The sequence below is a fragment of the Dromiciops gliroides genome, chromosome 2, assembly GCF_019393635.1.
Source record: "Dromiciops gliroides isolate mDroGli1 chromosome 2, mDroGli1.pri, whole genome shotgun sequence".
Classification (NCBI taxonomy): Eukaryota; Metazoa; Chordata; class Mammalia; order Microbiotheria; family Microbiotheriidae; genus Dromiciops; species Dromiciops gliroides.
Genome location: NC_057862.1, coordinates 299,927,650 through 299,999,738, shown reverse-complemented (window position 1 = coordinate 299,999,738; position 72,089 = coordinate 299,927,650).

The window sequence follows — 72,089 nt, the reverse complement described above, 5'->3', positions numbered from 1 at the left end:
AGGGCATCTTTGAATCAGAGGTTAGGAGAGAGTGCATTCATACTATAGGGTACAGCCAAACTCCAAGCCACAGAGATAAGAGATGGAATGCCATATGAGAGGTACAGAAAGAAGATCAGGTTGACACATTGTAGAATTCATGAAGATGAATAATATGTAATAAGAATGGAAGGGTAGCAGCTAGGTTTTAAAAGATTTAAATGCCAAACAGAGGAGTCTGTATTTTCAGTTAGCCATCTAAACTGTAGGCTATACAAACTCCAATCCCTTCTGTTTTTTAAGGAAAAAAGAAAGTTATAGTATAAGAAGTTTTATTAATGCGAATGAATATGGAAGATGCATAATCTTTTCCTTAGAGCCTATGTGTTTTTTACATATATTTATATATATATGTGTGTGTGTGTTTGTGTTTATATATGTATACACACATATATAAGCATATACATATATACATAAATACATGCATACAAATATAGTATTTGTGTATATATCATATTCTTCTATATGTATGTATGCATTATACATAACTACGTATATAAGAGCATGATATATTTCAGAAAACTAAGGATCTTTAAGTTAAAGCAACAAACTTGAAGTCATGCATCTAAAAAAGTGGTAGAACAACCATGGGGAATTAAATCTTCCTATTCTAAATCGAATATTCTTTCAACTATTTCATATTAACTATTTTCCTTAGAGCTCCTAAGTGCAAATTAGACATTTTAAATTTGACGAACCAGTTCTTCAGGTGTTTTTTTCTCATGTTCCCTGTTGTCAAAATTGAGAGAATTTGAGTCAAAATTTCTAGTGGGATGTTTATTATTCATCACAGAAATATCCAACTTTATGACCTTTAAATCTGATAGAAACGATTTCTGATCATAATCAGCAATTTAATTTCTCCTATATTTAATATTTTTCTCTGCCTTAAAGACACAAATCAGCTCAAAATGGCAAGACAGTGACTAAATAAGATTTAGGTGTTAAGCTTTTTTGAAAGCCTGGTGAAGTATATCGACCCCTTCTTAGAATAATGTTTTTGAAGGCATAAAACAAAATTAATAAGGTTACAAAAGAAACAAATTACATTGAAACACAGTTATCATTTTTTAAGTTGACATACCCCACCCAGGTTATGAACCTCTAATTTAAGCAGAAGATATTAATGCTTACAATTCTTTTTTAACAACGTTAAAAGTAAAAACAAAATTAATTGGGCAAGGTTATTTATAATGAATTGCCATTCAGATCAGGGAAAAATACATACATACATATATTCACACATGTATTTATATAAATACAAACATTTTTATATATCTCTATCTATACACAATATATATTATATATGTATCAAAGAAATAGACCAATAGCAGAGGAAATGTTCTTTCAAACACTCCCATTAGGCTATAGACTTCAAGGAAAAGATTACACATCTTCCATATTCAGCAGCATGAACCAAAACTCTTACGCTACACTCTAACTTTCTTTTTTTCATCAGAAGGCAGGAGGGATTGGGGTTTGTATAGACTAAGGTTTAGATGGCTAATTGAAAGTAAGCAGTGGTGAGCTGTTCCCATGCTACAATATTACCAAGACAATCTTATCTGAGTTTACAGAGTTATTTCCAATTTGTAAATGTTGTATTCATTTCCAGCAGATAAAACATTTTTAAATCCCCAACCTCAGTCTGACTAGCTTGTTGTTAGAAGCACTTTCACACACACCCCTTTAACTCCCCACCCCAGCTTTCCCCTCTGCCTCTACAACTCCCCCTCCCCCTCAACCTCCCCGTTTCATCAAAGCCATCCCCTCCTCCCCTTTCCTGTTAGGCTTGACTTCGGAAAAAAAAAAAAGAAGAAAAAGGTTTCACTATCCAAATCCCCATCCTCCCGTAACTAAATTTAAGTGTCCTATATTATGATAATCCTCTACTGAGGAAACTGAGGCAGGAATTTGGTCTTCTTTGGTTAGTTTCCATCCCCCATTTCCCCCATCACTTTATAACTACACCCTAAAAACATCACCTTTGAAAATTCATCTCTTCCCTGAAATATAAGGAACATCTCCGGCTTTGTTTCACTATCATAATAGATGTAAATTAATGTTTTGTCATTGTTTGGTGCTGTAATCATAGAGGCAAGTATTTGTTCCTAACAGCTATCATGTTTTCAATTTGCAAACCATACTGTGCTTAATCCCATGAGACAGCCAACTGCACCAGATATGAAATTTAAAAGATAATTAGTCCTACGCAGGGGATTGTATCTAAGACGGGAGTGAACACTGTTGCTTGGTCCAGAGGGGTCCTTCTGGGGTCCCAGGCTGGTCACAGTTCTGTTCCTATTTTATTACTGGCTTTCCTTGCCGTTTTCCTCCGTGTGAAGCATCTTATTTGTTCCTGAAAATTTCAATCATGTCAGTACTAGAAATTGAGTTGTTTGTTGTTGGTCACTATTTTTTTCTCTTTTCTCCTTCCTCCTCTCATATATACAGACAAGCAAGAGAGTTTTGTTTTGTTTTTAGAGAGTTATATGACTGTATTTTTTGGTAGATAATTCAGAGCAGATTTTTTAAGATCAAGGAAACATATTTTGGCCTCTAGAAGAGAAGCAAAGGATTCTTGAATTTAAATTATCTGTGCATGTTCTCTGTATATATCTAGCAAAAGATTATAGAACTAAATACTGTCATCCCCAGAGAGAATCAGTTTGAAAACCGTGGGGGTAAATTTTGGCTTGATGAAGAAATGTGTCCATTTCTTTGTTAGTTCTGGGGGTTTTGGTATCACCTACCCTATTGCTGCATCTTTAGGGGTTGGTGTAAAGGACCAATTTGTAAACTTTAAATACTGATCTGGAGTGGAAGTTTGGCTAAGTTGGGTTCACAATGACAGCCTTGGGTATATAAAATAGCCTTCATTCACACATAGGCAGAAAGCATGTTCAAAATCACAGACATGTAGCCCTCAGTTCTCTTCCTTTTCCTCCTCCTCCTCCTCCTTCTCCACCTCCTTTGTCCTTGTTGTTGTCAAAGAATGCTGTCTAATAACTATAACTGTGATCATGGACAATAGAAAAACAATGTTGTGTACTGGTATAAGCAACATTTCTAAGGTCAGAGACCTGATTTCAGATCCTTCCTTTGCTATTTACTATCACCATGACCTTGGACATAATATTCCTATCCCACTCCCCATTTCATTTTGGGTTTCCTCAACTGTAAAATGAGACATTTGGACCTGATTATCCCTAAGTTCTCATCCTTACAATACTAAGGAATATTCTGATTCTGATCTCTGGCTCTATTCTTCTAAGGTATTTATTTCTTTTTGCTTAAATATTCTGTCTCTATGCCAGTGATCAGTACGTTCTATTCTAGCACATTCTAACAAAATAAAAGTTCTGTGCTTTTTTTTTTTTACACACATCTGTGGGGACCACAATGAAGAAATAACTTAACTTTTTAAAATAACTGTTTTGTTTATGTTTGGTTGTGTTTTCAGTAGTTGAGAGAGAGAGAAAGAGAAATGTTTTGCCCTCAAGGATTCACTATGAAGAATCTGTGATAGAATACAATAGAGGAACAGGGTGTAGCTCGAGATAAGATTTATGATTAGAAGACCATCACAGGGAAGGCATATAGTAGAATCAGAGACATATGTGCACTTTTGTTTTAAGAAGTCTTTTAGGTTAATCACAAGGCAGTCTTGTAGGTATCAGATACTTAAATAAGCTTGATTTGATAACAGTTTGATTGGAGAGGCAGTGTAATATGATAGAGGACAAACTTTGTAATTAGGAAGACAGAGGTTCAAGTCATCTCTGACATATACTTGCTGTAAGATTCTGGACAAATCATTTTACCTCCCAGTGCCTCTAGGAAACACTTTAAGTTGCACAGGATCATTAAAAAAAAAAGTTACATAGGGGTTGTTGATTGATGGAGGGAGTCTCCACAACAGGATTTACCTGCATTGATGAAATTTCAGGTCAATACCCACCACCAGCTCCACCAAAAATTTAAAAAACAAATAACACCAACAACAAAAAACAAAGTTTATTGAAACAAGGTCTTAACTTGGATATGATTAGATATGTATTTTAAAAGATAATTAGTCCTATATAAGGGATTGTATCTAAGATGGGAGTGAACACTATTAGTATGTCTCTTATATATCATGTTTATAAGTAGAAATTAAATGTGTGTTTAATAATAAAGAACTTATATCTTTGGGCAATACATTAATGTATGATTCTTCTGTTAAATGACTATTTCCATTAGTTATCCAGAGTTGAGGAGCATATCCATCAACAGATACTTCAGTTGATCTTATGAGGAGAATAAAAGTTATAAATGTAAGAATTATAGAATCTCAGTTGGGAAAAGGCCCTAAGCATTATAGTGTGCAAGCTCCCACTCAATTCAGGAATCCTATTTATATAATATGAAAGCAGAGGCATAGAATCTTAAAATCCAAGTATTAGAAAGGACCTCAGTTTAGGCTAGACCTGAAATAAGAAAGCAGACTAAGACATGTAGTTTCTGCTTGAAAACTTATAGTGGTAGGGATCTCATTGCTACATAAACTAGATCACTCCATTGGGGAACAGTTCATGGAAAATTTCATGGAAATCACAGGATCACAAAATTTTGAGCTATAAGGGATCTTAGAAATCATCAAGGTCAGATCCCATGTTTTATAATTTATAATTATAATTTATAATTGACACAACTTGTCTATGAGTTACAATTAGTAAATAATAGTCAGTATCTGAACCCAAATACAGTAATGAAAACAGCGTCTTTGTAGCGTCCATAACTTCTAGGAGGAATTCATTGACAACTATGTGACTTTCCAAATCTGCCTTAAAGGGAAATAGTACTAGGTTCCTCCCAGGAAGCTCTATCTGGGCATCAATTTCTTTTAACATCTAAAATGGAAGACAAAGGTGTAGTACCTTTGTTCTGTTATGTCATCACATGCTATAGGTAACCAAAGCTTCAAAAGGCTTTAAGCCACAAAAAGGAGATATGCTTCCTGTCACTCTCTATCCCTAGCAACTTTTTTACATAGTTCATATCAAACATATAAGGAGTGTCCCCTTGCCAGCAGAAAATATTTAAAGGAGCCCCATCACTCTTTCTTCTGCAGAACTCAAAATGCCCCTTACTTATGTCCATATAGAGTCATGCATGGGGTTTCATTTTTTTTCTTTTTTTTTAATTTTTATTTTTTTTGCAGGCAATGGGGGTTAAGTGACTTGCCCAGGGTCACACAGCTAGTAAGTGTCAAGTGTCTGAGGCTGGGTTTGAACTCAGGAACTCCTGAATTCAGGGCCGGTGCTTTATTCACTGCACCACCTAGCTGCCCCGGCTTCATTTTTTTTAATGGATAAAAATTATCAGAGATTTTGAAGTTGTTTAAACAACTTATTTTCTAGGGGTTTTTTTAGTCAGTGATAGTGATATTTTTTGGTTGTCATTTTTTCATTTCCCCCCACCAAAAATGTGTTATGAACAGATAGAACCTATGTAAAACTGTCATTTGATGAACAGTTGAAAGAAATGGAAATGGCTAGCCAAGAAGAAAACATGAATAATGATAACAGATCCCCTTTCCATAACACTTTAAGGTTTACAAAATACATTAGATATATTTTTGCACTTGATCTTGTAAGGCAACATGTGAAAAGGTTCAGTCCTGAACTCAAAATCAGGAAGACCAATCTGGCTACCATCTTTGTCACTGCATGTGGGTCCATGGAAAGGCTTGACTTCTTTGAATTTGTTTCCTCTGTCATTAAATGAGAATAATAATACCTGTATCACTTACCTAACAGGGTTGTCATGAGGCTCAAATACTACAATATCTGTTAAAACAATGTGCAGCCTTTAAAAAGCTATGAAATTTACAATGATAATACTAATGCCTTATCTAATTATCTTTTTGATGGTGTTGAGATTGAACTATTTCAAGAACCTTTCTCTATTATGCTTTTATTCTTTTATGTTTAATATGCTGTGTACTACTTCATAGGTAGGTAACATGACACTTTTTTTGTAATTGAATAAAAGTATAGTCTCCTTAAATATTTGTGGGTTTCACATTCTTTGTTTTGGTTATTCATGGCTTGGCCATCAATAATTACATGGGAAGTTTTGCAGATTTGCAATGTAATGAGGGAAATCACAGACTATATCATAAAAATAACTTTAGTAAGCCATAAATGGTTAAATATTATATATATTTGAATCTATTTTATCATTTACTATCATAAATATACATACATAGATATAAACAATTACATTTTGTAAAAAGTTTCAGGGAGCTAAAGAACAATAGGCAATGAACTCTTTGGGAATGCCTTCTCTTTGATTCTCTATCATCCAGATTCTGTTGTGTGATTTTCTAACAAAGAGATCTTCATATCTTAAGCTTTTTGTAGGAGAAGAAAATTCCATGAAGTAGCTGCTACAGCTACTACACAAGTGGCCACAAAGATTCTACATAATGTGCAAAATACTAATCTTTCACATAAAAACAGCCGCTTTTTAAAGAGTGAAGTATGCTTTTTTTTACTTGTTTTGTGAGTTAAATAAATGTGATCATAATTATTAAAGAATAATGTTTTCAGGGGCAGCTAGGTGGCACAGTGGGTAGAGCACCGTCCCTAGAGTCAGGAGTACCTGAGTTCAAATCTGGCCTCTGACACTTAATACTTACTAGCTGTGTGACTTAACTAGCAAGTCACTTAACCCCAATTGCCTCACTAAAAAATAATAATAATAATAATAATAATGTTTTCAGAGAAGGGCCTAGAGGTATTCTGATTTTTCACAATCATAGTGCCCCTGTACTCTTGACATCCATAAATATTGAGAGATAACTGCATTGTGATTTCAGGGTTTGTTGTTATTGTTGTTGTTTGTAGATTCACGCAAAACATCTTTTTAGAAAACCTTCTGGTACAACAGAAGATAATGCGTGAATGTATGTATGTATGTCTATACACACACATATATGTGTATATAAACACACATATATAGAAATATATGCATATGTATAGGTGTATGTGTGTATATATACATGTATATGTATATGTGTGTGTGTATATATATATATATACCTATGTGTATATGTATATATGGCATTAATAAATATTTATTGATTTTCTGACTTATTCCAACATGGGTTGAATTTCCAGTAGGTCTCTATATTTTGAAAGTTTTTGTTCCATGTAGTTTGGGAATTATGAGTATTAGGTATAGCACAATTTTTCAAAATATCTTTAAAATTTTATGAATCAATGCAATATCTGAATAATTGTGGGCATTTTTTGTTTGTAATGATGTTTTGGTTCCAGGACAATTTTATTTGTTCAATTCTCAAAGATATTTTATGGGTTCAATTTATAATATAGGGATTTGTTATCTTTATTTATAAAGGAGAGCGAGTTTCCAATGTATAATTCTATGCAACTGATATATTCTAACTTTCTTACAGTTTGCAGTCATATGGTGCAGTTTCCACAGTTACACTTAATAATCTGCATCAATCAATGAAGTTTAAGCTTCTTAACCATAAACTTTCTGTAGTTTCTGGTATAGTAGTGACCTAATGAGTAAGTTCTCAGAACTCAGGACACTATTGCTCCAAAACAAAAACCAAAAAACAAGAATCTCCAAATGAATAGTAGTGACCTAATTATGAATATTTATCAGAAACCCATCCATTTCTCAAAACAAATTTTCATGATCCAGTCATTTGTTCATTTTTTTTTCTAGTCTACATATTTTTGGTTGAATACATATATTGCTGTTATCCAAAGGGTGCCTATTGATTCTATTCTTGGATTTTAGCTGTTTTAAAGATAATTTCATCCATAAATAAACCACTTTTTATTACATTTTAAAAATCCAGTTGTGCGTATCTGTAGTCAGTCCTTTAGCATTGCTTTGTGAAATGAAATCTATTTGTTCTGAAAATATTTGCATAAATTTTCACCTGTTTGTGGTGTTTTCTGAAAATATCTTTCAATGTATTTTTTTGTTTTGTTTTTTTTGGGGGGGACAACAAGGAAGTACCTTAGGTCTGTGGAGTGATAAAATCTGTATTTCATTAAAATTATGGGTTTTTTTTTACAACTTCTAGATTCATGGTGATTTTTTTATACATAGTATTCCATTTTTTCCAATTTCATGTAAAGATAGTTTTCAACATTCAATTTTATAAAATTTTGAGTTCCAAATTTTCTCCCATCCATCCTTCCCTAACCCTTCCCAAGATGGCAAGCAATCTGATATTGGTTATACGTGTACAATCATGTTAAAAGTATTTCCACATTAGTCATGTCATTCATTTTTGTTATGATATAATACAGGTGCAGAATCAAATTACTGCTGTCTTCAATCCATTTCCTTTATCCTGACTTTTTTTTAACATTAGCACCATCAGAACTGAATCACATAAATGGAGTTGGGCATTGGTACTTCTAATTTGTTCCAGTTTATATTGCCATCTTATAGGCACTGTAATTCAAAGGAGTAACTATTTCCTTCATGTCAAATTGGTCACCAGGATGGTTTTGAAAATGTCTGGTCTGAAACCTTGCTACACTGCTTCTTCTTTGATTCTTAATCATCAGATCTCTCGAAAAATGACACCAACCCAATCAGTGGTATTGCTAGAATCTAATAGACCAGTGTTTCAAGACACCTACCAGGCTTTCATAGATAACATAGAGGTCTTATGATACATGAAGTCCCCTCTATATATCACCCTGGAGAATTCTGCTATTGTCAATATTTCCAGTTTGCTGATGAGGAATCTGAAGCTCAGAAAGTTTAAATGATCTGCTCAGGATCACATAGCTATTAAGTGTCCAAGGAAAAATGAAAGCCTGGTCTTTCCTGTCTCCAAGTATCATACATTGGGCATTCTGTCACACTATTTCATAAGTAAGCTAGAGAACTATAGTAGGTTGAATGTTTAAGATATATAAAGATCAAATACAAGTATTATGATGACTGATATGTAGTCCATTCTATTAGACTATAAGCTCTAAGAGGGTAGTGTCCATAATTTACCTAAATTGCCTACTTACCTTAGACCATAAAATAAGGTATTGTACATAGTCAATACTTCATAAATGTTTATTGCTTTTTGAAATAACAAATTGCAGGGATGGAATAGTAGAAAATGAGGATAAAAATATGGAATCATGTGATCAGAAATTCACATCTAGAAAGGGTCTGTGAGATTGTCTATTTCAATTTCCTAATTTTAGATGTTGAGAAAATTGGCCTAAAGTGGTTAAATGAGTTTTTCACATTTGAAGCAAGATCATGAGAGATATAGACTAGTGTTTTTTCTATGAGCAATGAGAAGACTTTGGTGCTTTCTTAACATACAAATGAATGATAAAATTTTTACATTAGGAAGATTAATTTATACTTACTTAATAGATAGGTTGGAAAAGAGAAAAAAGAGGAATGAGACCAGATTACTACAGTCTACCCAAGAATTGATTATACAGATTAGTAGCAGTGTTATTTAAAAAGGAAGTAAGGGGGCAACTAGGTGGCATAGTGGATAACCAGCCCTGGATTCAGGAGGACCTGATTTCAAATTCAGCCTCAGATCCTTGACACTTAGCAGCTATGTGACCCTGGGAAAGTCACTTAACCATCATTGCCTGGCAAAAAATAAAATAAAATAAATAAAAAATAAAACGGATGTAAGATGAATAAAAGTGAAGAGAGTATGAATAGTTTGTTTGATTGTTTTTCACCCTGGGAGAAAAATGTGAAACTTTAAAAGAAATAAGTATTTATTTTCTTTCTCCTATAATTGACACTATTCAATAAATAGTTGTTAACTTTAATTTTCTTAGAGCAATGTAATTGATCTTACAAATGTGATACTCTCAGTCTTTCAAAATCTGACAACTCTTCCTACTTCTAAAATAGACTATAATATCATATGCCATTAGTCTTTGAATAAAGAAGTGGATGGATACATTTTCTGTGCATTAAAATCCTATTTAACTTAAGTTTAATTTGGGACCTTTTGAGTTTGAAGTGCCAGAAGAATATCCAGGTAGAGATAGCCAGGAAGAAGAGAGAAATCTAGGGCTGGACCTCAGGAATTAATGAGTGATGATAAAGTATTTATTTAGTGCTTTCTATGTGCAGCCACTGTGCTGTGTTAGGTATGCAAAGAAAAGCAAGCAAGAAACTGGCATTCTCATTGGGGAAGATGCCACATAAAGGGAAACTAGAGGGTGGGTAGTACCTGACAACTAGTAAGTTCTTAATAAAATCTTGATCTTAATGATGGTGGTGGTGGAGGTGGTGTTCATGATGATGATGATAATGAGGAGGAGGATATGATGGAGCCACATCTCAAGAGATAAATAATATATCAATACATTAATAAACTATCACATACAGACATAAATGCATACATACCTTCACACACACATACATACATACATACATAGTCATTGTAAAAAAATGAAAACCAAAGCCACAAGAATAAGTAACTATGGATGAAAATTTAGAGAAATTTAAAAAAAGGCCAAGGGCTGAAATTTGAGTAATTTAGGGAATGAGAGCAGAAATGAAAACAAGGGATTTGGAAACATAGGGATCATGAGCTATATTCCAATGATCAGTTTTAAACAGTAGAAATGCTGAAGGAAAGTTTTTTTTTTCTTTACAAGAGAATATGTGGAATATGTATGTGAAAAGAAAAGAAGTGGTCCGTAGAATAGAGAGAGAGATTGAAGGAGAAAGAGAGGGAGGGAGAGAGAGGGAGACAGAGACAGAGAAAGAGACAGAGACAGAGAGAGAGAGAAAGCTACAGAGAGAGAGAGAGAGAGAGAGAGAGAGAGAGAGAGAGAGAGAGAGAGAGAGAATGATTTCTAGCAAAGGTATCCTGGATTAGATAGAAGGATAGTTATAACTAAGGAATTCTAACTAGAGCTAACTCAGTTGAGTGGGTTGGGGAATGGGACAGAGAAGACACCATGCCTAGGTCATTTCCACAAATCCTAGGAAGATGCTGGGGGAAGTGGGAACAACATCATAGCTGTGGAATGGGAGAATTCTTAGGCCTTGTGGCCTCTTTTGGTTCAAGACTGTTAAAGAATGGAGAGACACAGGAAATGTGGTCCAAAGGACTGGAAACCTGGGACAAAGCCTTAATTTCCCAGCCAAAATAACAAATATGAGTGCGAAGGAATGGGATCAATGGTGGGGATAAAAGTGTTAGTCTTTGAAAAGAGCGGGCTACTTCTTTAAGCTAGGAAAGGGAGAAGTAATGCATACACAAACATATGAAAATATTTTGAGTTTTATAAAATAAAGTTAATGGATCTTAGGTCCAATGGCCTTAATCTTCCATGAGGAGGGATGAGAATTGAGTTGGACCTCAGAAGATCAAAGGCTTAAAAGTGAGTGTAAAGGTTGGAAGATCTCCTATACAATGTTATATGGGGAATTACTCTTAGTGAACAAAATGACTGTGGAGTAAGAATAGAGACCTAAATGAGTTTAAACAACATGAATCTGTGATGGACTGGTGAACACAGCTGTACAGCTTTCTTCAACAGTGTCCAGTAACTAGGAATAAGCTCAGAAAAAGTAGATTTTGGGGGTCTGACTAGGGATTGACAAAGTGGATATATTGGAAAATATATTGGCACAAAGTCTGGAGAACTAAATAGATTAACATTGAAAATAGAGGGAAATCAGAAGAAAGCAAAAGGAGTAGGAGAATTAGGAGGTAATGAGAGGCCAGAAGTCATAGTGAGGGTGAAGAGACTAAGATAGGTGGGAGAGGTGAAAGTTAAAGAGGTTGTGGTCAGAGAGGTGAAAAGTACAATTCAAGGTTTTTGAGGTGGAACAGCACTGTCAAACCAGAGGAGCAGAGGTCACCAAAACAACAACTCTGAACAGATTTGGATTCTTACCATGATAAAAAATAATTGATTGGAATTCACATTAAACCACTGTTCATTATCATTTAATCCCCCTGTGGTGCTCCATCATCTTTTTTCATGATGTAAAAAATTCTGACCAGAATAATGTACTGCACTGCCGAAGTCTAACTCAAATTCCTCCTGAACACCCCATTTTTGTATTTGTTTATTCAACAAAGCTCCACCTGTGTTTAATGTGCTGAGGACATTAACACAAAAACAATATACTCACTTCCCTCAAGAAGCAGAACACTGGACCTGGTGTCAGGAAAATCTGAGTTCAAGTTCAATTTCACACACTTTCCAGCTGTATGACTCTGGGAAAGTCACTTAACCACTGTATGCCTCAGTTTCCTCATCATAAAATGGAAATATTGATAGCACTTACTTCTCAAAGTTGTTGTGAAAATAAAAAGAGAAAATACTTGTCAAGCACTTTGTAAGCATGAAAGCACTATGCAAATATATGCTAACTATTATAATGATTACTACCATGTTCTATTGCAGTGAAACATGTACTTTAAAAAGTAAGTATGGGGCAGCTAGGTGGCACAGTGGATAAAGCACCAGCCCTGGATTCAGGAGGAACTGAGTTCAAATCCAGCCTCAGACACTTGACACTTACTAGCTGTGTGACCCTGGGCAAGTCACTTAACCCTCATTGTCCCACAAAAAAAAAAAAAGTGTGTGTGTGTGTGTGTGTGTATTCATTATATCCATGCAGAGATACCTACATATATGAAGATCTGAATATAGATATGGATATATGGATACAAATATACATACATATGTATATATAAATAGGAAAACATGTGTTTAAGTATGTGTAAATATACATATATGTATATATCCCACCCATCTTAGCCTCTTCACCCTCACCATGATTTCTGCCTCTCATTACCTCCTAATTCTTCTCCTCCTTTGGCTTTCTTCTGTTTTTTTTTCTATATTAAATGAAGACCTATTTAATTCTCCAGTGATTGAGGGAGGATTGGACTAGTGGACTAACAACTGCAGGAGTCATAATAGACTTCCTATAGGAGGTCACAGTTGAGTTGAATTTTAAAGAAAGCCAAGTATTCTAAAAGTTCCAGTTTTTTTGGGGGGTGCATTTCAGGCAGAGGGGATAGCCTTTTCAAAAGTCTAAAAGTGGGAGATGTATGGGCTGTAGAAAGCAGGCTAGTTTTTCTGGAGCACAGAGTGCATTATTGCAGCCCACAATGATGTACTTCACTGGACTACTGTTCAAAGCACTAAATGACTCTTTTGGCCCTTAATAATATACTTCACTGTGATTTTACATTTATTGCTATCTGGAACTCATCGTATGGCTACTTAAATTTTCAGTTTTGCCATCTTCCCAATCAAATTGGTCAGGGATCATGACTAATTCATCTTTGCAGTCCCCATGGTACCCAACAGAGGGTAGGCTCTTGATAAGTATTTGTTGAATTTATTTCATTATCAGAAGTACCATTAACTATCTGGCTACAGAATATGATTGTACACACTGTAACAGTAACATTGATAACCTGGTATGAAAGATGAAGGCATAGAAATCACTATGCTAGAGTTCTAGTCCTGGATTTGTCACTAACTGTGTGACCGTGAAGCCACTTCCTTTCTCTCTCCTGTAGTTTCCTTTGTTGTTAAATGCAAGAGTTGATCTAGATGATCTCTCCCTAAGACAACCAATAGGACTTAAAGTCAAAAAGAACACAAAAAGATTATTTTATCATACATTCTATGGTACAAGTGCGGAAACTTATAAGCAGGAAGGTAAAAAAATTTGCTTTAAATTTTCTGTTGGTTGGACCCTGAAAGCTAGGGCTGTCCTGTAGAACATCTAACAACCAGTTCCCTGAAAACTCACAACATACTTTTCAGTTAAACTGCATTATTAACATTTCCCCCAATACCTTTCCTCTGTCTAAATGGTCTATAAAAATAGCAATCAAACTGCGATTTGTATATTTTAATGATTTCTGAGGTCTAAATGATCAAAGAGAAAGTGTAACAATTGACTCTCAAAAGCCACTTTGAGTTGGCTCCAACGTACCCCTGCTTATAGCCCTCACATTCATAGAATGCATAGCTGACACATACCTAAAACATTATTTACTCCCATGGCCTAATTTTCCTGATTAAAAAAAAAACAACCTAGGGAACAAAAATGTGTAGATCATCTTTGGTCACACAGGTAATAAATAGTAGTATTGGATTTGGATCCAGAGTTTCAGACCCTAAATTAATGTTCTTTCCACTAAAACTCACTATGTTTTCAACACCACATTTCTGTGTCCTAAAATTTCTTATATTCTAGCTTCTGTGATTCTATAACATCCAAAGGGTCCTGGAACCTGCAACATTGGTTTTAGATGGAGTGTAACATTAAGACAGTCAAAATGAACTAAAGTGGGTACCCCAGAAAACTTTGAGGAACACAAATAGGCTATACTATACTCAAACCCTAATTAATGGTAATTTACAGGGAGTGTGCAGTAGGGTGAGGGAAGACCTTATTGGGGATTTCCTGGGCAACATAGCAAATTTTTTTCTGTTCCAATACTTGTTACTAAAAGTCTTTTCTTTTAGACTCTACTTCCTAGAGATTGTAATTCCCTGCCTTAGTCAATGGAATATTTCAGTTATAGTTGAGTGTTACTGTTCAATCTTCTGTGTGTGTTTGTATGTGTCTATGTATTGCTTTAAGGCTTGCAAAGCAATTTACATATATTAACTCATCTAAGTTTTACAATAACCCTGGGAGGGAGGTGCTAATATAATACCTACCTTATGAGATAATAGTATCTATGTCCATTTTTACAAATGAGGAAACTGAGACAGATTAGTTAAGTGATTTGCCTAGAGTCACAAATTTATCTGAAGTAGAAACTGAAATAATGTCTTCTTGATTCCAAGTACTACATGCTATTCATTGCACCAAAAGACATTTAATTTTAGCTAATTAAAGTTTCAAGTCATATGACTATCTATTTTTTTTTGCAGGGCAATGAGGGTTAAGTGACTTGCCTAGGGTCACACAGCTAGTAAGTGCCAAGTGTCTGATGCCGGATTTGAACTCAGGTCCTTCTGAATACAGGGCTGGTGCTTTATCCACTGTGCTACCTAGCTGCCCCCATGACTATCTATTAAATTAGATTCTACTGTATAGTAACATACCAATGTATCCCATGGGATATGTTGAATATAATTTGATCACTGATCAAGTTTCACAACCTCACTCTATGTCTTAAAGGCAGAATTGCCTAATAAGTTGGTTGTGGGTCTCATCATGGTATACTGTAGAACATGTAGGATTTGGAAGTAGATAGATTCTTAGAGAAAATCTAATCTCACTCCTTTATTTTCCATATGGTAAACCTGAGGCCCAGATGGAGGTGAGATAAAGTGACAAGCTCAAAGTCTTATGACTAGTATACTATAGAATTGGGATTTGAACTCAAGTCCTCTAACTTCAAATCCTGGGTTCTTCTCACTGCATGAAGTTGTCTTTCCTTTGAAGGAGGACAAGAAACTTGGGAAAGAAAGAACACCGAGTATGTATTTTATTTTGTAACTGCAATTATGAGAAAAAAAATTAGCATGAAAGAAAGAGAAATGAAAACAGGCCGTCAAAGACGACATCCGCTCTCATTTCAATTTCCTGGAAGCTAAGTGTGGTTGGGCAGATGGTGCTCTTTTGTTTTACTAAACTCAATGATCAGATGAAAATATGCCCCACCATATACAGGAGAGCAAGTTGGGAAAGTGTCATTTCTCCTTGCATTAAGTACTTTCCACACTTAAGGCATATGATCTTTTGCTTAGTTGTAGTTTGGGGCTATTTGCTCTGTTTATATGGGTATCTCTTACACCCCTTCCTTATCCCAGCTTGTCTGTGTCTCTTCTAATTAGTATTCAAGCTTCTGTTCTAGTTACTATACTCAAATGTTCTTATTTGATTTTATGATAATAACAGTACCTCTGTTTAGGTACAAATCACAGTGCATTCCAGTGTATTATTGATTTGACCCTCACAACATATCTGGAATATAGGCAGGTAAAAAGCATTATCCCCATTTTTCAGATGAGGAAACTTAGTCTCAGGGAGGAATCACAGAATCTATGATCTGAAAGGGACCTTTGGAGGCTATCTGGTCTAACCTGTACCTAACTAAGAATCCCTTCTACAACAGATCGTTGCCCAACTTCTGCAAAAAGTTTCCAGAGACTGAGAAATTACTAGCCCTGGTCCCCATGCAAGCATTTATTCTAACCTTAGAAGACAGACTTTATTTCACCCCATAGAAATGACAAAAGAATGATACCCAAATCCCTAAACAATTAATTTTTTGGTAAGTTCCACTTTCCCTAAGAACCTCTATATTCATTTAGACTTATAGTACTATCCTCTGCCTGACTCCCAATCATCCCAAATACCATGACTCAATAAATCATTTTCAACATGATGTCACTGAGCTAATGAGGACTCAGAGCAACCAAACCCCACCAAGGAGATGTCATCTAACTCCCAAAGCTGACTTCAGTAGGAAATATCTTCAAAGACCTCTTTTCTTCAACACTTTCAATCTTGATCAGACGAAACCATCCCCCATCTTGTTCATATGCTATACACTTAAAATGTGGAGTCCAGACCTAATTGTAATACTGCAGATGGAGCCTGATCACGGCAGAGGAGATGAAACTATTGCCTACTTCATCGTGGATGCTACATCTGTCTTGATACAGCATAGGAGAGCATTAATTCATATCACTTTGTTGAGCTTGTGACTCACTACAAGAGCCATATTTTTTCATTGGAATTACTTCTATTTGTACAGACCCTAAGTAGTATTTAAAGGCAGCTAGATGGTACAGTAGATATATGTTCAAATCTGGCTTCAGACACATTAGCCGTATGACCTTGGTCAAGTCATTTAACTGTGTTTTCTTCTTTCTTATTCTGTAAAATGAGCTGGAGAAGGAAATGGCAAATTGCTCCATTATCTTTACCAAGAAATCCCCAAATGGAGCTGTGAAGAATCAAACACAGCTAAAGCAACTAAACAACAACAGTCAGAATTTGTGGAGTTGGCTTTTAAAATCCAAGTATGGGAGTTTACATTTGTGATGATTAAGTTTTGTGTTATTAAGTCAAGCTGTTTTTTCTAACTTACAGGCCAGCATTCCCTTTTCTTTCTATCCAAAGGCAAGATGATGTGGTGCAGTGGAAAGTATATTAGATTTGGAGTCAGAAGACCTGGGTTTAAATCCCAGCTCTTCTATGGGAGACCTTGGGCAAATCAGTCAGTCCACAAAGATCTACTAAGTTCTGGGCACTGAAAATACAAATACCAAAAAAGGAAGACAGTCCTTGCCTTCTAAGCCTTAGTTTCCCCCTCATTTTAGGCATAGGATTCTGTAATCCAATGTGTTAACTATTCCTTTCACCTTTTTTTTTTTATCCTCATAGCTGACAAATGTGATTTATTCCTCCTTCTAAGACACTGATGAAAATGTTGAACAGCAAAGAACCAAGGACAGATCCCTGGGGTACATTACCAGAGACCTTCTTCCAAATTAATGCCAATCAATTGCCAACTATTCCCTATGTCCTAGCATCCAACTAATTCTAAGCTTTTCCTACCATCTGGTTCATATCTCTTTATTCTATCCCCAAGTATAGCATGAGAGAATTTGTCAAATAGAGTGGTTTATCCAATAAACAAGGCTGGTAGATTATTGCACCAGAACTACAAGCAAGGTCAGAAGGTCATAGTGAAAGGAATTCAATAAAACTGATTTCACAAGACCTGAACTCTAGTTTGGGCTCAGACATTTAATAACTGTGTATCCTAGCACAAGTTAGAATCTCCTTAGAACTCAGTTTCCTCCATTTAAAATGAAGGTTTTGAACTGGTCAATCCTTAAGATCTCTTTCTATGCTCAAATACTATGATTCAGATCCATGGTTTATAGGTCATTGTTTTTCCTTAGCATGATATAGATAATGTGAATTTTCACTTGGAGAAATAAGGCCAATGGGCTAATTAAGGAAGGACTGTGGGTAAGAATAGAGCTTAACAATATCAAGAATGTTGCTCTACTATAGAGGCAGTATTATTGCATAGAACAATTTATTAGAAAATTCATCCTTAATGTTATCCATATGTCATGCATATAACATTATATTATAATGTCTATTCATATCCATTTTTTAGAATATCAGTAATGTCATTCTCTTACAGAGATAGCCTTGTTGGATAGCCAAATTTATTAGAATACCTATCCTTATGTTGAGTCCAAATTTGTATTATTGTAACTTCCACCCATTGACTTCGTCCCCCATCTCCCAGTAGATATCACAACCTTGAATTCTACCCCCGAGGATTCTTGGCTGTAATAAGAGGGTTTTTGCCTTATCTAGCCTGGAAACAGTCTTCTCCCCAGGCTCATTTCCTGTCAGTGTCCACACCTTATACCAGGAAAATGTCCTTTCCTTTTTCTCATTCCATGGTTGATTTAATGTGTCATCTTCCCCCATTTCCTCTTATTAGCTCCTTTAGGGCAAAGATTATTTTGCTTTATTTTATTTGTATAACCAGCACTTAACACTGTGTCTGACACTGGATAAGCAATTAATAAATGCTCTCTCTGTGTCTCTTTTTGTCTCTCTCTGTCTCTCTCTGTTTCTGTCTCTCTGTCTCTCTACAAAGAGCAAAACTGACCTATCTTTAAACACATAATGGGAGAGAACTTATCTCCCCCTCAGCCTTTTCTTCTCCACTCTAACTATTCTTTAATCCAATAAACATAATTTCCAGACTCCTAACCAACCTGCCTCAATTTCTTAACCTGCTCTGACACCCATTTTGTGCTGAGTACTTTAGTTCTATCTTTTGTAATTTCTAAGTAGCCTGCATTCTAACACCTAGCTAGATGGCTAAATCTTAGCAAACAGAGTCCACAGTATCCATCTACCAAGTTTCTTGCATAATTGCTGTTAGATCCACCCACCCTTGGTAATGTCCTCTTTAATGCACCTTTGAAAGAGAGAAAAGGAAAAGAAAAAAAAAAGTAGCAAGCCCCCACACTTTCAAAAGTAAGAAATATGCCAATTGTACCCACTCATGTCATCTCTGCTTGGTGACAAGCAGGAAAACACCAGCTCACAGTGGGTCTATACTCCAGAAGGGAGACCACCCACACTTTCTCAGAAGAAAGAAGAGAAAATTGGTAGTCAGAACAAGATGGGCTAAGTATGGAGATGATTAAGGGGTTTTAAGAAAGGAGTAGAATGGTATGGTCAGGTCAAAGAAGTACTGCTTGTGGAATCAAAAGATGGAGGTTAAAAACTATCTTCCATTGCTTTATAACCGAGTGAACCTTCTGGAAAGTTATTTAAAATACTCCCTGAATCTCAGCTTCCTCCTCTGTAAAATGGGGTAATAATGTTTTAACCACTCCCCTTATAGGAGAATCAAAATAATAATTAAGTGCCTTGGGAACTTTAAAATGCTATGGAAATGAATATTATTATTGTTATTCTTATAATTATTTTTGGATTCATGGGACAGCAAAGGAGAACAACAAAGTAGGCCAAACAAGAGCAGGGTCCCTAGAATGTGATGATGACAATGATGAAATGATAGAAAGGAGGGAAAGGAATAAGCATTTATATAGGGCCTTGTATGTGTTGGGCACTTTGCTAAGCACTTTTTACAAATATGACTATCATGGGGAAAATGGGGTAGTGGTAGGGGAAGGGGATAGGGGTTTGGTGTCCTTAGGAATTCCTCTTTAAAGAATTACACCCTCTTGCACACAAAAGCAGTTTGAATAAGATGGTAGTTTATTTCGGCGCTGAGGAAGGGAAAGGGAAGGGAAACCATGAAAGAAGTCCTTGGACTTCTCATGGGGAGAAGGCATGGCACAGAGTGTGGCTCTGAGATACCAATCTTCTTGAGCAGGAGACTGACAGGTACTTTAATAGAGGGCTGATGGGGGTGACCATCTGACTGTGGAAAGTTCTTTTAGTGAGGGAAGAACATCCCCCACTGGTGGTGGCTGGAGGAATTGGGTGAGGGGTGGCTGCAGATCTCAAGCCTTCTCCTCAGGACACAAAGGAAGCAGCCACACCTAAATTTATCTCCCCAGGGTTGAGGGAGACTAGAATGAAGGGCCGAGGTCCGAAGCTAGCTCAGTCTCATCTGGTTCTACTTATCTCTTAAGGTGTGAATGTCCTTTGGATTAGTTTCTCAAGGAGAAGGTTCTTTGTTGTGCCCCAGAGAACTTCTAGAATGCCCTGGGCCCATAACGTGACCATAATAGTAATTTCTTACATTTATGGGAAGAGCAAGTTGACTTGGGATTTCAATGGTCTATGGAATTCCTAGGTGCAATTTATAAGCTTAGAAAGCTTGCCAGAGCACTGAGAAGTTAAAAGACTTACCCTAGGTCACACAGCTATTATTTGTCAAAGACAGGACTCAGACTCAGGTCTTCCTGGTATTTTGGCCCACTCTCTATCCATTATGCCAAGCTGACATTTATTTTTATTTTGATAGTACTTTATTGTTACAAATTTCTTCAATTTGAACCTGACCTCATCCCTTTGAGTTAGGTAATAAATGTGAATGTGTGATAGTCTTCATTTTAGAGATAGAGAAACTAAAACTAAGAGTCACATAGGCTTATTATAAGAGCTTTATTGGAAAACATCCAAAATAACACTTTGTCCACTGCCCAGTTTTACTTAAGGGCCACTCTTGGCCTAGAATATAATCCCTGGAGTTAGGTTCAAGCACTTAACTGTGATCATAGGCAAGTACTTTTAAAATGGAGAATATAATAGCACTTACCTCCCAGAGTGGTTGTCAGGATCAAATGAGATAACATATGTAAAGTTCTTGAAAAACCTTAAAGTACTAGGCTTTTGATATTATTATTGATATGATTATTACCAGCAATATTCATCCAAATCACTACTTTAAAATAATAGAGAAATGAGGTAGCTTATCTGTGAGAGATGAGGAAGAAAATGATAAAAGTCACTCACATTTCTATAGCAGTTTGTTTTGTCCAATGCATTTACATTTACACTTACTAAGTTTAATTCTATATATTCAGCCTATTATTCTAGCCTACAGTTCAGAGTTCCCTTTGCTTTTTTGTCCAAATGAGAGGTGTTAGTGCAGGGTGATAGAAAGAACATCCCTGGGATGCAAATATTTCAAAATTGTTATCCTTGTACTATAAGAAACCATTCTTGGGACACAAGAAGAATACATCTAGTAAATTATAAGAGTCAGGACTTGAACTCAGGCCTCTGACTATTAAATTTATTGAAGCATAGCTGATTCTGTCACCCTTATCCCTGACTACAAAAATAATTTTAAAACATTAGGTTATTTTAAGCAAAGAGGAAAGAGCAATGAGACATTTTGCCATTTCTTAAATTGGTCTCATACTTCTCCCAAAGCAGAGTGAGCAAGCACAAGAATGGTAAGTAAAGGAGTTAGATTGGACCTTGTTCCTAACACAATGGTGGCCATTACATTCTGGGGCCAAGGCTGTTAATTAAAGGTTCAAGAGACATAATTTCTAGAAATTTAATCACTTTATTAATAATGGGAGCATCTCAAATAAAAACTATTGTCACTTGGCTATCTCTTTTTCTCTTAGACCAAAGATAATTCTAGCAGCAGGGTCTTAGTTTTTATGCCCTTTTGGAATAGCAGTGTTCAAAAGGATAGTAATCAATTATGATTTGTCAACAATCAATGAAAATGAATATTACAAGGAGGGGCTGCTGGTGACATCATGTCATTATTAGGCAAGAGGACCATCTTTATACCCAGACCACCCCCAACCTTGGGCAATCTAGACAAAAGGGTCTGTCTCCATTCAAGCTTGATTGAATGGAATTCACCTTAGAGTACAGATGCCTTCTAAGATTGGGTGGGGTTGAATAGAGGAAAAGATTAGCTCAACCTTCAGACACCAAGGCCTTGAAATGAGGATAGATAAAAGAGTCTCCCCAAATCATTATGTTGGGGGGAATGTGCAAACTGAAGGGGGGAGGGAGGCTAGCTCTCTCAAATAATTGGAGGCTCATCACAAATCTTGTAAAACAAAAAACGATTTATTAGGAGAGAGGAATATATGGCTGGGAGAGAGAATCATTGTGGAAAACTGTCCTGCCTGAGTGAGAGAAGACCAGGTTTTTTTGTATGTTTACAAACAAAATCTGTAATCAAAGCAGCTGGGAGAGGCAAAACAACTGGAAGAGAAACAACTGGGAAGGAGTACCTGGGTATGAATAGCATCCATCCATATCAATATATCATATTTGTTCCTTGTAGACCAGGGTTTTTGTGATCAGCCACACTGCATTCCTGAGATGGGAGGCAGAACTGATTTTCTCTTGAGAAAATTTAAGAATTCCTTGGGGGTTGGGGTCCCTCCTCCCACAACAATTAGTTATTAATAATCAGTTCCCGGGGCAGCTAGGTGGCACAGTGTATAGAGCACCGGCCCTGGATTCAGGAGTGCCTGAGTTCAAATCCGGCCTCAGACACTTAACACTTACCAGCTGTGTGACCCTGGGCAAGTCACTTAACCCCAATTGCCTCACTTAAAAAAAAAATAATCAGTTCCCTCACATTCCTTTAATTGAGTTCTCTATTTCTTCCAGAGCACTACCCCTCCCTCATCGTGGGGAAGCTATCTAAGAGAATGTTTCATATCTTCCCCAGTAGGGATTTTATGTGCCTATGTCTTTCTTGAGATGTTGCCTGAAAGACCAATTGCTTAGAGCGCATAAAAAGAAATAGCATGATAACAGAGAACAGCCCTGTACATGGAGTCAAAGGACCTAGGTTCAAATTCAGACTCTCTTGAATACTACCAGTGGGAACTTGGACAAGCTATTTCACATCTGTTTCATCCTTTATGCAAGGCAGGTTTAAAAGAACTCTGATCAATATGATGATCTACAATGGCTTCCAAAGACTGATGATGATGCATGCTTATTGACAGAGAGATGATAGGCTAGAGGTCCAGAATCAGTTCCATGTTCAGATATGATCAACACATTGAATCATTTTCCCTTGATTATACTTAATTGTTATAAGGACTTCTATTTGGGTGCTACATTTAGTATTAATATGTTAAATTCATAATATACTTTAAAATACAGTATGCAATGGAAGTTCTGCTTACATATTCTGCTTGCTTGTTCTCTGTAGACTGAAATGTTCATGTTTGTTGATTGTTACATTTATGATTCAAAGGAAAATTCAAATAAAATGTATGCTCCTTCATCCATTCCTCTTTTAAAGAGAAAAGCCAACGGCAATGTTCACACCATTTGCCAGCATCTCAAACCACAATTTATGCACTCTTAAGTTTGTATACCACAAATGACAGTATATCATGGCCAGATAGGGCTGTCATTGGACAACACTGATACATTTAGCATGTTTCACCTCAGAGGAATGACCTAGGACTTATGGCTAAAAGTTGTAGACAATCATGATTTAGGTGCAATGACAATTTAAAAAAAATTTTTTTTAAACTATTAAAGCTCTTCAAAAGTATAATGAGTTGCCAAATGGAATCCATCACTAGTGATCTATGCTCAGAGGCTGAATGAACACTAGACAATGTCAGAGAAAGGAATCATATTCTAGTAGAGGTGAAATTAGATGATCTCTGAGATCAGCATACTACTCTGGGTCTTTGATTCTATAAGTATCATTATCCCCATTTTATGGATGAGGAAGCTAAGCCTAAGAAAGAAGCAATAATTTGTCCAAACCCCAACAGCTGACAACTGTTGAAGTTTGGTTTTCAAAGTCAGGTCTCTGGGCTCTAAGCCCAGCAGTTTCTCACTCCCCCCCCTACCACACCCGAATCCTGCTGCCCCTTGAGCCTGCTTTTTCTTCCCCTTATTGCTCAGTTCTAATTCTAGACATTCAAAGGACATAGAATGGCAAAACACAAAATAAAAGATGTCATCCCCCCAAAAACCTGAGGCTCCCTGATAGTTTTGTCATGGAGGAAATAGGTAGTAGGGATTCTTAGATATTTCTCTGTAAAGAATTACACTTTCACATAGTCTAATTAGAATAAAAATGGTCCTTTGTTGGACTATAGAAAAAGTGACTGAGAGGTAAGTGGAAGACTTAGCCTCAAGGGGAGGAGATGGCTTAAAGACATCTTTCTCCTCCAATAACAGAAGAAAGGCCAAAGCTTTTATAGAGGATAGATGGACAATGGAAAGTTCCTTTTGGGGTGGAGTGGGGAAAGCTTGAATGAAGGAGGGGTGGTGGTCCTGACTTCTGGAGTTATCTCTGCACATCCCCCCCACCCTTGCTGCTCAACAAGTATTGATGCCTAATGGACTAATCTCTCCCCTGCCATTTCCTAGGTGTCTCCATCCTTCAGCCCTGCCTCTCAAGGAGAACACTTCATCTGATTTTTCCTCATGTCCTAATCTATCTTAATATCCTAATTTAGCCCCATGTCAGTTTGCAAACCTCAGAGACACTCATCTTCCCCAATAGCACTAGAAACAGACAGAAAAGAAGAAAAAAACAACAAAGAGTTGGGGGTGGGGAGTGAATTTCCAAATATCTGTTTTAGCAGTTTAGAAATAAAACTCTGCTGATGTGCAGATTCCACAGGTCAAACTTTGCCATCACACTTGGACCAATGGCTTTTAGAAGGCAAAAGAGAGTTGCTTAAAGGAAAGAAGTTCAAGTAGAAATAACAGACATCAAATGGAGAAGACTGTCTTTAAAACCCTTGGTTTCAGTCACTCACCATCTATGTCTCTTTCTTTCTACCCCTCCCCCCATTTTCCTCCCCAAGAATTCACTGTGAAATATTCCCAGAGTTTCTTCAATCACTATAGAGATGGGGGGGGGAGGGGGGCGGGGGGGAAGTGAGGGAGACTCTCCAGGGATGTACTTGACCTGGGATTGATTAGCCTGACCCTTTCAATATTAGTTTAGGAAGTGTCAGGGGCCCTGCTTGTATTTAGTTAAAGGAAAATGTCATGACTGGAGAATGTGTATCTTCTCTTCTGTCAGAAAATGAAGTCTAGGTAACCTGATTTATTTCCATTTTTGTAGTAGCTGACAGAATTCATAAAGCCAAATTAATCATTCACTTGTATTAATCAGTTCAGCTGAGGTGCCTGGTAACATCAACTCACTCTGCTTCCTCTATTGGGGGGCAGCAGGAGACAGAGTGTATAGAAATCAGCCCTGGAGTCTGAAAGTCCCGAGTTTAAATCTGACCTCAAACATTTACTAGCTGTGTGACCCTGGACAAGTAACTTAACCCTGATTACATATACATATACATATATATACATATATATATATATATATATACATATATATATATATATATACATACACATATATTCCTGTATTCTGTTTTTATTACTTTGTTACCCCTCCAATTTGCTAGATTACTCTGACCATGCCACTGACTATTCAAAAATCTTCAGTGGCTCCCTACTATGTCTGGATTAAAATTGAAAATTGTTAGCCTGACATCTAAAGCTCTTCATGATTCTCATATTCCATACTTTCACTAATTTTACATTCTAGTCAACCTGACCTGACTTGGTGAAAACCCACACACAATGTTCCAGCTCCTACTACTTTGCCTTTAGGTAGGTGGTGCCCCATTTCTGTACTTCAACCCATTCTCACTTCTATGGCTTAGAAAAAATTTCAGATTCCTTTAATCCCAGTTCATATACCCCGCCTGCTAATGCACACACACACACACACACACACACACAGAGTCTTTCCAGGTCCTACTAACCTTCTCTTCCCCTTGAAATTATTCCATCTTCTTTGTACATGCACTGCATCTACAATGCAGCTAGATTCACCAGTGGATAGAGCAGTGGACCTATAGTCAGGAAGCCCTGAGTTCAAATCTACATTTGGCAACTGAGTAAGTTAACCATGTATAAAATCACTTAACCTCTGAGTACTTCAGTTTCTCTACCTGTAAAATGGGGATAATTAAGAGAATTTAGCTCCGATGGTTGTTGTGAGGCTAGGATAAGATATTTGTAAAGCTCTTTGCAAACCTTAAGGTACTATAAAAATGTGAGCTATTACCATTATCTGCATAAACATGTATGTAATATAAGTTATACTGTCTTTCCCAATCCTACCAGAATGTAAATTTCTTGAGGATAAAGATTGTTTAGATATTGTGTGACCCTTACCTGTAAAACATGTCTTATACAAAGTAGGTACTTAATAAACGTTAGCTAAATTGAATTGTGTTTGAAATTGAATCAGAGTGCCAGGGTCCATTTCAGTAAAATGGAGAGCATCACACTTGTATAGCCAAACCCTGTGGATTGTTGTAAAGCTCAAATGAGATAAAGGGTGTGAAATCCCTTTGGTATGTATAAAGTACTATGGACACATGAAAGGCTGCTACTGGTGTGTTTTTTATCAACAGCATACATGCCTTCTTCCTCAGACTTCATTGCACATTTTCTTTACCAGTCTCTTCTACAGGTTTCAGGTAATTTTGGCTTATATGGTTATCTTCCTAGAGGCATGTTAGTGGCACAGTGGAGAGACCACTCAGCCTGGAGAAAGGAAGGTTCAAGTTCAAATCCAGCCTTAGACACTTACTAGCTGTGTTACTCTGGGCAAGACACTTAACCTCTGTCTTCTTCCTCTGTAAAATGGGAATAATGATAGATTCTATCTCCCAGGCTTGTTGTTAGAATCAAATGAGATAATATTTGTAAAGGGATTCACAATGTCCTATATATATATATATATATATATATATATATATATATATATATATATATATATATATATATATATATATATATATATATATATATATATACACACATACATACATATATGTACATATATACATACATGTGTATATATGTATATATATGCTAGTTATCGGTCATCTATCTATCTATCTATCTACCTACCTATCTGCTTAGTTATTATCTAAGTTAGTGTGTTGTTCCCTGAGTAGATTGTAAAATCTGTAGAGAGATGCTTCCTCCTTATTTCTATCAATCCCTGTCTTTTCAAGGTCTAGTTCCAGTGCTATTCCTTCTTTCCCATGCCCTGACCCAACTTCCCATCAAGCTCTCCCTGACTTCTGAAGTGGCCCCCTGGTGAAAGGGATATCTCCTTAATCAAATGTCTCATAGCCTGTTGCCTGAAGCTTTTCCTGGTATTTGTCCTGCACTCCTTTGGACCCTACTTGTCTGTGCTTTATATGTACACATTTTGTTTCCCCTTCATTACATTTTAAGACCTTTGAGAACAGAGTCTGTTTCATTTATTTATCTGAGCATCTCAAGAGCCAAGCTCAGCTTCTTGTACATGTGGTCTGGACCTGTGATTTCATCATTGGAGACAACTCATAGTATGGGAACTCCCTCTACCTGATCAAGATCACCAACTTCTCTGGCACTTTTATAGTCCTACAGAGCTTCCTGAGATTACCTAACTTGCCTATGGTCTCATACAGCTAGCATATGTCAGAAGCAGGTCTTAAACTCTAAGGCTTTGACCCCCAAATCCATCGTCCATCCACCACACCATAGGTCTCTCGGTTGCCCATATGCTTAATAAATGTTTCCTAAATGGCTGCTTGACCTTTACTTAGTCTATGTCTCTAGAGGGAAGAACTAAGATTAATGGAAATTACATGGCTGGTACATTTGACACAATATAAAGGATGAATTTCTGGCAATCAGAGGTGTCCTAATATGGAAAAGCCTGGGTCACTAGGTAGTAAGTTGTCCATAATTAGAAGTGCTCAAACAAGGCTGCTTTTGAACACTAATAAAAAGGAGATTAGAATATAGCAGATCCTCTCTATAATCTTTTACAATTCTGGCATTCTAAGTTTCGGTAAAGATAACGTCAAGGTCAGAGGTTTGATACCATAGTAGGTTAAGTAACATTGTTCTGTCCTGTGACCACAGACTCTGACCCTAGCTACAGTCTTGTAGAAGTACGTTTTTTATGACAAGAGGACTGAGTGACAAAGCAACCCATTTAGCTCTTGGTGGGAAGAGAACAAAAAGTTGGCAGATGTCAGCTTTCCATATAAGGGACCTCCCATGAGCAATTTATCACAGATCATTCATCAGGAATAAGAAATAAACCTGAAGATGCCATTGAATCCAAGATCATTTTTTTTAGGCAGCAACAATGTTATTATGGTGTCTATGACCAAATTTTAAGCTGCTGAGACCAAAGTGCCAAAGGATTCATATTGTTCCAGTGTGTCCTTTTCCCTTTTCCTTTTATTCAAACAAAGTCAAGTAAGGTCATGCAGTTCAGTGAAAGCACAACAGTATTAGAAGTCACATGACCTGGAGCTTCTGTTTATTGTTAGATAGCTGTGTGCCTTGGAGCAATAACATTACCTCTCTCAACTTACTCATTTGGAAGATGTCTAACAAGAGTCATTCATTAATTCATTAATTTATCCATTCATTATGAGGCAATATGGGGTATTAAAAAGATCAGTCTGGTAGTTTGGTGACTTTGGTTCAATTCTGTCTTCCTTGTATGAATGAGTCATTTCTCTGAACCTCAGTTTTCTCATTTGTAAAAAATTGATAATAATTTTCATATCATCTACCTTACTGGATTATAATGAGGATTTGCAAACTCAAAATCCTATATGTTTATGAGCTGTTGTCATTCATTCAATATGCATTTATTGGGCATTTCGTGTCCCTCTCCTGAAAGGTCTTAGAAAGAAATGAGATGTACACAAATGACTATAATTTAAAATAAAATATGTAAATTGAAGAGTAAAGGACAATCAGTCAAAAAGCATTTATTAAGTGTTTATTGATCTGACACTATCATAAGGAAAGTATTATGGAGTTTAGAGGAGGGAGAAATTATTTCCAGCTGGGGCATCAAGGAAGACATCATAGAGGAGCCTGGAGCCTCCCATGGCCTTGAAGGATAGCCACTATTTCAGCAGCCAGAGAAGTGGGACTAGCTGTGAGGATGAAGGGGAGGGATTGTTTTTTTTCCTTTCCATTTCAAAAGCAGGAGGCTCCTTTACTCTAAATCTTATTAGCTCTGCTTTTACCACTGGGAACCATAATCATGTGAAAAAATAAGGTAGGAGGTGAGAAAAAATACTGGACATTCAATGAAGTAGGCCTGTGAGTGGGTTTGCATCATCACCGCTGATCTGGGACTTTCTAATCTGATTAATGATCATGAGTAGTACATTTGTGTGAAAATCTGAGAGCAGGGTTAAGGCATCGCTCTACCTTGGGGCTCTTAAAAAGTGCTTTATCATCATTTTGTCTTTCTAAAGGCCTGTGAACTGGTAAGCTGCACATCCCTCAGGCTGAGCTTCTGAGTAACTAGTGGTTAGTGATGTGGTCACTGAACAGTGCTATGAAGGTCCTTGAATTGCCGCAAATACCAGGTGGCCCTGAGGTGGTTTAACTGTCTCGGGGCTCCTGCGTTCTCAGTGGTCACAGTCACAAAGGGAAGTTGAGAACAGTATTGCCAACACCCAGCAGAAAAGGAAATTTTGATTTGAGAGCTGAGCAGTTGGTAGTGATCATAATGCAGCTGCTGAAAGGTGCTTGCTATTTAGCCTTGCCCTTTGGGAGGAGGCCAGCAAAGACACATTTTCACACCTGAGCCTATCTCTCAATACCTTAGAACCCAACCGTTGGACAAGAGGGGGATGAGATGGCAATATCTTATCTTGTGCTTGCTCTCAGAGTCACTGGCAGAGAGTACTTTATGCATTTCTTTTTCTTTTTCGTTTTTTCTTTCTTTCCTTTTTTTTTTGTTTGATGTGGCATACAAAATAACGTCTACTAACTTCCCAAAGAACCTCAGGAAGTATTGGGTTTGAGTTTGGGATGAAATTTCTAACTACCTCTTCTTTACCATTCCACATTTCTATTTCTTACATTACTCATCATTTAGAAAACCACAATAGATGTTAATAATTCTCATGTCATATCACTTTACATTTTTCAAGGTGCAAAGAACCCTGGGGGGTGGTTATTGAAAATATTATTATCCTCAATGTATAGATGAGAGAACTGTGGTTCAGAGAAGTTGAAAAAATAATCAAAACTCAAATAAGTACAAAATGACAGACCTGGGGGTTTGTACTCAGGTATTTCCTGACTCCAGGGTCATCACTCTTTTCACTATATTTCCAACTATTTTTCCTTTTTATGTGATAAACTAAAGAAGTACTTTGCATAGTTGCTAGCACATAATAGGCACTTTATAAATGTTAGACTGACGGATGATGAATCAGCAGTCTAGAACAGCTGGACATGAATAAATATATACAGAAAAAATGAGACCTTTTTCAAAAACTCAGTAACTTTTTATATATACCTTCCTTTAATAGTTGTTTCACCACTGTTCCTGAAGTGAACTTGAAAATTTGAATAATTTACATGATTTTTTGGGAGGTCTCTAGAGTAAGTGAGTACCGCACCATTTTAAATGATTACCTGAGGTGGCTAAAAGGAAGAATGATAACAAAATTTGGAGGCATTCATATCAATTTTCAATATATCTTGGGGTTTTTTTGTTGTTTTTTTGTTGTTTTTTTTTAGTGAGGCAATTGGGGTTAAGTGACTTGCCCAGGGTCACACAGCTAGCATCAAGTGTCTAAGGCCAAATTTGAACTCAGGTCCTCCTGACTCTAGGGCTGGTGCTCTATCCACTGCGCCACCTAGCTGCCCCAATTTTCAATATATCTTAAAGTGAGGAAAACATGAAAATGATCAAGGGTAGTAGTTTCTATCAAAATAGCTGACCAAGATAGCATCAGAAACTAATTTCCTATCTTCTTATCTCTATAAAGTAAGAGAATTGTTTCTACATGTACCCAAAGGTTTCCTCCCTTTCTGATGTACTGTAAATCTGTCATTCAAAGGCCTTTCTCCCTTTGAATTTGATTCTATTTTGTTAAGGCCTCTTCACATTTTCACATGTTTCATTTCTAACCTGGTTTGAACCAGGTTCGAAATTGAAATCATTTGAGGCCCCATAACATGTGAACTTAGAAATGCTGAGTTCCAGTTCCATTTCTGACAATGGGCAAGTGTTTCTCTGAGCTTCAGTTTCCTCATCAGCAAAATGATGGCAATAATATATTACCTACTACACAGAATTGTTTTCATATGACTCCTTTTCACAAATAGTTCATTTAAAATCTGAACTACAAGATATTCTTGTTTCTAAATCAAAATCTGTGCCTTGCCAAGTGGTCTCCATGTCTGAAATGTACTCCCTCATCTGTGGCTCATAGAATCATTCTTCTTTACTCACTCTACAATATACGAAATAAACATGATTCCTCATACATAACACCTACGCCTATGCTAGCTCTACCTCTTGGAAACCCTTATTTCTTTCAATATGCAATTCAAACGCCAGATGAAGACTAGAAACGAAAGATTTCCAGAAATGGAAACAACGAGATCACAGGCTAACACCTCTCTCTCAATTAAAAATTGATCCTATGCTATGTTTTAGCAGGCACAATCCCTAAACTATATACACATGTATATGTATGTATGTACATTTATGCATACATGTAAGTATATACACATACGTATATCCTTCCTGCATTTTCATATCTTTCTGTTCTTATATAGAAAGGATCCCAGAAACTACAGTTTTTTGTAATGCATATTAAGCTCAATGTATTTCCCATTCTTTTGTGGACATTGGGACTGATGAAGAGAAGTCACTTCCAAAACAACCTCTATCTTTTGGTTAAGATATCCCCATTACATGTGATATGGTCTCTGACAAACTAAAATTTGAGAAGATGTCAGAATAACTGAAGATCCTGCTACAAAGGAAGACTGGTGGAAATAAATGGGGATGTTTCACATATAGAACAGTAGATTTAAGTGACTTTAAATACCTGAAGATAGCTAGCATGTTGAAGTGGAATTAATGTTCTGCTTGGTTCCAGATGGGAGAGCTAGGAAGTAGGGAGACTTTGAAGAGGGAAAAATTTAGATTCATTGTGAAAAAAAAATCTTACAAATCTTAGCTTTTCAAAGGTGAAATGGCTTACCTTGAGAGGAAGTCTATTGCCATTGAAGATGTTTGGGTGTAAGGCTATGACCTCTTAATAGAGATGTAACCAAGGACAACAAACTTTTAGAGGACATAGTCCTTATCTGATTAAACTTTGGATCTACAACCAACCCTCTCATAGTGTGTTTCTCTATACACAGTAGGTGCTTATAATGCGTTTTATTGTATTTGTAGGGTCAGAAGGGATTCCTGTTCAAGGAGGCATCTGGGTGACACAGTGGATAGAGTATAAGACTTGAACTGCAGAAAACCTGAGTTTAAATCTTGTCTCAGACACTTATCAGCTGGACAAATCTTTCCCTGGATCCTGGGACAAATCACTTTACCACTGCATGACATAGTTACCTCATCGGTAAACTGGGGATAATAATAACACGTGCCTCCAAGATTTTTTTGGAAGGATCAAATGAGATAAAATTTCTAAAGTTCATTACTCACTTTATGGTGATATATAAATGCTAGCTATAGATAGTATTAGCTATATGGCTAGATGATCCCTGAGCTCCCTTCTTTGCCTTGCTGTTATCTGAGTACATGAGTTATTAAAAATATATCAATTATGATATCATTTAAGATTAAGTAGGAAATTTATAATAAGACACAAAATCTGGCCTTTCCTATTTAATATAATTATATGCTTAAGTACTTTCTATTTCTATGTCTCTCTCCTCTCTTTCTCTCTCTCTCTCTCTCTCTCTCTCTCTCTGTCTCACTCTTGTGTAGAGGTCTATTTCTGCTATACATATGTATATCTCTCTATCCATCTAACTTAAACTCCAGCATCCATAATCCATATATCATCTGTCTATTGTATTTGTCACATCTATTCTGCATATTTATCTCTGTCTATCTATATGTTCTATGAAATAAAGCTTAAAACTGATGTAGATGAAGTGATGGGAAGTGTTTTCAATATAGCTTTTCATTCAGCTGTGTTGTATAGGGACTCCTAAAGCTAATAAGAGCTTCAAGGACATGAATAACACTCATATAGAAGCTAGAATGAAGGAGGTACTAGTTTCCATTATATTTTGTTCTCCTGGGTCCATTTCCAGGTAACACATTTTGGAAGGACCTTGACAAGCTGGAATGTGTCCAAAGGAGAACAAAAAGAATGGTGAGGGAACTAGAAATATATAATAATGAAAATTTATTGATGGGATTGAGAAAATATTTAGTGGGAACATAGTGTTGTTGTTGTGTCTGACTCTTTGTGACCCCATTTGAGATTTTCTTGTCAAAGATCCTGGTGGAGTTTTCCATTTCCTTCTCCAGCTCATTTTACAGATGAGGAAACTGAGGCAAACAAGATTAAGTGACTTGCCCAGGGTAACACAACTAATAAGTGCTTGAGGCCAGATTTGAACTTAGGAACATGAGTCTTCTTGACTCCAGGCCTGGAACCCTGTCCACTGTGCCACCTACAGGAACATCTTTATTGCCTTTGAATATTTAAATGCATGTCATATAGAAAAATGAATGGACTAGTTCATCTTCAATGACAGAACTAAGAAAAAATGGGTCGAAGTTATTAGAAGGTAAATTTCAACTTAATATTAGGGGAAAAAAACTTTACAACAATCAAAACTATCTCAAAATAGACTGCACTTGTTCTGGAACTGGGGAATTTGCCATCATGTAAAATCTTTCCACGGAAATTGGATGATTACGTGTCGATGATAGCATAGAAGAGATTCATACTTTGAATTTATAGGGACTAGATGATCTCTTAAGTCCTCTTTATTCTAACATTTGAGGATTCTTGATATTTTCTCGAATTTTAAGAAATAACAGCACACCTTATTAGAGTAAGCCATTGAGAAATTTACTTCAGGTTCTTAATAAAAGTGGAACATTAGGAAACCTCACTAGTGTGGTAAAAATTATATTAATCTTTACCACAAATAATTTTTACCACGCTAGAGAACAAGTCCCTCTGTATATTGCAGCTTCTAAGGTCACCTAGATTATTTTGTGTCTATATATCTGCCACCCCAGGCTTTGTGGGCAGCTGTAGAATGCCCTCGATAGAAGCAATTTCCACTTGAGTCTATCAAGAGGGATAAAAAGCACTAGTGATCCATTGTCATGATTCCCATGAGACTCAGGATAATCCTGTTCACCAATTACTTGAAATTAAAGTGAGGTAATTTGACACATCTCTTGGGTGCCTGACCACAAACTACCTCTTAAGTAAACCAAGATTTGGGTAGTTTCCTTCCCCCAACATTTGATAGGGCTTCATTATCGTGGCCATGGAAAGAAAAGAAAACCAAGAGGTTATTCAGGTCCTGGGTTTGGGTTTTGTCATTAATGTCACTATTATTTGACCTTCCCTCCCCAGTGGATTCAAAGTAAGGGACCTAAGAGGGCAATTTGGGTAACAGGACCACAGGTTCCCAGGAAATTTTACCAGATGTAACTAATGTTCATCCAGAAGGGACAGTGAATTTGGCACTAAATACAAAAGAATAGGCTTCTTTTTAATCAGGGGTGGGGGAGAAAATTTAAGCTCCAGTTCCATTATCTTCTGATGACCTACTATTATTCTTATGATGCCACACAGATGGCTCTTTATAGAACAGTTAGTTTAGAAATGGATGGATTTTTTTATTCAAAGCTTGCAAGATATCAGAAGAAAGGTAGCCCCAAGTAAGAGGCCGAGCTAGCTGGAGGCTTATAGCAGCAGCAGCAAACATTCATCAGGTATCTACTAAGTGCAGACACTCTGTGTGTGTGTGTGTGTGTGTGTGTGTGTGTGTGTGTGTGTGTGTGTGTGTGTGTGTGTGTGCAAAAAGATTTAAGATTAGGTCCCTTCCGCCAAGAAATCTACAATCTAACTGCTGAGACAGGCCAAGAAACTGCAAGGGTTGCTAATTGACTCTAGAATGAAATACAAATGCCTCTGTTTGGTATTTAAAGCTCTTTGCAATCTGGTCCCAACCTATCTTTCCAGGCATATTGCATGTTATTCTGCTTCATAAATGCTAAATTCCAGATTCTGTTTCCTATATACAATATTCCATCTCTGATCTTTGTGCCTTTGCATAGGCTCTCCTACATACCTGCAATATATCCTCACCATTCCTAATTATAGAAACCTTAGATTCCTTCAAGGTTCAGTTCAATTATGTCTCCCACAGAAAACCTGTACTAATCGCCCCCCTCAGAAATTAATTTGCCTTTATCTGCTATATATTTTGCATTTATTTATCTGTGTGCCTGTTGTTTTTCTTTTTCATAATAAAATATAAACTTGCTAAAATCAAAAATTGCTTTGATCTTGTCATTCAATCTTAAGAGTCTTAGCCCAGAAATGCCCACTTGATGAATAGTCATTGAATGAATCATCACTTCCCAATCTTGGAATTACAGGTAACCTTGGTATTCCCTTCTGTTTATATGGAGTATAGGGACTCAGTGGAAAAATTAATACTAAATATGGATAGTTATAATAAATGTATTCTACATGTATCATCTTTTTCAAAAGGGCTTTCTTGATCCCCCTAGGCCTTAGTGATTCTCCTGAAAATGTCATATATTTATTTTTTGTGTGCATTCATGTTTATGTATAGTACTTATGAATCTGTGAACATGTTGCATCTCCTTATACAAAGCAAGCATTTTGATGGCAAAGGAGGTTTCATCTTTACCTTTGTATTCTTAGCACTTTGACCAGTACCTGGAACATAGGAGGTGATATTTGGCGATTAAATGTCATATGTTAAAAAAGATGACTAATTGTTGTTGTTGTTGTTGTTGTTGTTGTTGTTGTTGTTGTTGTTGTTGTTTTGGGGGGTGGGGCAATGAGGGTGAAGTGACTAGCCCAGGGTCATATAGCTAGTAAGTGTCAAGTGTCTGAGGACAGATTTGAACTCAGGTCCTCCTGAATCCAGGGCTGGTGCTTTATCCGCTGCATCACCTAGCTGCCCCCAAAGATGACTAATAATACAAGCAAATGTCTATGACATTTTGGAAAGGATCATGAATTTGGAGCTGGAAGATCTATATCCAAAGCCTGGCTCTGTCCCTTCTTACCCATTTGACCATTAAGTTATTGGAAAACTAGATGATCTATATGGACTTTATCAATTCTAAATCTATAACCCTATAATATGTACCAGGAAAGTGGGATTTTCAGTAACTGATACAGGAAAGGCATTAAGTACCTGGTTGTGGAGTCAGTTTCTTCACTTATAAAATGGGACTAAGAACCACTTGCACTACATACCTAAAAGGGTTGTTAATGGAAAAAGTTTTGGGAACCTCACAGCATTTTTAAAATTTAAATTCAGCAAATATTTACCAAGCACCTAAACTATACAAGGCACAAAAATGTGGAAACTGTTCCTGCCCTCAAAGAGTTGTCATTTTTTTCTGGGGACATGTATAAAAATAAATAATATTTTGAGAAGAGGGATGAAGCCTTTTTGCTGATATCTGATAAGAACAGGAAAACTTTAACTTAGGAGAGAAAGAAAGAGAATAAGAATTCATGTAGTAAAAAAATTTAAAAAGAATTCATATAGTGCCTATTATGTGCATGGTGATCAGAATTCAATCCTCACAACAACCCTGTGAGATAAGTACTGTTATTATCCTTATTGTATAGTTGAGGGAACTGAGGTTAAGTGGCTCACCCATGGCCAGACAGTTAGTAAGTATCTGAGGTCAGATTTTAAGTCAGGGCTTTTTGATTGTAAGCCCAGGCCTAGGTGATACCTGAACTGAGACCTGAAGAAAGATAAATATTTTAAAAGGCAAGAGGTGAGGAAGAAGAGGATTCCAGGCTGCATAAAGGGCAGAGACAGAAGATAGAATCCTGAATTTGGTGAACAGTGAGTCTATAAGTTTAGGTGAGATATGTTGTGTGAAATAAGATATTAGAAATATTTGCCAATCACTAGCCCTGTAATCTTTGAATCACTTGCTCTAAATTTTTAGATTGAGTTAAATCCCTTAATTCCTTAGTGCAGGCTTGATAAAGTTATTGTTGTTCAGTCATTGTGTATCTCTCTTTGTGACCCTTTTGGGATATTCTTAGCAAAGATACTGGAGTGGTTTGCCATTTCCTTTTCCAGCTCATTTTACAAATGAGTAAACTGAGGCAAACAAGGTTAAGGGGCTCACCCAGTGTCACACAGCTAGTAAGTGTCTGAGGCTGAATTTGAACTCAAGATGATGAGTCTTCTTGACTCCAGACCTGACACTCTATCTATTGCATCACCTAGCTGCCCAGGTTTGATGTAGATTTAGGATCAAAGAATTTCAGAGTTGTAAGAGATTATAGAAGTGATCTATTTCTCTGGGAATAGGGACATGATGAATAAAAATCATGAGAATTCTCTATGATAGTACCTTAATTATGGTGTAGAAGGAGAACTAATTTAGGAATCAGAACTATGCTCCACCATTACTCCCACATGACCTTGGGCAATATATTTTTATTCAATGGACCTCTTATAAAAAATGAAGAGTTTGACCAGAAATTGTCTAAGGCTCCTTCCTCTTATAAATCTTAGGATTCTAGGATTCTTTCTTTCAAAGCAATTAAAATAATATAGGGCTAAATATTGGTAAATTTTTCAGAGGTGTTGACAATCCTCTCACCATCCTGTTCTCCTCTAAGCAAGCATGTGATTGTCCTTCCCAAAGTGGGACGCCTTGAGCTGAATACAAACTCCAGGTGGCTAGGGCAGAAAACAATGGGTCTGTCACCTCCCTGGACACTATGCGTTTATTAATATGACCTAAGGTACAAGATAAAACTAGCATGAGTGATAAAGACCCTCAGACAGGGCACAAAGGTACAAAGTTAAATATTTGGATAAAATTTTTTAAATGGCTCATTAAAATTGCAAAAGATATAAAGGTATAATTTCATTTTAGTTTTATTTTAGAACTCCAGACCAGCCCCACATTTTCACAATTCATACATTAGTTTTGGATAGTCATTATTTTAAAAAAATCATGTGATGTCCTCAGAAGCCTGGCTTTCTTTTAGAAATCTTTAGTGCCAAATAACTAGCACAATTTCTTTTCACTGAAATATGATTACCCTTTCAACCACATTCTGCATTTTTCTTTTTTTTCCCTGTTTTAAGCACGTTGTCCAATTTTGAGCTGAGAAACTATAGAAGTCCATTTGACTTCACTAAGGTAGAACTAAAAGAATTTTTGAACTGAGATTAAATTGATATATCGAGAGCTTCTGTCATTGTAATATGACATTAGGAGAATAGTCAAACACCAGCTTTGACTGTAAGTGTCCTAAGAAAGTAGTAGTCTGCTGTGGAGTGCTTTTTGATGTATCAAAGAAATGGTACTATCTTTCAAACGGCATTCATATTCTAAGCTCCTATCATCAATGTAAAGTAATAACAGAGCTAAAGGATGGTCTTTTTTATGGTCTTCAGAAATCAGCATTATGAGGGATTGCTGAAGCATGCATTAGCTCCTTGGCTTTAAATGAACCACTTTCTTGGCGTTGCAATCTGCTAATGCCATTAATTATATTTTGTCCTTTTTCCATTCTTTTATTTCTCACTCTCCCTGCCTCTCACTGTTGCTGCTGCCCCCTCACTCTTAACAAATGACTAGATCCAAGACATTTGGGTGGGATGGGACGTACTAAGAAAATAGGCCTTTAGACCAATTGTGGTTAAGCTCTCTGGCCAGGGAGGTTTGTGGGACAAGAATGCGGTGAGAGCAATAGCACTGGACTTAACATCTGGAGACCTTGGCAAGACCATTCCCTGCTCTTCTGCTGGACTGCTGTGTGACTAAGGAGAAGTCACTTTCCCTTTCTGTTCCTCAGTTTCCTCATCTATTAAAAAGGAGAGGTTTGAAATTATATAGTTCTATGAATGAATGGAACTGTCAAACAATGAAATGTCTTTTACCTTGGGACTCAATATAGGGAAGATGCTCCTCTCCAGAAATTGGCCCTCAGTTAATGAATTATTTTTTTCAGTTCCAGAACTAAGGCATTGAGGAGCTCATGGGAAGAAAGTCAAGGCACTATCTGGGGCTAAAGATGGCTGAGGAAAGACAATATTAGTGAGGAGACTGACCCAAAGGACTGTCTCTCTTCTTATGTCCCTCCCTCTCCTCTTGCTTTATCCTTCTAATCTTCCTGCCAACATCCCTCATCCCTTTCCTTCTCCTGGATGCACAGATTGGAAAAAAATGGGAGAGGGTAGAGTAATTCCTTTTAAAGATGACTGAATGGGGTGGGAGAGACTCTTTCTGGCTCAGTGGCTAATCTTCTCTGGTAAGCATCCCTATTCACATATCCCACCTTCTTTATGACCGCAAAACAGCCAGAACACTTCTCTTCAGAAGTGAGGCAAGGAGCAGGTCCATTTCACATGTTACATGGGATCACACCCAAAGGCCTCAGTGCAGCAGATCAGGATCCTATGCCATGACTTCTGTTACACATTAAATGAGGAGCTTGGGCTAGATGACCAGTGAGTGTGCTGATCTCTATCCCACTGTGCACTGGGATGGAAAGTTAAGTAGATGGAAAATGGAAGAAAGGCTCTGGAAAAGCCCATGTTCTACCTGGTACACAAAATTAGCATATGCAAATCATTTAGTAAACAGATATGTGACTGACAATAAAGATAGTAGAAATTCCAAGAAGGAGGGCACCATATTAGTCACATAGTTTCTTGGAGGTGGTGAGGTTTTAGTTATATTTAAACAGATGGATAGGTATAATACAGGGTGGATAGAAATGTGAGTGTGTGTGTGTGTGTGTGTGTGTGTGTGCACACTTGTACTAAATTGATTATTTTCATAGATTCAGTCATGGGTAGATAGAAGGAAGGTAGTTCATAGATCATCTAATCCAGTACTCTCATTTTACACATGAGGAAACTGAGGCCCAAGGAGTTTCAGTTGTTTGCCCAAGGTCACACAAATAAGTCATGAAGGTTGTGTGTTCATGTGTGTATGTGTTTGTGTGTGTGTGTGTGTATGTGTGTGGAGAGAGAGAGAAAATGAGATCTTTGTGCTCACGCTCTAGATAGATGATAGGTAGATACATGTTTACACATATGTATTTATGTGTTTGTATGTGTATATGTGAGTGTAGGTGGGTGGGAGATAAATTTAATGGTCTGATTTTTATTACTATTACCTTATTATACAGAGCCTGAATTATTTTCTTGCAATTAGGAACTAGTTGGATTGGGGGCAGCTAGGTGGCCCAGTGGATAGAGCACCGGCCCTGGAGTCAGGAGTACCTGAGTTCAAATCCAGACTCAGACACTTAACACTTACTAGCTGTATGACCCTGGGCAAGTCACTTAACCCCAATTGCCTCACTAAAAAAAAAAAAAAAAGAAAAAAAAAGAACTAGTTGGATCCCAAAACTCAGGAAACTAAAAATATTCCAGAAGCCTGGGTCAGCATGCACTAAAAGTTCTACTTGCAAAAGTTTTCTCAGACTGTTTCTTCACAACAGAAACTGAAGAGTTACCCATTATTCAGGTTATTGGATAGGACTAGGCAGCAACCAAGACAAATCAGGGACCAAATGATCTTTGGTTTTACTTGGATTGGCTTTTTGTATAGTGTGGTATAGTGGAAACCATACTGGCTTTGAGTTAACATCCCTTAGTTTGTGCTTTAGCGTCTGACCTTGATGAGTTGCCTGATCCTGGAAACCAATTATGCCTCTGACCCTCAAGTTGTTTTTTGTTTATTTGTTTTTATCTGTAAAATGGGGGTAATCATTCTTTAATTTTTTCTCTTTAACCAAGATTTCTGTGAGGAATGTGTTTGCTTCTGTAACATTGAATAACTAGAGAAATGTGAATTGTTATAATTTGGGGATGTATGTCAAACTAACCAGATAAAGTCCTATTTGTGCCATTGCTTTGGGCTTTTACACATGCATATATAATTAGTGCTACAGCCTTTGACCCACCCTCTGTGGGTATGTGTGGGAGTTTGTGTAGGCAGTCAAGTGGGGAAGGGGCTGTTCCTTTGAGGGGGAAGGCCTAGATCAGAGATGAAAAGCATAGGAGGAAGTAGGTGGTTTGCATAGGTAGCTTCAGTACCTGCATTTTGTGTAGACAAAGATATAGTTGCCTATATAATCCAAAGGTCTATTTTCATCCTCCAAATGTCACCCCTGTTGATACCTGAAGTTCCATTGCATTACATTTCTTCTTTTGGGATTAAGCAATGTGCTCTACCTTTGGACTTCTTCTTTTTTTTTTTTTTTTTTTTGGTGAGCCAATTGGGGTTAAGTGACTTGCCCAGGGTCACACAGCTAGTAAGTGTTAAGTGTCTGAGGCCAGATTTGAACTCAGGTCCTCCTGAGTCCAAGGCCAGTGCTCTATCCACTGTGCCACCTAGCAGCCCCTGGACTTCTTTTTAACATGAACATCCTTCTAGATGGGATACTATGCTTTTTGTAAAGATTAGGAACCTCACGTTCAGAAAGTTCCTAAAATTCAGGTCCTGGGTCATAGACATGAAAAGAGCTTTAGAAATAATCTAGGGGGCAGCTAGGTGGCACAGTGGATAAAGCACCAGCCCTGGATTCAGGAGGACCTGAGTTCAAATCCGGCCTCAGTCAGTTGACACTTACTAGCTGTGTGACCCTGGGCAAGTCACTTAACCCTCATTGCCCTGCAAACCCCCTTACCCCCCAAAAACAAAAACAACAAAAACAAACAAAAAAAATAATCTAGCCCAAATTTCTCATTTTAAAATTATGAAATTGAAACAAGCAAGAAATGACTTACTCAAGGTGACATAACTAGCTAGTGGTCAATGATTTTAGGAGCTACTGTCTGACTGGAGGTAAGAAGGCAATTTGACCATCAGTACAAAAATATGAAGGAGAAAGGGCTTCCAAAAGTGGGCAAAAGGAAACCAAAGGTAAAAATTCCAGAGAAAAATCTTTGATGACTTCATCCTTTGCTAAGGATCAGATCTTGGTTTGTCTTATCTTACTGGATAAAAGAGTTCATTCATAGTTGATAGTAATAACTCACATTTCTAAAAGTATTTTCCTTACAAACAGCCCTCCAATGCAAGTATTCTTATTGCCATTTTGCCAAAGAAAGAACTTTAAATATATATATGTATATAGATATATAATATTTATATGTATATATATCTCATATCCATTTTATTACCACAGCTATATGCCAATTCCTCTTCCTTTAGAAAATAAACACTCCTTTTAAACTGAGTCAGTCAATAAAAATTTACATGATAACTTTATTATATATTTAAAAGGAATAGCAAGTTGTACATAATACATTTGCAGTTTCATGTACAATCATATTTTTATTATATTATGTTATGGAAATGCTTATTTTATTCCATAAATTAAAAAAACAAAACAAATAAATGTGGAAAAATGCCTTGCTTACTATTTTTTAATCTAAATGTATTAACCAAAAATAGGAATAAATATTCAAATAAATAATTTATTGCAGTTAAAAACTACATTTGCTAAATGCCTACTATGTGTCAGGCACTTAATCCAATGGCATTTTTAGAATTATATAGCTCTATCTATACATGATCATCTTTAATTTCTGATGATTTTTAGTGTCATTATCAATTGAATTATTTAGTTATTATATACATTGTCTCTGTGTTTTTTATTGTGTATTATTTCATGCAGGTCTTCCCACATTTCCCTAAATTATTAATATTGATAATTTCTTATAACAAAATATTCAATCATTTAATTACTTGAGTCTGAACCCAGGTCTTCTTTCTCTACATTCAATGCTCTTTCATTTCTTTTGCGTTCCATGTTTTTGATTATTCAGACAATGGGAATGATGATGGGTTAAAGACCCAGTGAACATTCCAGAACCTATATATTGTTTCAGTATTCATTAGGCGCCATATTTTTCCTTGATCATCTTTTCTCCTGGATTCTGATGGTCCTCATATACATAATCTGCCTCTACTGCCCCTATATCTTCCAAGGATACCACCATCTTTCTGATGACCCAGCTTCAAAATCTTTCACTCCTTGACTCTGCCTTCTTTCTTAGCCCCCACGTTCAATCAGTTCTGAATCTATCTCTCCAGTATGCGAAATTTGTTTGTTATATTCCACTCTATTTCAGGTATACATAACCTTTCTAATTGACTATTGAAATTTCCTCCTAATGGATCTCCCTTCTTCCATCCTCTTGCATCATCAAAACATTCTCCACATGTTTTCCAAAATCATCTTCCCACAATACATCATACTATGTCATTTACTTGCTCAAAAAATGTCAGTGGATTGATATCTATTACATCTATGATAAAATATAAATTGTTCTATTTTGTGGTTAAAAACCCTCACAACTTGGCTCCTGCCTACCTTTCCAAACTGATTTTGCTTTACTTTCTACACATTTTATGATGATGTCACCTTTAATGGAACACCTTTCTTAATCCCATTAGTTGGTTTTTTTTGTTTGTTTTGTTTTTTTTGCAGGGCAATGAGGGTTAAATAACTTGCCCAGGGTCACACAGCTAGTAAGTGTCAAGTGTCTGAGGTCGGATTTGAACTCAGGTCCTCCTGAACCCAGGGTCAGTGCTTTACCCACTGTGCCACCTAGCTGCCCAATCCCATTAGTTGTTAATGCTTCTCCTTCCTTCTTCTAAAATTACTTTCTATTCACTTATTTGCATATCTTAGTGCATTCCTCCAGTAGAACCTTAGTTTCCTGAGCGCAGGAATTCTGCAATCTGATACAATTTTTCTGGAATAGGAACCCTTCGTTTTTATTTTTGTGTTCTCTGTGTCTACCACAGAGCTTTGCATGTAGTATGTGCTCAATCAGTGTTTGTTAAATTGAATTGATAAGACAAAAGAGGACTAAGAAGTATTCATAAACACATTTCACACAAAGAAAAAATATTTGGCAGAGGGAGGCTAAATATCTGTCCCTGGGAATTATAGGCTATGTTTCATTACACCTAAATTTAGTGGCTTCCTGTTTCGTGGCTGTGCTTTATTATTTGACACAGTCATCTGATGTCTGAAATGGGGTGCAGGAAGCCATCAGAGTGAGTGAGGACCTTGTCTTCCCCAAATATTAATGGGCATTATGTGTCCATGTTAATGAGAATATATAATAAATGCCCCCTCTTTTTCCTATTCATCTGTTTTTTTCTGTTATTTCCTGCTGATCTAGATTCCAGGAGCAATTGGAGAAAGGAAAATGTCAGAAGAAAGTAAAAGATTAGATTCCCTAGAAAGGGCTTTTTGGCACATGTCCAAACCTCACACTATTTTTAAAGGTATGAGTATTTATCAGGGTTCAACTAGACATTAATGTCATCAAGAAAACACCCTACAACAACAGCCTCCATGTCTGATACTGCATATACACAAATCCCCGGACCACTTAATACCCTAGCCCCAGTTTAACAACAGATATTTAAAAGGACAATTCATTTGTCTTTTGAGATCTTAGTGTGAGAAAATGATTCTTAATAATGGATTTTGAGGAAAGATCTAGACCTCAGTCTAGTTGTTCTCTTCCCCTCACCCGAGGGAGAATGTTTAGTTCAGTGTCTGGGATGAGCCCAGTCGAACAAAAGGAATTCAGATAGGGGAAGAAGTACACCTAGACATCAGAATTTTCTCTTTTTGTATATTCTCTAGACCACTCTTCAAGTCATGCCCACCAATGGAACCGAATGATGCTAAAGCCAATTAGCTTAGATCAATGTATGGTGACCCGCCTCTAACAAAAGAGGATAAAAAGCCTTGACCATGAGAGGCTTGTTCTCTCTCTGCTAGCCCTCTTGGCTTGGAATGCTGTCTCTTAGGGGTATATTATTATTTAGTCCTGTAGGCCTGAGGCTAGTGGGGAAACTAAGGAGACACATGGTCAATACTTCACTAATATGTAATATTAATTAATAATAAATGTTTCCTGTCAAATGGGTGCAATAGACATAAATGTGTAAGTAGCAATAATTTTAGAAAGTACAGTTTAGCACAGTAATTTAACAAGCACATTAGTAGTGTGTATTAGAGGTGATATGACAGAAGAAAAAGCTTAAACGTTAGCTCCCAATTCAGGCATTCTGAACAGGTCAAGAGAGGGAGAGTGGGATTGTCCAAAGACATCTATACAATCAGGAAATCTAGTCTTAAATCCCAACTGCACCACAAATTAATAAAAATAAAATTAATAGTAACTCGTATTTTAATAGAGCTTGAAAACTATAAAAAAAGAACTGTACTCTAACTGTGGGATCTTGGGCAAATCATTCAAACTCAATTCCGTTGTCAACTGTTTAAGACCATATGGTCAAGCTAGTACTAAGGGCAGCCAAACAGCCCTGGACTTGGCATTAGGAATAGCTAAGTTCCAATTGTGCTTTAGATATTTCCCAGCTGTATTGCCCTAGACAAGTCACTTAAGCTCTCTGACATGAGTTCCTCATCTATGAAATGGAAAAATAGCTTCGACCCCCTAAGGTTGTTGTAAGAATGAACTGAGGTGATACCTGTGAAGCTCTTTGCCCAGTGCCCAGAAGATAGCAAGTGCTTTATAAATGCTCATTACCCTCTCCCTTTGCTCCCCTCACTTCCAGTAGTGTGGTAGGATGGATCTATATTCATAAAAGCTGGATGTAAATTGTGGGTCTCTCATTTGTCATCTTGGACAAGTCATAGCATTTCTTTAGGCATCAACAGTTTATAAAATGAGATATATGGACCCCTGATCTCAAGTTCTTTATATCTTTTAATTGATGATTTGATACTGATGTTGTGTGTACGTGTGTGTGTGTGTGTGTGTGTGTGTGTACACACGTGTGTGCTGTTGGCTCTACTACACACAGAAGCAATCACACATTTTGTTTATGTATTGGTTGTCAGCCTTTATGCTGCCTGATTGGAAGGGTCACCTCATAGAATTTCCATGTATGGGTTCTAAAGAACATCAAATTGCCTCACAATTTTCCATTTCCTTTCCTATGTCACAGGGTTGGACTTCCTTGCTCTCCTTTTCTCTGCTGAACAGTGATGCATTACTTTTCCAGAACTGCAGAATTACACATTTGGCAAGCATTAGGGCCTCTTCCAACCAGATTTTATTGAAGCTGGAACCTCCCTTCCCATCTAGAGTTTCATTCAATGTATACATACAATCAAACCCTGGAAAGACAAATCCCATTGCATCTGAGGGCTGCCCGATGTCACAAACTATTTCTCAAATGTTTGCAGTTCAATAAGGACCTGAATACATTATGCCAAGGCCCATGCCCCCTCATTTAAAAATCCATGTGGATTCTGATGGCAATTTAACCCACATGTTCCTGATTTATTTACAATTAAATCATCAAAATATTATTTTAAGAGCTGTTTGATGTCTAGGAAAATTTCTGAGGTCTTTTTAATATGATTTTAAAAGGCTCTCTCCTTGAAAACAAGAAGTTGTGATTCGCTGGGCATAAATACTCAGGGGAAAATAGGGACTTTGTCCTGAAAACATGAAGACATCTGACAAGACTTGAAATGGTCAATTTAGTTGTCCACAGACCCCAAAAGATCAATAGAGCACTCCAGATTTCTTCAGTTTGTGTTTTGTTAAGAACCCCCAGATACCTATAATGTGTATCACTAAAATTCAATTCTATTCAGTTGAACAGACATTTGCTAAATGGCGACTGTGTATAGAATACTGTGGGTGGGGGGAGTCACAGTTTAATGGAGCTTATTGATTAGTGTGAGAATACGTTAGAAGTAAAAAATCACAGGATCATAAAATTATCACTGAAAGGAGCCTTGGAGTTCATTTACCTCAGTTCCCTGATTTTCCATGTAGCCTGTTACATACAGAGCACAAAAGAAATTCTCTGCCTCCTTCTAGATGACCAGATGTATATGACTCAGTTCTATGAAAGCATGGTGCTTTGAGATGATACAGCATTGGCCACTGGATCAAAAGATCCAACATCTCTAGATCTATTTTTTTAAGTGGGGCAATTGGGGTTAAATGACTTGCCCAGGGTCACACAGTTAGTAAGTGTTAAGTGTCTGAGGCCGGATTTGAACTCAGGTACTTCTGACTCCAGGGCCAGTGCTCTATCCACTGTGCCACCTAGCTGCCCCTCTAGATCTATTTTTAAAAAGGAGGGACTCCCCCATTCTTCTTTTCTTCAATCGTCCAAATGGAATCAAATAACTGAAATGCACAGAGAGCAATGGGGAAGCATTGGCCCTTCTTCATGTTAGTTCCCACATGGTAGCTACATTAGCCTGGCACCATGGATGTTTTTTCCACTTTGTGTTCCCTTTTTTGAGTGGGTGTAGGGACACGAAACTCAAGATGGATTGTCGAAGGAGTCACCTTGTACATCTGAGAGGAGGGGACAGCTTAAGTCCTTTGGTTGCAGCTGACAAGTAGCAAGAGGAAAAAGTCCCCTGAAACTGCTCCATTTCTCTGGGAGCATAGAACAACCAACAAGAGGATGAGCCCATGTCCTTGGTTGCTTGCCAGGAGATAGATATTGAGAGAGACAGTGAAGAGACAAAGTGAAATGTAAAATGTTTAATCAACAATCCCACAAAATATTTCATGATTAGATAGTATTTAAGTATCAACCTCAAGTCAGATTATCATAACACTTGCTCATATACTATTCCTTGTTTAAGCCTTACTATCAATTCATAATTGTGAGCTTCTTTTGTATGTAGGAAATAAATACCTGTCCCCTATCTAATTTTTATTGTGTACTAAATGCTTTTCTACTTCATTTTGGGGGAAAGACCCTAGTCATGAGCCAACACTTAAACTATATTATTCTTCCCTCATAGACCCTTAGGGAATGGAAATGGGAGTCATAACAAGCCAAAGTGTGAGAGCAGTTAAGTGGTATAGTGGACAGAGTGCCAGGCTTAGAGTCAGTAAAACTCATTTTCCTGAATTCAAATCTGGTCTTAGACACTTGTGAGCTGTGTGACACTGGGCAAGTCATTTAAACCTGTGTGCCTCAGTTTCCTCATCTGTAAAATGATCTGGAGAAGGAAAGGGAAAACCACTCTAGTATCTTTGGGTTTTGTTTGTTTGTTTGTTTGTTTGTTTGTTTTGCAGGGCAATGAGGGTTAAGTGGCTTGCCCAGGGTCACACAGCTAGTAAGTGTTAAGTGTCTGAGGTCAAATTTGAACTCAGGTTCTCCTGAATCCAGGGCCAGTGCTTTATCTACTGTGCCACCTAGCTGCCCCACTCTAGTATCTTTGCCAAGAAAACCCCAAGTGTGATCATGAAGACTCAGACACAACTAAATAACTACAAGAAGTCCCTGCTAGAGAGGGAAATTTTGGATTATGAATTGATTTCCAAGTTCTAGCTAATGGCTTTCTAGCTCCTTTCAGAGACATCAACCCATATGTTCCAATACCCTCTGGACTTCAGTATCTCTTTTGGTAAAATGGGGATGATGATACAGCCTGTCTGCCTATGTCATAAGACAATGGAAAGGATCAAATGATAGAATGTATGCCTTTGGAAACCACAAAACATTACACATTTTAAGATTAAGGGGGTCAGGAAGAGTTGTATGTGATTGAAAAATGACTCAAGAGAGTACGAGAAGCAGTTTTAACTCTCTTTCAGGTAGCCAAAGTTTTCCACATCTAAACCTCATTGAGATCAGGTGTACAAGTCCTAAATAAAGGGTCCCCTTAGGGAGAGAGTGCAGTGTCCCAGCCCTCTGGAATCCAGAAGTGGTTCTCATGGTTAGAAATAAATAAGGAAGCAACAGGCCAAAAAAGTTAAGTGAATTGCCCAAATTCACACAGGTAATAGTAAATGGTAGAAGCAGAATTTGAACCCAGCCCCTCTTATTTCAAGTTGATCCTTGATTAGAATTTATTAAGCAATATGCCAGATATTGTGCTAAACCCTGGGGATCAAAATCCAAAAATGAGATAGTTCTTGCCATATGGGGGCTGACATTTTAATAAAGGGATATGACATATATAGGATGATGGTATAAAGGGAAGTCACTGGGCAGTTGATTGTCAAGCCCTATTAAGTAGTAATGAAAGTATTATTTTTATTATTGATCCTAGAGCAAGATCATGAGCTAGGAAGGTTGAGGGAGGGAAAGAAGTAAAAGTCATGGGGAAGGGAAGATGGCAAGGTACAAATTCTGGGAGGGCCCTGACATCTTAGATGAGATGCTTGGATGATATGTCAAGGATGGTCAGAGGCAGGTTAGATATACAGGGCTGAGGAGAACTTTCACCCACTTGTCCAACAATTAAGATGGCTCAGCCTCATCATAATAACAATCCACAATAATGTCTGTTAAGTATATTAAAGAGATGTGAACAAAAATAAAACTAGAAATGTTTAGTTATGGTATCCAAATTAATGGAAGTTACTTGAAATAGAACAAGATTCAGAATGAGAAGACCTTCATTCCAACATTGTCTCTGCCTTCAACTAGGACTAATGACCTTAGATAAATAATTTCCCTTCTCTGGACCTCAGAATCTCCTTTTGCAAAATGAAGATGGTGATGCCTGCCCTGCTTGTGTCATAAGACAACAGCAAGGATGAAGCGAGGGGAAGGATGTTTTTGTAAACCACAAAACTACACAAATGTGAGATAATACATTGTGGTGATTAAGCATATATAAAAAGCCTCTTCTGGGGTTCCAAAGGTGTGGGCAGGAGGGGAAAAGATCTCTTAACCAAGAAATTTCATGGCAAGTTAAAACAACAACAACAACAATATTTTTTTAAATTGTACTTTATATTTATATATAGTAAAAGTCTTTGAGATAATTTAAAACAATCTCTTTATTTTCCACAGAAAGAGACAGAAACCTAGAGGGGATCAATTACTTTCCCAGGATTACCCAGGATCTGGGATCTGGGGCCAGCTTTTCTCATCTTTCTAGATCTATTCTTCTTTCCAATGTACTGAGTACAGAAATGATCTCCCTCTACTTCTGGGGGCAGCTAGGTGGTGCAGTGGATAAAACACTGGCCCTGTGTGACCCTGACCGAGTCACTTAACCTCAATTGCTTTAAATATACAGGGCCATTTGCAGTCATTCCGATGTATATCTTGTCACTGGACCAGATGGCTCTGGAGGAGAGAGTGAGTCTGTTGACTTTGCAAATCCCTCTCTCACTTAAATCCAATTCACTGCAAGTCATGACATCACCAGAATGTCATGGTCCTCTTTGAGAACAAAGGACAAACAAGAACACACCTCTGCATCTTCCTCCTTAGGCTACTTTAATTAATCACACTGACTCGCTTGTCTGCTCTTTTGCTGTTGCAAATACTCCCAATTTCATATCTGTGTTGGTTATCAGCTACAACCCATGCCCTGTCTCCTCCCTATGGTGTCCTAATTCATTGCCAAATGCTGATCCCTGGGCCAATCCTGGAGACCTCTGCCTGCATTGTCCAGTTGGCTAGGGACTGAAAACAAATATCTTCCCTTGCAGATTTAAATGCTCCCATATGAAGCTATGCCTACAAGCTCAGCCCTGCTGTTTTTCAACTAATCATCTGCAAAATTGAAGGAGGGGAGGAAGAGGGAGGGGGGAATCAGCAGAAGAAGACTTATGGTAGGTGGGCCACAGCAGGGCAATTAAGATGATGCTGTGGAGGTAGACATCTGCTCCCAGACAGATACAGTTCCACCGATGCTATCTATAGTTACAATCCTTCCGAGAGATAAACAACATGCGAAGGCAGTGTGTGAGAGGAAGTGCCACACTGAGAAAGTGGTGCTCTGAGACCAGACTTGCAACCCCTGCGGTCTGAGACCCACCCTACAGGGGAGGAGAGGGGAAGGGAGGGTAGCAGAGGGAAGGGGAGGGGGAGGGAAGAAAGAGGATGAGGCAGGCTCCCTGCACACAGGTGTCCAGGGTAACAAGAGTGAAGGCAGCAGATGGAAATAGAAAGAGATGTGTGAGAGTTGACACATGATGGGGGCAGAGTTACTTATAAGGAAGAAAAAGGGGGGCATCTAAGATACTAGCCTGAGAAATGGAGGAAAAGAGAAGAAAGATGAAATGAGAGGGGGAGAAGGAAAAGAAGACAAATTATGAGAGGAAAAGAAGGGGAAGGGAGAGAAGAGCAGAGAGGGAGGTTGAAAAGAAACAGAGAAGGGTAGAAAAGGGGCAAGAGACAAGAAATTGGAGAGAAACAGAAAGAACAACAGAGCAGGGACATAGAAAGAAAGAAACAGGGTCAGAGATAAGAGGGAGGAGAGAAGGGGAAAGGGGGAAAAGAAGTAATAAGGGAAGGGAAAAAAGAGAAGTCAAAAAAATACAGTGAAGGGGAGAGAAAATAGGCAAGAGGGGAGGAGAGAGGAGAAAAAGAGAGAAAGACAGAGAGGGAGAGGGAGAGGGAGGGAGGGAGGGAGGGAGAGAGAGAGAGAGAGAGAGAGAGAGAGAGAGAGAGAGAGAGAGAGAGAGAGAGAGAGAGAGAGAATGAATGACATCCTGATAGAGAAGAGGGAAAAAAGAAAGGACATAGGGAGAATCACCTTCTTAATCTACAAAATGAAGATAATACAGAGTGGCAAATATAACAAAAAAGGAGAATGTTAGATGTTGGAGGGGACGTGGAGAAACTGGGACACTAATCCACTGTTGGTGGAGTTGTGAAAAGACGCAACCATTCTGAAAAGCAATTTGAAATTATTCCCAAAGGGCTATAGAACTATGCATATTTTTGATCCAGCAATACCACTGCTAGGTTTATATCCCGAAGACATCCCCCAAAAGAGAAAAAGACCTATTTGTACAAAAAAATTTATAGCAGCTCTTTTGTGGTGGCTAAGAATTGGAAATCAAAGAGATGCCCATCAATTGGGAAATGGCTAAACAAGCTGTGGTATGTGATAGGGATGGAATATTATTGTACTATAAGAAATGACAAGCAGGATGATTTCAGAAAAGCCTGGAAATACTTGTAAGAATTGATGTTCAGTGAAGTGAGCAAAACCAAGAGAATGTTGTGCACAGAGACAGCAATTTTTTTTTTTTTTTTTTTTTTTTGCGGGGCAATGGGGGTTAAGTGACTTGCCCAGGGTCACACAGCTAGTAAGTGTCAAGTGTCTGAGGCCAGATTTGAACTCAGGTACTCCTGACTCCAGGGCTGGTGCTTTATCCACTGTGCCACCTAGCTGAACCGACAGCAATATTTTTTTGATGAAGAACAGTGAATGACTTAACCATTCTCAGAAATATAAGGATCCAAGACAATCTCAAAGGACTAATGATGCAGCATACTATCCACCTCAAAAAAAGACCTGAAACTGATTGAACACAGACTAAAGCATGCTATTTTTCACTTTCTTTCATTTTTAACTTTTATTCAATTTTTCTTGTAAAAAATGACTAATATGATAATGTTTTACATAATTGCACATGTAAACCCATATCTGATTCCTTTCTGACATTTCGGGGAGGGGAGAGGAGAGGGAACAAAGGAGGGATAAAATTTGAACTCAAAGCTTTAGATAAACATGTGTATTATTTTAAAAAATGAAGTTTTGACAATCTGAAAAATCGAGACAATAATACCTGCCCTATATATCAAATGAGACCATGCATATAAAGGAAACTGGAAAACATTAAATAAATGTGAATCATTGTTGTTGCTCATCATAGTGATAACTATATGGGAACATGATTCTATTTTTAGATTGTAAGCTTCTTGGGGACAAGAAACACATCATATTTGTCTTTGCACTACTCTGCCTGACATCACCAACCCCTTATCATAACCCCAAGCATTTCCTTTCCTCAGCCCAAGCCCCATATAATGTGCCTTTAACATTGCACCTGTTCAGCACATTTCTGTTGAACTGAATTTATTACAAAGATTGCTATGGGTCGATCCAGTGTTTCATATGATCTATCAGGATTCCAGCTTTCATTTCTCTTGTCTGGTCCCTTCTCTGCACCAGTATACACCCATGTCGGAAAGTGTCCAGGAAAAGTGCTTAATACTAAGCTCATAGTTCCCAGGATCTAAATATGACAACAACTCTAGACATCATCTAGTTCACATGCTGATTGACTGTGAGGAAAAATTAGTTCGAAACTCAGCATTGGAGAAACAGTGCCTGCATCTCCACTGAAGCCCCAGAAATATCAAACAGGAAGGTTTTTGATGGTGATTGTCATCTGAACTTAAAATCATTATATATTTCAATGCAAAATGATCAGCATAAACAGTAGATCCAACCTTCTGACTCTTTGATTCAATTCAATAATCATTTATCAAGTGCCTAATAGGAGTTCTTCACAGACCTACAAAACTTAGATAATACAATGTTCCTGCCTCTGTGTTATTTACAGTTTAGGAGGGGGAGGAGAAACAAAAGCAAATAGCTATACGAGCATCATTACATTACCATGTAAAGAATATTTAACTTTTTCATAAGACTGAGGACTAAATCACTGACTTTATTGATATAATTTTATCCCAGATCAGAGAACTAGTTCCACCAAGGCAGGTCAGCACCTTCTTAACAATAGTGTCAGAGGGTTGCCTAGGGCTCTAAGAGGTTTAATGCCTCACCCAGAGTTGTAGTTCATAATTGTTAGAGATGCATCTTGAACCTAGGCTACCCCATTAAATTATAAACTACATGAGGGCAGGCCTGTCACATTGCAGGCACATAAAAATGCTTGTCATACTGATTTTTTTATTTTTTGCTTTGGGAGCTACTTGTTCTTTTGAAGTAGTTCTCTATTTTTTTTTTTGGTTTTAGTACTTTTTTACACTTAAAAATTAGTGTAGACCCCAAAAAGCATTTGCATATGTGGGTTATATATATTAATATTTAACATATTGGGAATTATGTCTTAGTGTTAGTTTGAAAATAGTTTTTAACCTTAAGTCCCTTCCCTCAAGGGTAGAGTAGGGGAGGGTAACAGGACCACACATTGTGGCTCAACTGCAGCATTAAGAAAAGCACAAAATAAAGTGATGACCCATGGGAAATGTCATTAATGTGTAGGGTACCCAAGGAAGGGAATTTAAGACAGTGTGAGGAGCAGGTACTTGCAGACAAAGGACTGATGATAAAGAGACAAACAATATTAATAGGGCATATTTCTATACCATTTCAAAGTGTTCAAAGTCAAAGAGTATAAGAGAGATAGAATGAGAAATGGAACTGAAAGCTCTATTCTCATCCTCTCCTATTTTGACTCGATTCAATTAAATCCATCATTTCTTCAGTGCCTATGCATCTAGAATAGGATAGTAAGACTGTGATTATGCATAAGGCATAAGTTTCTATAAGGTCCTATGCTAAGAATTGTGGAAACAAGAAAGCTATGCCCTGCATAGACCTGGCTCTCGAGGAGAGTACTATCTAAAGGGGATCAATACACATAAATACTTGTGACAAATGGTCAAATAAAATAAGTTCAAATAAGAAAGTGAGGAAAGGGGCCACTAAAAATGCAGAGGAAGACAGTTTCTATTGAATGCACAAGTCATCTTTATACTAAGTCATCAACTGGGACGTTATTTTGGGGCTTTAAAAATGAAGTTAGTATAAGAGGCAGTATGCTGAAGGGAAAAGGGTGCTAGACAGACACAGATTCTGAACCTTGTCTCTGATGCTTCCTACCTATGTTACTTTGGACATGCTAATAAACCCCAGTTTTCTTACCAGGCAAATATGGGTGATTATACTTAAGTTACCTTCCTCTTGGTTGGGAAATGCTTCATAAAGCTAGTAGTGCTATAGAAATTTGATTTATTTTCAATGGCAATTTAGCATAGACAAATTTTATTACAAAAGTTCTCACAGACAACATGGCCTTCTAAGAAGAAATAAATAAATGAGAAGCAGAAATCTTGTAGGAAGTAAATATCTTCCAGGGCAGTATTTAAAAGCTACTGTGAGACCTGAGATAACTGTGATATTTTAGCAAACAAAGACTGCTTTTAATTTTGGTTTTCTGGAGCAAAGGTTAAGGTTCAGACTTGGCAAAAAGCATATTCAAGACTACTGGTTTTTTGCAGTTGAGAGTCAGGAGAGCATAGTGAAAACAGTTCTGTTCTTGGATATTGTCATTCAACTATTACTGAATATATTTATTGTCTAGCTCATTTCTCTCCATCTTTTCCACAAGAATATTATGCAAGACTTCAAAAAATGCTTGTATAAAATAGAAATTGGCTATATCCAGGTTATTCCCCTAATCTACCAATCCAGTAACTCTGCCAAAACAGAGAATGAAGACAATCTTAAATGACCTGTTCCCATAGGAAAGGGCTTCATTTTATGGGACTTTTTTCTTGAATAATGAAAAGTCAAATGATTTATATAGAGTCACATCTGAAGGAGATAATAGAGATGATCAATTTCATTAAAATTCATTAAAATCCCCCAGGGAAGGGATGGAAGTATAGATAGAAAATGTTGCTACCCTAATATCTCATTGCTAGAAAGCTACATAGCCTAGATTTGAACCCAAATCTTACAAGGAAACATGCTGATACTTTGTGATTTTTGCTTCTTTTTCTAAAAGATCATTCATCAATTATATCTTTAAATAAAGATTCTAAAATATGGTCAGGAATCAGGTCAGGAATCATTCAAGCTCATTTTTTTCTTTTTCTTTTTTTGCAGGACAATGAGGGTTAAGTGACTTGTCCAAGGTCACACAGCTAGTAAGTGTCAAGTGTCTAAGGTCAGATTTTCACTCAGGTCCTCTTGAATCCAGGGCTGGTGCTTTATCCACTGTGCCACCTAGCTGCCCCTCTCAATTTTTTATAGTTTGCAATTGCCAATTTTTCTTCCACCCTGTATGAAGTGACAGCATGCTGACCACAAGTGGTGCATAACAAGCACACTGCCCTAAGAAGAACCCCACCACCTTTTGCCCAGATGTCAATGGCCTGCATCAAAGCACTCTAGAATCATTGACATAGAATGCTGAATCTGGAAAGGAATTTAGAATCCATTTTAGAGATGAAAAAAGCAAGACCCAAAGATGCCAAGTGACTTTATGAAGGCCACATTGATACCTGGATCCTGGCCAATCTGAGACTCAAATTCAGCTTCCTGACTTCAAATCTCACACTCCTATCACACATTGGATTCTATCCTATTAAGTTTCTCTTGTCCACTTCAGGTAGGCCTTTTTATTGCCTTGGCTTACTTTTATGCTTACAAACATATTTTCCCACAGAGGCCACACTTTTCTTACAAGTTTTTAGTCTTCTACTACCCTTAGTTATTCTCATCCTACCTGATGTCTTCTCTCATTACTCTCAGTAGACATTAGACACTTGCAAACAGCCATCAAAGTTACATTGTTAAGAAAAAAATTGACCAAACAACTCTTTCTGTTATCCCAGTTCCTTCTTGTATGTCAGCCTCTATAACTCCCCAATCATTTTTAGATGTTCATCACATAATTCCAATCTTTTCTACCATACTGAGGAATAATGGGGAGAGAATGTTTAGTTTAAAGAGCTATTAAGACTATATGAATGCATTCATGCAACACAAGCATGCAAGAGTGGATTCGAGTGCATTTTCTCTGTATATACCCTTGTGCTATATCTTCTTTAGTGACAATATTTGATCCCATAAAGTCTTTTATCCAAGAAACTTCTCCTTTCAATTCTGAAACGATCTCTCTGGAGAGTGGGACAGACGATACAATAAGTTGGAGTTGCTATTATTAAAAATTACTACTTTTTTGACACGATTGCCTTCATTACCCAGTGGGATTTTGATTCTAGACATTCTTCTGGCTTGACATCCACTGGGGAAGTGATGAAACCATTCATTATTTAAAAGTTTGGAAACCGCAAGAACTATTGTATCTAACCAGATTGGATTGACTTTTTAACTCTTGGATTAATAATTCATAAAACCTTGGATATGTGAATTGGTTTAGCACTAACCTGTTAGCAAAATAGTATAGGATATGAATGTTAACTCATCTTTTGAGTTATTCTACTTAACACTCTGGACCAATGGAACATACATGTTGCATAGTGTCTCAGTTTCATTTTTCAATATTTTATGATTAACATCTTATGTTCACAAAAGTTACATAAAATATAGAATAGAATAAAAATGTGCCTCTATAGCTTGGTTGGGTATGAAACATCTTTTTTTAGAACAATATGATGCAATTTTCTGTACTACAAATGAGAGACAAAGTAGTATAGTAAAAAAGCACTGGACTTAGAATCAGGAGATCTGCATTTAAATCCCATTTCTGCAACTACCTAGAGTTCTGTGTATCTTTACACAAGGCATTTCTTCTCTCTGAATTTTACTTGTTTCACTTGTAAAATGATTGAGTTGGAGAAGAAAATCTCTCTGTTCCCTTTCAGTTCTAAAGACCCTGTTTCCTAGTATATAGGAGTCTTCCCAACTCAAACATTCTAGGATGTTTGAACTTGGAGTACCTCTTTTTCTGACAACAACTAGAGGAGGAATCATGGGCAAGTCACTTTGTCTCTCATATTCTCAATGTCCTTATCAGTAAAATGGGTTCAATAATGTTTGTATTATCTATCCCATTTTTGTGAAGAAAGTATTTTGTAAAATAAAGTATTCTACAAATATGTTATGGTCATCATATAATTCAATCCATTTCTCACATATTTATTTGTCATCACTTATTATAATATATGTTATCATCATCATTATCAGAAAGTTTGCAGAAATATTGTTTTCCACATGTTTCTTCAGCCCAAATTCCATTCCAAAAATATCTACCAGATATAGAATGGATAAAATGAATATTAATATTAATATATAAAAACACTTTAAAAACAATGAAACCAAAACTTTCATGATAAAACATTTGAAAAAATCAAATGCTTAGAGCACTCTACTCTAAGTCTCCATCTCTCCCGACTACTGCAGTACACCAGACATGGTCTGTTCGAGTAATCTTGCAGACTTTTTTTAAGGGTCTGTCACTGGGGATCCATACCCACCCCCATCACAGCAATAGCCAGAACATTATATGTCGCCCTACAATCAATGACTATTACTGATTCTTCCCAGCCATGTAAAGAAAAGGGAGACATAATATAGGTGGAGGGCAGAGAGAGGGTCTCTATGATCAAGGCAAAGGAAGATTGGAAACCCAAACAGGACCAGTCCTTTCCCTACAGAATTTTATTCCAGATAGGAGACAGACCTGACAAAACCCAGTCCACGGTGATTTGTATAATAGTGGGAGGATGAGATATCAAAGAATACAAGGAGAAAACAGAGACAAGTGACTGGACATATAAGACACTAAAGTGGAAGACCAAAAAGTTAAGAGAAAAAGCCTAAATATATTTTGCTAGATTCTAAACAGGTAAATCAATGGAGAGGATCATAAAGACAGAAGGAGGCTGTTCCAAGACAGGAGTGGAGCCCCATCCAACAGTTGCATTGGCACAGTCCTGGGAAGGCCTCGCCAGAGAAAAGGAACCACAGAACCTCTGAATCAGCTAGAGCACCAGTGTCATCTGGAACTAAGCTCACAGTATGGTGAGAGGGCTGAACCCTTGGCAGGGGGGGAGATTACAGGAGTCTATGCTGGTGCAGAACCACAACTTGGGTTTTTCATCCCTGCTGGGAACCAGGAGTACTTGAGTAGCAGTGGCCCAGATGGGGGAAGGGCACAGGCTTGTCAAAGCTGACAACCACAGCACACAAAGTTTTGCTGTCTGGTTGATTAGCAAGTTGACCTGGGAATATCTCAAGGACAGGGAACTTGCTCCTCCTTAAATCATACCACCTGGGACCTTCTGAAGCTTGGGACAGTGCAGCCTGGAAATAGTGCCCCACTTTAAGGAGCTAAAAGTCAAGTAAAAGAAAGGCAAGATGAGCAGACAGAGAAAGGTGAGGACCATAGAAAGTTTCTTTTTTCTTTCTTTTTTAAAAATTTTCTTTATTTTAGTTTTCAACATTTGTTTAGATAAGATTTACAATTTCTAATTTTTTCCCTCCCTCCCCTCCCCCTCCCACCCTAGACAGCAGGTAATCTGATATAGGTTATATATATATATATATATATTTTATATATATATATATAGAGAGAGAGAGAGAGAGAGCATTAAACATATTTCTGCATTAGTCATGTTATAAGAGAAGAATCAGAACAAAAAGGAAAAACCTCAAAAAAGAAAAACAACAGCACCCAAAACAAAAGAAATAATACGGTCCAATAAGTATCAATATCCCACAGTTCCTTTTTTTCTGGATTTGGAGAGCCTTTTCCGTCATGAGTCCTTTGGAACTTTCTTGTACCATTGGATTGGTGAGAAGGATCTAGTCTATCACAGTTGATCAACATATAATGTTGATGGTACTGTGTACAATGTTCTCTTAGTTCTGCTCATCTCACTCATCATCAGTTCCTGCAAGTCCTTCCAAGTTTCTCTGAAATATGCCTGCTCATTGTTTCTTACAGCACAATAATATTACATTACATTCATATACCACAACTTGTTCAGCCATTCCCCAATTGATGGGCATCCCCTCAATTTCCAATTCCTTACCACCACAAAAAGAGCAACTATAAATATTTTTGTACATGTGGGTCCTTTTCCCTTTTCCATGATCTCTTTGGGAAAAAGACCCCAAAGTGGTATTGCTGGGTCAAAGGGTATGCACAGCTTTATAGCCCTTTGGGCATAGCTCCAAACTGCTCTCCAGAATGGTTGGATCAGTTCACAGCTCCACCAACAATGCATTGTTCCAATTTTTCCACAGCCTCGCAAACATTTATTGTTTTCCTTTGTTATCATATTAGCCAATCTGCTTGGTGGCAGGTGGTACCTCAGAGTTGTTTTAATTTGCATCTCTCTAATCAATAGTGATTTAGAGTATTTTTTCAAATGGGAATAGATAGCTTTGATTTCTTCATCAGAAAACTGCCTGTTCATATCCTTCTACCATTTCTCAATTGGGGAAGAAAGTTTCTTTAGTGACAAGGAAGATCAAGGTGCACCCTCAGAGGAGGATGTCAATGTCAGGGCATCTATATCTAAAGCTTTCAAGAAAAATATGAACTTATCTTCGGTCATACAGGTGCTCAAAAAGGACTTTGAAGATAAAGTTAGAGAGGTAGAGGAAAAAATGGAAAGAGAAATGAGGGTGATGCAGGAAAGACATGAGAAAAAGTCAACAGCTTAAAAAGCCAAATGGAAAAGGAAATACAAAAGCTCTCTGATGAAAATAATTGCTTAAGAATTAGGATTGAACAAATGCAAGCTAGTGACTTTATGAGATACCAAGATACAATAAAGCAAATCCCTTCCCTCCCTCAACCTTTTCACCTTTTTTCACGTGTTGTCTTCTCCCATTAGACCAAAAGTGCCTTGAAGGAAGGGACTGTCTTATGCCTTTCTTTGTATCCTCAACTCTTAGTACAATGCTTGCCACATAGTAGGTGATTAGTAAATGTTGATTGACTCTGATTCTGAATCTGTTTTTTTAGTATCTGTGATCTCGAGAAAATTAGTTAACTTCTCTGTGCCTCAGTTTCTGTAAAAACTGCTCTCTTCTAGCTCTAAATCTGATTCCATTTTAAGTATATATGTTTTTCTCCTTAACTAAACTTAGAGATCCTAAAGTTAGTAGCTTTATTTTATCTTTTGTTTCCTGTCTATTGATGCAAAGGTTCTAAAGATGTTCCTGTTTGTGGAATACATTGTGCTGATTGCATTGAGAATGGGGCCACTTAAAACATGGGGCCTTCTTAATAAGGTCAATGGTCACTCCAAAGACATAGCCATTGACCTTATTAAGAAGGAAGAATTACATTTATGAAGAAGGCTTATTTCCAAGATGATGATGCTTGTTTGGATCACTAATTCACTGATCTGGTCCATCAGTACATCTACTATAGAGAATTGAAGAAGAGGTGATCATATTTGGGTAATAGTGCTGGAAAAGGGGAGGGGATGGCTATATGGTAAGAATAAGGAATAATAGGTAGGTTCTATATGGAATCTAGCACCTTTTAAATGTTAATATTTTAATAGTGCAATATCTCCAATATTTGGGATGGATGCTCTATGGACATTTTGCCAAAAAAAATCATCTAGAGAATCTCATAGAATAAGAGGGTATGGGTTGGTTGTGATCTGCATTGGTAGAGGGAGATCTCAAGCACATGAGATCACGGATCCATTGAAGTCTTGAAGCATATGCACAAAGAACTTAGTGCTTTAAAAATATTGACTCTTCCACCTTAATTTGTCTTATTCTATTCCTTTTCCACTAACTTTATTACTTTTTATATCAAGAAGAAAAGAACATTGATGTACAAAGCTATTTTAAAAGAAAAGTATGCTGGTGGTGTTGACTGTAGAGTGAAAAGGAGAGATGGGAAAAATAAATTTGGATAATATGTGGCTTCTAGAAGTGTGGATAAATATGATGTGATGGTCAGAACCATAATGGAAAGAATGCATTCAAGGCCACCTTCTTGGTGATATCAGTGTCAAAACATTTTTTTGAAATAGCCATAGATTGAGTGTGTCAATCAATCAGAATTAGTTCTGACCAATTCTGCATTATTGAGGATCTCAATCTGTGGCTAAAGATTTTTAAGAGTATAAGGTCTTTAAGAAAACAATAATAAGGGGCAGCTAGGTGGCACAGTGGATAAAGCGCCGGCCCTGGATTCAGGAGGACCTGAGTTCAAATCCAGCCTCAAACACTTGACACTTATTAGCTGTGGGACCCTGAGCAAATCACTTAACCCCCATTGCCCACAAACAACAACAACAACAACAACAACAACAACAACAACAACAACAACAACAACAACAACAACAACAACAACACAAAATGAACAAAAAAAGAAAACAATAATAAAAAAACATAATAATAAATGGAATTTTTAAAAAGACAGAAGGAAAAGTGAGGAAAACATGAAAAAGAGGCCAGAATGCAATAAACAAGTATGATTAAGGAAAATTAACCACAATTCCCATATCAAAAACAATCCTTGGACTCCACAGTGATCAATGAAAATATTGCTGTTGGAGGGGCAAGAGAAAAATTATCTGTAATAAGAGCTAAGAGTATTAAATTGGGTTTCATGGGAGTAGGTGGTAAGAATTGCAAAGTAGGAAACAACCTTCTCTGAAGGATTAAATTTCCTAGTACTGAATTCCCCCATAGAAAAGAGGGAACATGATGCAGCCAGCAGCCAGAATAGATGGGAGAATGTAGAATTAGAGATAGTATAATCTGGTCTTGGGAGTAGTGCATGACTACAGTGAAAAAATGGTAGAACCAGTGGTGAATTATGATGATCAGATCATGGAGTAGGACTGGTTTTTATAATTCAGGGTAGAGAAGAATTCCTCCATATAACACTTTCCATTCAATGTTGCTTCCTTTCTTGACTTGATAATTCTAAACACGGCAGAACAAAAAGATGGAGAGAGTGTGAAAATATCTTAATATAAAAGAGGAGGTAGTTCAAATTAAGTACTCCAGAAACAATAACATCATTAAGAATTAAGAAAGAATAAAGGACTATGTAAAGCCCATGAACTCCAGAAGAAACTACAGAATAGACTAGAAGTGAAGAGAAATAAGGAACATAAACAAAATAAAATATCTTGAAAAATCGAGATGTTGAAAAATGCAATATCAGAACATATAATTGAAGAGGCCAGAGAAGGATTAACAAAGAGGAGAAAAATCCTAGACTGATATGCACTAGGACACTATCAGTTATTTAAAAATCAACTAATACCTATGCAACAAAAATGATTTGCAAAATAGGATAGAAAGCATTTTATAAGACTTTCTTTTTTGAGTCAAATGTGGATCTAACACTTAAATCATTAAGGAGCAAGCAGAATAAGCAAGGAATGTGAATGTAAGCAGTTAAAATTCTAGAGTCAAGTCAATGACCTTTTATTAACCTCTTACTATGTCCCATGGACTTTGCTAAGCACTAGGGATAAACAAACAAACAAAAATAAACAGCCCCTGCTCATGAGGAGTTCACAGTAATGGGAGGAGACAACATAAAAACAACTACATACAAGCATGTTATAGACAAGATGAAACGAAGATAATCTTTAAAGAAATTATTATTAAAGAGGACTAAGAAAGTCTTATTTTAGGAGGTAGATTTTTAGCTGAGTTTTTCAGGAAGCCTGTGAAGCCAGGAGGAAGGAAACTTCAAGCATAGGGAACACACACATACACACATTTATCTCTATCTCTATCTCTGTCTCCATCTCTCTCTCATCTCTGTCTATATCTATCTATACACGTACACATATACATATGTATCTATAAAGAATATATTCCAAATGTGTATATATATACAGACATGTATACATATTTATATATGTAAATATGCGTGTGCATATACATATATACTTACATTTCCATAATGTATGTATATTTATATGTAAAATATCTTTGTATATGTATAATCCCCATATTTATACATATATACATATACACACATATATGTATATATATGGGAGTTATACATATAGAAAGGTATGTTTTATATGTACACACATATATACATACACACACACACACACACATATATATATATATATATATATATATATATATATATATATATATATATATATATATATATTGTATACACACACACAAGAGCAGTTTCCCAATGGATAAATAGTTAATAAATGGTCAAAGGAGATGGAAAAAAAAACTTTGTTAAAATAATGGCAAACTATTCAGTCATATGAAAAACTATTCCAAATCACTCATAATAAGAGAAAATGAAATCAAATGAACATCACACCCAGAAAATTGTCAGAGATGACAATATGTGGCAGTTGTTGATATTTGCCAGGTTGTGGAAACATAAGTACACTAAGAAATATTTTGACTCTGAATTAGTCCAACTATTTTGGAAAATAATTTGTTATTATACTATATAAGCAACTAAAGTGTCCACATTCTTTGATCCAGCGATCCCACTGCTAGGCATATAGCTTAAGCATGTCAAAGACAGCAAGAGGGGAAAAAAGAAGGTTCATATATATATCAAAATATTTATTTATCACAGTAGATTTTTTGATGGGGGGAAGAAAAAAGACTTGAACCCCAATTCAATGTCTATCAGCTGGGGAATGGCTTAACAAATTTAGGTGTATGAATGTAATGTAGTATTATTTCACTCTAAGAACTAATGATTGAGAAACATGAGATTTATATAAACTGATTCAGAATGACATAAGCAGAACCAAGATAGCAGAGTACACGGTGGCTACAGCAGTGTCAAAACAATGAATAATTAAAGTTATACTGAATGATTTCTAATCATATTAATCCACAGAAGAGTTGGTAAAACCCTCACCTCCCCCCCCTTCATTGCAGAAGTGCATGATTTTGAATGTGGAATATTTTATATTCTGTCACAAGTTTCCAGTATGTTTGTTCTGTTGAACTGTTTTTATTTTTCCTTTAATTTTTATTATCAGTTAATGCTCACCTGTTAGGGGAGTGGGAAGTGGTACATTTCAGAATGATACAAGACAAAGGGGACCCTGAGGATAGTATGATTGATGGTGCTTCCAGTTAGGTCCTTTAGGACCATATAGCATGGAGAGCAATTTTTCCACCAGGCCTATTTGAACCACAGACTTAAACTGAAAGTTCTGTTTTCTTCTGAAGGTGCAGTGGATTCAATTTCTAACCCCTACTAAGAAAGCACTTTTATCTCTATCACACACATATCAAGTCCCTTAAGAGAATTGGTAACATCAGGAAAACCAAAAGAATGGAAAGGACTGGAAGTATTTAAATGTAGCCAACATTCCTTCCAATGTTCTTGAAATGCTCTTACTTTTCATTTGCTTAATATAGCTGGTGTGAGTTTGGATCCATTATCTAGCTATCTTGGTGGCTTTCTTTTACACCATCATTGGCATAACAGAAGAGTGAAACTTAGAGAAACTTGTAAAATGATTTGACTGCTGCTGATATGACTACTACTGCCATTAATAATTAATACAGAGGGGCAGCCAGGTGGCTCAGTAGATAAAGTGTCCTTCCTGGATTCAGGAGGACCTGAGTTCAAATCCAGCCTCAGATACTTGACACTTACTAGCTGTGTGACTCTGGGCAAGTTACTTAACCCTCATTGCTCCATAAAAAAATTAATACATAGTACTTTGCAATCTCCAGAGTCAAGTGAGGTAGGTATTTTTTAGCCTTATCTCTGACATTTATTAGTTGTATTGCCACCAACAATTTCTCTCTTACGATTTATGTGCCTTGGAATGTCAATCTCTAAAATGGGGATAATAACATTTTTGCTACCTCATAGAATGGTCATGAACAAAGTGCTTTGCAACAATGTAAAGCCTACAGAATTAAAACTTATTTCTAAAAGCTGTAAAGTGATAGAGAAGTGTGAGATATTACAATGTCTTTGGAACACAGTTATTAATTGTGGGTCAGAATCCTACAGAATGCATTGCTCTAACAACAATGCTGACAACTGTGCACTATGTTTTTCAATTTAATCACAAAAGTGTCACAAAATGTAGGGTGACATGTCACCACATGCTATCATAAAATAAATGATGTTACATGCTGTATAAAAAATATGGCCCACAGTGTTTATAAACCCTAGAAACCTGGGTCTTAATCCCAATTCTGTTAAAACTGGTTGTTCTACCCAGAAAGATTTATTTATTTTTGTAGGGCCTCCATTTCCAAACCCATAAAGTGAGGGATTTGAATTAGAGGATCTTTACATTCTCTTCTGGTTCTGACCTGTGATTCTTAGAGCCCTTCCAGTCCTGTCATTCTTAGATTTATGACAGAATTTCTTCCCCTCATTCTAGTCCAAATTCAGGTGACTCATTCATGTAATTCTCTGCTGAATCTCAGTGAAGTTAATCCATTTGTTCATTCATCAGCAATTTATTAAGCACCTACAGTTGCAAAACTCTATACTAGACCCTAAGGGATATACACAGTGTATTTAAGAAAGAGTCCATATCCTTAAAATACCTAATATTTATATAGCATTTTAAGATTTGTGAAATGCTTTATAAATATCTCATCTAATCTTTTAAATTTTTTTCAATCTTAAAAGTATTTTATTTTTTTCAGTTACATGTAAAGATAGTTTTCAACATTTGTTTTTATCAGATTTTGAGTTCCAATTTTTTTCTCCCTTCATCCCTTCCTTCTCCCTCTGTAAAATAGAAAGCAATCTGATAGGGGCAGCTAGGTGGCGCAGTGGCTAGAGTACTGGCCCTGGATTCAGGAAGACCTAAATTCAAATCTGGCCTCAGACATTTGACACTAGCTGTGTGACCCTGGGCAAGTCACTTAACCCCAATTGCCTCACCAAAAAAAAAAGAAAAAAGAAAAAAAAGAAAGCAATCTGATATAGGTTATATATGTACAATCACATTAAACATATTAATCTTCTTGTGAAAGAAGAATCAGTACAAAATAAACAAAAAAAGTAGAAGTAGTATAGTTCAATCTGCATCCAGATTCCACAGTTCTTTTTTTTTTCTAGATGTGGAGAACATTTCCACTCATGAATCCTTTGGAATTATCTTGTATCACTGTATTGCTGAGAGGAACTAAGTCTATCACAGTTGATCATGGCACAACGTTGCTGTGCCTGTGTACAATGTTCTCCTTGTTCTGCTCACGTCACTCAGCATCAGTCCACTTAAGTCTTTTCAGATTTTTCTGAAATCTGCCTGCTCATCATTTCTTGCAGCATAGTATTCCATTACATTCATATACCACAAATTGTTCAGTCATTCCCCAATTGATGGGCATCCCTTCTATTTCCAATTTTTTGCCATTACAAAGAGAGCTTCTATGTTTTTGTACATTTGGGTCTTTTTCCCTTTTTTAATTATCTTTTTGGGATGTAGATCTAGTAGTGGTATTACTGGGTCAAAGTGTATGCACAGTCCCATAGCCCTTTGGGTATAGTTCCAAATTGCTCTCCAGAATGACTGGATCAGTTCACAACTCCACAAAAATGCATTAATGTTCCAATTTTTCCACAGCTTTAATCTTTACAATAACTCTGAAAAATAGGTGCTATTGTTACCCCCATTTTACAGACAAAGAAACTGAGGCCGAGGAAGACTAAGTGCCCAGGGTTACATAGCTGGTAAGTTTAAGAGGCTAGGTTTGAACTCAGGTCTTCCTGATTCCAGGTTCAGCACTGTAACTTTTATATCACCTAGATGTCTCTTAAAACACAGTTTATAGAAGGTTTGGCAGGGGAATAAAACATGCAGATAACAGTAATATTAAATATTGCTTTTTATACCATAGTACATTAAAGACGTACGGGTCAGAGTGCTATGTAAGGGCTAAAGGGAAAGAGCATTACTACCACAAAGGCTCAGGGAAAGCTTTTAGTGAAAACAGCATTTTAGCTGGACTTTAAAAGATGAGGACTTAGCAGCTGGAGAGAATTTTTTAAGCCCCCCTTTTTAAAAGTTTTTAGCTCTGACAATGATCTCTGTTCTAGGATGCAAATCCTCTTCCAGCTCTAACTTCTGTGATCTCTCTCTGTGTCTGTGTCTGTCTGTCTGTCTATGTCTGTCTCTCTCCACACACATACACACAAATAGACATAGACATATGTGTAAGAATAGATATAGATATATAGATGAGTCTCCATCCAGATATAGGGATAGATATCCATCTTTACATCAGTCTCTCAATATCTATCCTTTTAAGACTCTGGTTTTAACATTGTGTTCTATGATAACAGTTATTGAGAGATAATGAGGAAAAAAATGGAGACAAGGAGAATTTGTCCTAAATAAGGCAAATTGTTCACCTATAAATGGGAAAAAAAATCACATTTCGCCCTCGTAGAATTCTTTTGCAACCTTTAGTGATCATCACTATCTAGAGGGGGCAGGTGAAAATACAGAGGTTCTGGCTCTCCCTGTGAGTACAGAAATTCCTCTGTGTTTGTTCCCAACACAAAATGCTTAGGACAGCTGCCCAAGTTTCCCTCTAAAGCTCTACCTGTTTCCAACACTCCTTCAACTCTTATTAGGGATTAGACTCGTTCTACTTGGCCCCAGAGGGCAGAACTAGGAGTGATGGGTGAAACTGCAGAAAGGCAGATTTAAACTCTATGTGAGGAAAAATTTTCTTACAATTAGAGCTGTCCAAAAGTGGAATGGGATGCCTAAGAAGATAGTGATTTTCCTCCTCAAGATAGTTCTTCAACTGAAGACTGGATGACTACTTTGGGGAGAAACTATAGAGATGATCTCAATTTGGGATGGATTAGATGCCCTCTGAGGTCACTTCCAATTCAGAGATTTTGATTAAGTATTAACTCTGCCCAAAGGAGACCTGTAAATTTGAGGCTATGATTGCCTTTTGTTTTACTTTGGGCCCAGCCTGCTGAATTCCCTAGATAGGTTCTATGAGACAAATGCCCTTGTGAATTGGACTCTACATCCTGAATTACCTAGAGTGGCAGGAGGTTTGTTGGGCTTCTAAAGTAGCTCTCCTTCCTTATATCTAACAATCATGATTTAAAAGTAATAATTGACATTTGTCTTGGAGTGTGTATGTCTATATGTGTGCATGTCTATGTGTGTTTTTTTCATTGAGGATTAGACATCATAATGATCTTCTGCTTGTAATCAATTACTTTTCTCCCTTATTTTTTTGCATTTTTCTGCAGAATCATTTTGCAGGTACAACTGCAAGATCTTTAGAGATAATCTGGTGATTATTACAAATTCAACCTCTCCCCCTACAAGCATTAAAAGATGAAAATTGCTTAAAGTCCACTGTTGTACAGTCAATCTGTACCTCTGGACTCCTGTCCTGAGGTGAAAATGCAAACAGAGGAGATATTTAGAATCATTTTGACAGTTCATAAAATTAAGTAGGGATTAGGGATTCGCTTTTTTAAATAATGCCAGAGGGTGCACACAATGTTAATCATATCATCCGGCAACAGGTACAATCCAAGTGGAGCAGACGAGTTGGGAAGAGAGAGAGAGAGAGAGAAAGAATGTCATGTTATTAAGCCTGCCACCTAAAGCTTGTGACAATCCATTTTTAAACTTTAAATTAACTGACAGTCTAATAGAGAACACATCTCTAGCTTTCTCATATCCCCTCCCCTTCTTTCTCTAGTATCTGTTATGACCATGATATACATTTTCCCCATTGCAGCCTACATGCGTAGGACTAAGCTGTGAGAGAAGAAGTGAGAGTATAAATATGCATGGATTACAAATAGTTTAATTTTAATTGGAAAACAGTGGCTGGCATTCAAATAATTTGTGCTTTTTTGAATATTGAATGGGCTCTCAAGGGCACGACTGTCAGCATTATGCTGTATAGAGCAAGACACCAAGGAGAGAATGACATTCTTTATTGCAGGGGTAACAGGGCATAATGAAAAGAACAGTGGACTGTGAATCAGGGACCCAGTTTCTTGTCCCAGTTCTGCCACTAACTCCATGTGACATTTTGAGCAAGTCACTTAATAATCAAGTGGTAAGAGCATTGGACCAGTGGTCAAGAAGACTTTGGGTTTAAGTCTCAGTTCCATGTATTCCAGTGTGGAATAGCCAGTATTTACATAGTGTTTAAAACACATAAAAATATTATCTCATTCTACCCTCACAACAATCTGGGGAAGTAGATGCTATTATTATCTCCATTTTACAGATGAGAATACCGAGGCAAACAGAGGTTAAGTGAGTTGCACAGAGTCACACAGGTAGGAAGTGTCTGAAATTGAATTTGATCTCGTCTTCCTAACTATAGGTCCAATGCTCTATCTACTGTGGCACTTAGATGTCATTAGATATGTGCCATTTATTTCCCCTCTTGGTACCTTAGCATCTTCATTTGTAAAATGAGGAGAAAGTAACTACAATTTTGTCTATAGGATAGCAATTATATTATCTGAATTCTGTGCTTCACAAATGCTTGGAATTCTATAGTCCCTTCTTGACCATTTATGGTCTATGATTCTATGGTTACTTCAAGGTCTAGACATTTTGTGATTCATAAAAATCCTCTGATTTCAAATTGGAAGGATTCTACTCTAAACTGTTCATTCAACAGATAAAGAAATTGAAGCACAAATTGATGTAGTGACTTATTCAAGGTCAAAATATACCAAGTAGTAGAGTTAAACCTGAAGCAAAGGTATTGAGACTCCAAATCAAGGGCTCTTTCTCACATTCTCATTAGATTTGGATAGTATTGGGTACAGTAGAAGAATAACTCTCCTGTGGGTGTTAGGAGCCCCAAGTCAGAGGCCTTGATTTCCTATTACCTAATTGTGTGACCTCAAAGATATCATTTAAAGATTCTGGGCCACACTTTTCTTTCCTATCTAATGAGGGAGTTGGAGCAGAAATCACCCAGGCATCTTCCAGTCCTCACATTCTATTTTCTCAAGTCCCTTTTAGCTCTGTCCTTATGTGTTCTAACTTTGTTCTAGGAAATTAGTACCTGAAAAAGAATCCTCTCTGCAACATATCTCATGATGAGTCATCCAGTCTTTGCTTGAAGAATTCCAATGGAAGGAGCCCACAACTTCCCTAAGGAGCCAATTTACTTCCTGACTTTAAGCTTATTTTCAGTTATTTGCTGTTATTTTCACCTATTCAGGTCTTGTCCTACTTTCAAGCAAATCAATTCGAATTTCCTTCCTTCATGAAAGTCCTTTACAAACATGAAGATAACTTCCATTACCCACACCCAAGTCTTCTCTTCTCATCCCCTATTCCTCTAAATGATCCTCACACTGTATGATCTTTTTAAAAAATAATAAACATTTTTTATTTATACTTTTGGGTTCCAATTTTTATCCCTCTTTACCTCCTTCCTCTCTCCCTCCTTGAGGTAGCAAACAATCATATATGGGTTGTACATGTATGATTATGAAAAACTTTATCGTATTTGTCATTTTGTGCAAGAAAACTTGATTAAAAGAAAAAAAATGAAAGAAAGTGAAAAATAGCATGCTTTAGTCTGTCCATCAATATCAGTTATTTCTTTGGAAGTAGAGAGTATGTTTCATCAATAGTCCTTTGGGATTGTCTTGGATCAAGTTATTGTTGAGAATAGTCAAGTCATTCACAATTTTTCATCAAACAATATTGCTGTTTCTTTGTACAGTGTTCTCTTGGTTCTGCTAATTTGACTATACATCATTTCATTCATGTCTTTCCAGGACTTTCTGTAGTCATTCTGCTTGTCATTTCTTTCTTTCTTTTTTTTTTTTTTTTGCGGGGCAATGGGGGTTAAGTGACTTGCCCAGGGTCACACAGCTAGTAAGTGTCAAGTGTCTGAGGCCAGATTTGAACTCAGGTACTCCTGAATCCAGGGCCAGTGCTTTATCCACTGCGCCACCTAGCTGCCCCCCTGCTTATCATTTCTTATAGCACAATAATATTCCATCATCATCATCATCATCATCATCATCATCATCATCATCATCATCTACCACAGTTTGTTTAGCCATTCCCCAATGGATGGGCATTCCTTTGATTTCCAGTTCTTAGCCACCACAAAGAGAGTTGCTATAGGTATTTTTGTACAAGTAGGTCTTTTCCTCTTTTGGGGAATGTCTTTGGGATATAGAACTAGCAGTAGTATTGCTGGATCAAAGGGTATGCACAATTCTATAGCCCTTTGGGCAAAGTTGCAAATTGCTCTCCAGAATGGTCAGATCTTTTCACACCTGCACCAACAGTGCATTAGTGTCCCAGCTTTTCCACATCCTCACCAACATTCAATATTTTCTGTTTATGTTACATTTGCCACTATAATAGGTGTGAGGTGATACCCCAGAGTTGTTTTAATTTGCATTGCTCTGATCAATAATGATATACAGCATTTTTTCATATGATTATAGAAAGCTTTGACTTCTTTGTCTGAAAATTTCCTGTTCATATCCTT